Raw genomic sequence first — 71,530 nt, 5'->3', positions numbered from 1 at the left:
ATACACTATTTATTTTGTATCAAAATCGAAATCTAACTGCGAACGAGCTCGTTTTCCCGAACGCGCCACCGATTCGAGCAGAATCGGTGTTATGCGGTGAAATATGGAATATTGCCTTATCAGCAGCACTGGGAAATGGGATCGGAATCGGATCGACTCCCACAGATATGCCTGTGTGTTCCGAGATCGATCGCGGATCGCGGCGGGTTACGCTCCTTCGGTGGCCGTTTTTCAATTGATTTCGATTAGCTTTCCCGGCTTGCAGTTTCTTCCTCAACAACCCGAGCGCGCCACTCCCAAAGGAACCCATTAGCCACCGGTACACCGGGTTCGCCCGCGTTTTTCTTCCCGCCTCAAAACTGCACTTATGCAAATGAACCAATATCCTTGGGTGGTTAGCGCTGGAACTTTACTCTGACATTATCATGATTTTTATCGCTCCCCATAGCTCACTTGCCTCTCGCTCGCTCGTTCGCTCGTTCGCTTGCCCGGCGACTTCAGGAACGTGGTTAAATTTTATTGTTCTCTTGAAATTTGACTCGCCCCGGATATTGTGTTGTAAGATCAAGCAAAGCATCCTCCGAGCAGTGGCCCCGAGGGACCGCACCGGAAACAACCTTCAACTTCCATAACGCAAAACTCCACCTGAGATCGGTCGAAAGGTGGAAACTGCTCGTTGGCCGAGAACCCACACACACGCCAACGCCAAGCAGTTCCTTGGGGAAATTTCAGTTTTACAACCCATTACCCGGTCAATGGCGGAGTCCGGCCCGTGTGTCCGTGACTGGCCAGCGCACACCTGGTGTCCCGCGGCACGGATTGATGGCACGGGCGAGGAAATAACTTGCTCGTCAGCGCCGCACCGTCCACGTTTTACGAACTGTCGGAAGTTCGCGCAACAGTCATAAAGATTCATGATGAGTGCCGCGCTGTCCGTGACCATCTTGTGGGCGGTCTTTGGACCACCATCAAACGGTGTCCGTGCGCTTCCCGGGACACCGGCTCCCAGTACGGTAAAGCAATAATCCGAGCTGAACTCTGCTCCGATGAACTTCGGAATCGGTACCGTATCGCGATTCCGAAAAGTTCCAAAGCTCGTTCCAAGAAACTCACGGAACGGAACGTGGCCAACGTAAGTCATAAATGTGCACCAGTTCCATCCCCAGTACCAGAACATTTGACTTTTTCTCGTTTTTTCTTCTTCTTCTAAATAATGATGATACAATTAAACGACAATTAAGTGCCTTAAATTAAATCTTTGCCCAAAAAGCGAAACCCACAAACAAAATGGAAAAACCATCGCCCAAAATCGACTAAACGACTATAAAACACGACGACACGAGGCCATAAATTGGCTGCAAGGGCCAAGGAAAAACAAAGAAGCACTGCTCGAGGAGCGCTCGAATTGTCGTAAAAATTAATAACCCGGAAAACGGCGAAGGGCAAAGCAAAAGTGATCGTGACGAACGCAACAAAACAACAGCATTTCCGCCGGTGGAATCCCGGGAGTGGCTACCCCAGACCCAGAGGATTAGTTGGCCCCGCCGACGACGACCCGAATAACCGAAAAAATAGGCCTCCCCCACCGCGAAGTTCGGAAAAGGATTCCGGTTCCGGGAGGGTTCGCACGCGCGCGTGACAGTAACGGGAAAAGTTGTTTACAATTTGTTCATTTATTATTCTAATGAACAAAATCGACTGTCATCGACAAATTTTCCGCTGCCCAAGAGCCTCCTCCGAAGGGTTTCGAGTGGAAGAAAAGGATTTTCTTTCGCGTCCTTACGGTCTGCCTGGTCCTTAGAAAAAAACCGAATGAAGAAGGATCCAACATACACACTACACTTCAACCGTTGGGCCATGCTGGAGGTCCCTCCCTAACGGGACAACCAAACGTCCACCACTCTCTGGGTGTGTACGAAGTGGATTTTTACATTCGGACATCATCATCATCGACATTTTTGGGTGAAACATTTCCGCCAGCACGAAACCGGGACGAATCTGTTGAGTTGAGGCACGGCTCGCTTTCCATTCGGGCCGCCCCGGTGCCGGGATGCTGATCGGAAGTTTTTGGCCACCATCTGGTAACCGGTTATTTCCCCGGCCCAACCGGAACTTGCTCAACAATACTTTATTAATTCCTTTTGTCCGGAACTTTTTCTCCACTTTCTCTCGTTCGCTCCGCGTGTGTGGCGTTCCACATCCTTTTTTTTTTCGACCCCGGTTTGGTCGCCTTTTTTCGCCAACTTCACTCCAAAACGGGGGGCGACCATAATATCGCTTTTCACTTCCTTCCGTCCTGGCGTCCGTATCAGAAATTCTATTTTTCTACCATTTCGGCCACATCTTTCCCCAGCGGAGGGAGAATTTGGACTCGAGAAAGGACCGCCCGGAGACCACCCGTTTCTGTGTGTGTGTCTAGGGCAAACATACATTCCTGGAGCAGGAGTGCTTGAGCTCAGAGCCTCTACATTGGCAACAGTTATCGGTGGCACCGTTGATGAACTTGTTTGCCGATTTGCCGGTCTCCAATCCTGGCGTTGGGGCGACCGAATGCCGACGTCGTCGATACACACTGGGAAGGGGCTATGGAAATTGATTGTATGTTTGTCGAAATGAGTAGTACAGCTGTCCGGGGACTTCCGACTCGATTCTCGGCCCATTGTGGACGTCGAAATTCTTACCAAGACACGACAGGTGGTATTCTGGCGAAAGATCGTCAGCCTCCTGACGGATGGTCAGACAGGGTGGCGACTTTTCATTTTCTGTGTGTGTGTGTGTGTATCAAGTTATCTGGTAGTCTGGGTTTTGGACAGACATCGTTTGCATTTGGAAGATTTGATGTGGGTTTTTATTCGTGCTTTGGCGAACTAACGGACCACCGAACAAATATTATCGATATTTCTTGTTTCTTGTGGCCGTTTTTCAATTAGTTCGAAGATTCTATCAATATTATTCTAATGAAAAGGCATAAAAAATCATCAAAATGTATCAAACCATTAATAGAGCGTTCACGAATGGTTTGCAGCAGTTAATGGTTAAACACAATTAGCATGACGCGGTTCTGAGACAGATTGTGATAAGAAAACTCCAGAGAAATGCAAAGTACTAGGCTGCTCATTAAATTCGTAGCCTCGATAACAGAGATCTACGATACGATAACTGCTACGAGTGTAATTTTTTTTTGTCATATTGGTACACTATCCAAATGAACGTATGGAAAGTTTCATTTCAATCGGTCACTTACTTTTTTTTTACAAGCCTTTTAGTATCGACAGTATTTTTGTCACGTCACATTATTCCGTACAGCTGCTATGACGTCATCATTTGATGAAAACCGCTTTCCGCGCAGGATTTTTTTTAGGTTTGAAAACAGATGGAAGTCGCTAAGGGCCAAATCTGCTGAATAGGGTGGATACTCCAACAATTTGAACTTTAATTCATGGATTTTTGCCATTTGTTGCACTGGGTGCATTGTTCCATTTTTAGCGAATGCGGCACCCATTTTGCAAAAAATTTTTAAGAACCCAAAACATCGGTCAAAATACTGGTTATACTGCTCAATGAGATGGCTAGGCCTTATATTAAATCTCTTTCAGTGGTTCGACGATTTTCGAAAGCGATATCCTGTATTTTTTCTACGATTTGAGGTGTTGTGCCTTTTTTTCACGTTTTAGACATGGTTCGTCTTAAAGGCTACTACGACCATGTTTAAACTCAGACAACCCTCTTTTAACCCCCTAATTAAAGGTGAAGAGTCCTTATACACTTTCAATATTCGTTCATAATTTTCCTTGGCTTTTAAACGTTTCAAAAACAACAATTAAATCACTGCCCATACTTCATTTTTTCAATTGTAAAAAATACTGTGACATGTCGATACTAAATGGCTTGTGAAAAAAAAATTAAGTGACCGATTGAAATGAAACTTCACATACGTTCATTTGAAGAGTGTACCAATATTACAAAAAAAAATCAGGCTCGTAGCAGCGCTCTTTCTTGTCGAGGCTCCGAATTTATTGAGCAGCCTAGTAAATAGTTTCAATTTAATACTCAACTTACTTCGGTCGGACACTTTTGATCGGCGGTGTACATTCCTGTCGCGATGCATCGCCAGCTTCGATTGGAACCATATGTTCCCCTTGCTGCTGCTCCCTAATCGGCTGCGGAGCGCGGCATCCGTGACAATCGTCGTTACCCTGACGTCAAAATTCTAATCCGAAAGTGTGATTTCAAAAATATTGTCAATCACTTTGTCATTCCATTTACACCGTCCCGGCGCGGCCTTCCCCCTTCGAACTCATCATTATCATCGTCATCATCGGTTCAGTTGGGCCTGTCAAAAGGACCGACACACACACTGCTTGCTCGTGCTGCTGTTGTTGTTGGTCTCCGGCTTGCTGTAAAAGGACATCGACAGTCAACAGGGACAAAAAGGAGGCGGAAGTGACAGTGACAGCAAGCACGAGTAAGCATTTTATTAAAATAAATGACAGAGGTGACGCGCGCGGCCGTCCGACTTGGCGCGCGCGGCAAGTGTCACTTTGGTGAATGAGAGAGAACCTCTTAGCGGGCCGGCGATTAATGGCCGGCGTCAATGGAATGCTGGGTGTCTGTGTGTGTGTCCTTCCTTCGCACCGCCAACCGAGATGTGCAAATAATAATGCGACGGCCAGCCACAGATGGCTCGAGTAGTAGTAGTTGACGTGTGGCCACCGGAAAAAGGACGTCGGCTGCGTCACCGTCGCCGTCGTCGCCGTGATTACTATTCACAATGAAGTGCATGACGGGACAGGATTTCTCGCCCCGAGATTGGGCGAGCCAATCTCTCTAGCCGGCCGGGCGGCCAGTGCTGTCAATAACGCTTTGCGGGAATATGCTCGCAATACAAGGCACAACTTCCGCCAGTCCAAAAAACCCGGGCTTTTCTTTCTGTTGATTCTTCCGTAAACGGGCAGCCTCAGCACGCCGGAGCACTTTCCGGGAGACATTTCTCAGAAAATGATTTGCGATGTGGCGGACGCGGGCGCGCGCCCGCTCCATTGTGGTCTCGGCCTCCCGCCATTGTGTTGTCGGTGGGAAATTGCTTTCAGAAAGATTAAACCCAAATGAAAATTGAAATTTTCGCACACAGACGCCCGCCGAAGGGACGTGGGCGCGCGCCAAAACCATATGGGATCGATCATCACGTCTCGTCGGCGACGTCGACGCGTCCCCGACGATGGGAGCTCTCCAAGGAAATTACGGACGGACCGGATGGGATTTGCCACGGAGTTCGATGGCGCGTGATGGCATTCATTGTTGCACACACACACACACACAGTTTTGCAATCCACAAACCCGATCAGGATCGATTCCTAATGCCACCGGCTCGGGAACTCAAACTGCACAAACGGTTCTGGTTCCGTTTCACTGGCAATCGCCACGCACGTTGCTCATTAATTTACTTCCCCCAAAAAGGCGCCCGGAACTGCAGCGCAAACAAAATGGCACCAACAACCAACCCACTAATCCAGCACACGGCACACACCGGCGTGCCGGAACCAAACAAATCGCATCACCACAGGATGGCCGCCGTGTCGGTGGGTCTTTGATTTTCCACACACCACCTTTCGGTTCCGGGATGCCGGGTTTCGGCAGGCCACGGCGAGAGCGCGTGTGTTGTAATGAAATTTGCACGCACACGCACGACCGAACGAAAACTGATTAAATTAGTGCTCGCCCACGCCATGGTTCGCCATTTTCCTGCGCGCAACAATGCACAGGTGCACCCGTCGCGGCCAGGCCAGGTGGCCGGAACTGGCCGGCAAATACCGAAAGATTAAATTTCGAAATCGCACAAAAACTGCAATTACACGCCACCATCACACACGGGTGACACGGGCACGACGATGATTGTGCTTTTGTCGCGGCCGAAATGTAATTTACGAAAATCGGTTGGAAAAAGTTGATTTGAGCCAATCGAAAGGATAATGGAAATTTATTGCACTTTTATGTAGGGAAGAAAAAAAAAACAGGGAAACATAAACGGCCCGCTTTGATGGCGACTGGTGTGTGGCTCAGTGAAAGTACACATTTAACGGCTCAAAAACCGATTAACAACCGGTTCACACACCGCCGTTCATTGGGATGTAAAATTGAACAATCGTTCCACCATCATTGCGGGCCCGAAATCGAATCGAAACAACAAAAAAGCATAACTACACCACTTCCACGCAAAATATTTATTTGTCTGTTTGCCGCCTCAATATTTCGCCATTGCCATTGTTTCGATGAACCATAATCGGGTTTTAGTGCCTCGGTGTTGTGTAATTTTTACTCGCACCCAAACCCAGATGACAAACGGTAGTGACAATGATAATGGCAATGATGCTCGGAACGCCCTCGTCCCATCCCATTGGGGGGCTTTATGCTTCCGCGAGGCGGGACCGGAGCTCCGGAATGTGGTTTGGTGTGAGGGCCGATATTTTCCGAAAAGCACTTCCGAAACAGGCCACGAGAGCCGGCGTCACCGGCAGCGGTCGAAAACCGATTTTAAACCATTCGGAACATAATCGGAAAATGGCACGAACGGTCCCTCGTAGGACCTCATTTTCCAACGGCCGGCCAACATGTTTAAATAGGCCTGCTCATATTTTTGTAGCGCCGCAGTTGGGGCGCACTGCAAACTTAACAGATACAGAGAGAGAGAGAGAAGCAGAGAGCCAGTCGGTGCGCCACAAGCTGCAAATGGCTTAATTGAAATGTGATGAAATAATAAAATAGGAACTCCCAACGCATCCTCGCCGGTGGTGAGTGCGTTTGTTTTGGCGCCCAACATGCCCGGCCGCCGCGCCGCTTGCAAACGCCGATTTGCGATAATTGAAACGCTTTCCGGTGGCACACCGGGGGGTGGTTCGATTTTTGTTCCTCGTTTGGCCGAATTTCGATCTTCGAGCCGCGCCACGCTCGGTCGCCGTTATAATTAGCTACCAAACGATTGGTAAGGGCGCTACCGGAGTAGTGGCGCCGAAGTGAATGATTTGGAAAATTTCGATCCAATATTCATGCCTATGATTAGTGATAAATTATGTGTAATTGGTACCGAGCTCGGTCCCGTGGGCCCCACCCGGTGAAGGTGGTCGGCCGAATATGAGTACAATATTTTACCGCATTAATCGCGTTAAACGCACTCTCGCCCATGTGTCAACTGCTGGCGCTCGCGCTCTATTTGATCAACAAATATTCGAACGCACGCCAAGTACTCTTGCGAGGATGGGAAAACTCGCTCACTAATCATTGAGTGATGGCAAATATTTGACTGCAAGTGAATGGTGCTTAGACGCTGTGATTGAACAGCCGCCGATGATGGGGGCTGTGATTATTAAACACTCGTTTCGCTATTGATCCAATCACGGAGCCAGGAACAGCTCGGCTAGTAGTCCTTTCTTAAACTTTTCACCGCTGAACACGCGCGCAATCAGAAAATGACTCCTTCGTACGGTGCTGCCATCTGTTAGATTACCCGTGAAGCTGCCCGGACACCGGAAGGAGTCAAAGCTCGGAGGGAAATCGGAAAAATTTCACCACAAGCGCGTCACTTTTTAATGAGGCTTCTTAGACTCAAACTTTCCTTTTGCTTTTCCCAATAATAAATTGTAATCTTATGGCGCCGGAATATAAGTGTCTTTGGAATGGCGTGGTCCAGTGATTCGACACTACGATGTCGCGATGCTGTCCTATGAGAGTGGCAAGCAGTATTAATAGCTCTTCTACGGTTTGATTACAATTTCTGCCAATTTAAATGTTCGTTAGCTGATCTCGATCTTGTTCGGGATGCCACTCGAACTTTCGAACTCGGGTTTTTGAGAATTCGAGATGGATTCGAAGCAAAATGAAAAAAAATAAACCCAACATCCTTTCTCCGAGACCAACTCCAAAAATCCTACTCCGTAGGATACACCGGCGAAAGATGATGACAAGAAGAAGTTTGGAAGGTAACCCTTGGCACGCCCCCGGGGGGAGGGTTAGCAAATCGGTTTACGAATGTCCAGGGTTCGGATGGCGCCGAGGTCCGTTGGCTGTTGTGAATTATTGAACAGCAGATCGCCGCCCCCACCGACCCTTCCGTCGTTCGGGTCATCCGACGAGCCGGAGGAACCGTCCCGTCCGCCACTTGTCCGGATGTTTAGCTGTCTGCCCAAGGGTTAAAGATTACTCATTCCACATTTGGCCCCGCCATTGGTCAGCTCCCTAGTTTTTTTAAGGGTGATGCTGAAGAACAAGATGATGACGATGACGATGATGACGGTGACGGTGAAGTCCTTCCAATCGCTCGGACTGGACCGACTGGATTTTTTTTTTGCCCCTTTGCCGAAAGGAGAAGACCCTTTGAGTCGCCTGCTGCGCGCGAAACCCGGGTGTGATGTCTATGATTGGCAAGGAGTCAATTAAATTATGGTTCACTGGCTTTCTGGTGGCGGGTGGCCGGTTTCGAGGACTACATTGACCGGAAACCGACGCGGACTACGGGCCACGGGGATTTCAATCAAAAGTTTTCACTGCTCCACTCGCGCCGGGCCACCGGGCGATGCTCGGAGTGGAACTCAAGAATTCGTTAAGATTTGCAAAAATTGCATCGCGCGATTGGGCACTCGGGCGAAACTTGTGGAAGTGGATAAAGTTCGTTGGGTGGATATTAAAAAAGAAATATTCGAAAAGAGAGAGAGTGTGTATCAAAAGCTGAAATACAAACGCATCCAACCGCGTCCCGTTACGCTTCATTTGCATCATATTGATTTGGAAAGCAAAGAAAACGATAAACCATCGCCCCAAGTGGAGTAGAGGAAAAGTAAAACAAAGAGCATTAACACGAACGAGAGAGCTCGCCCAATTTTTCCAGTCCAGTTTTCCCTTTTCGGTTGCAAAACTTTTATTAACCTCGCAAATTGATCCATCGCCCTGTGGGCCGGGATGCCGGGTGGCACAACTTCCGGTTCCAATAAAGTGTTTCCTCCCTAGCCCAACAATAGCCCACGGGCATCCCGTTTGTGGATCCAATTGAAACGGACCCGGCCACATATGGCCCCACTCTGCCTCACTTTGGTTATAATTGAGATGTCAGATGGCACACGTCAAACTGTTGCTCGATTTTCCGATAGACTCCCGCTCCGGTGACACCCCGAGGGACGGCCCGCCCCAGGACACCGAGTCCTTCTTAGCCCCGAGAACGATTGACTCCGCCGGCCGGCCTGCCGGCACACTGCTAATGAACTCGAGCTTGGGTTAAAGTTCGCCGGGTCGGCCTCGGCACCTCATCGCAGGGACTTTTCTTTACCATTAAATGGCTTCGGACAGTGGGCCCCTTGAGAAGCAATGCATAGCGTACCCGGTAGAGAAGGATGTCTCCTTGTCATCCGTGGGCCTAATGTGTGCCCCACTTTTCTGGTCCATTAGAACCCGTGCAATCCGTCGAGCTGAGCCCGGGACCGAACCGGGACGATTGCGATATTTGCATTTTCTTCCCATCAGCCCCCGGCAGGGTGGGATTTAAATCACGAGAAAAACAGAAAACAGCTTTTTCAGCTCGCTTCGGCTTTTTCGCGCTCCGGATCGGAAAGATTTATGGGGAAGCTGCCAAACAAAAAAACAACAATCCTCCCGCTTAAGTGGGAGTTCCGGGCCGCGGGAAAAACACCGTGGCGCCAACTGCGAACGCCCATCAATTTATGTGCGTATGCGGCGCCTGATATCGGATTATCATTACCGGGCCGCCCGGGTACCCGTTTGAGGCACGTGATTACAATACATTAAATCTGTTCGGCACGGTTCGGCAAGGCCCCAGTGGGCTTGAGGTAGGGCATAAATCAAAACGGATACGAAACATATTCACCATTAGCAGCCCCACGCACGCGGCTCCCGTGCGTGCGTGCGTGTGGTTGAACGAATATGTTCTCTCGCTAAGCTCTCCACGAAGGTAAATAGAAGATTGCAACACTAAAAAAATGAATCCTGGCGGAAAAAATTTCCGGCTCCGTTCCGTTCCGCTTTATTGTTTCTCTAGCGTTGTTCAAGATTTGTATGAATTTTTAAAAAGCCACATCACAATCACTTTCCACCGTTGGGTCCGTTGGAGATGGAAGGGCCCACACTTTCCGGCGAGAGTTTTCCAAGATTTCCCGAAGAATTCCTTTTGTAGAAAGCCGTATACACTGTGCAGTTCCTTCACATGGTAATTACACCGCCCAACGGGAAACTCGGTCCGACTGCCGTGGCACGCTCTACCGCACACCGAAGTGCGCCGGCAAACGAGTGAATATATTTTCGTAAAGAAAGTGCCCAACTTCTTTTGCACCCTTTTCGAGCACCTTATGCCAATTTGGTTTGTTGGCCAATTCGGCCCATTCATCGGGGTCGCTCAGGTGTGACAAACCACGGCCCAAGAGGCTAATAAGTTAATACACGGCTTTCGGAAAGTGGCTAGCTCTGCGAAGGAATGGCGAACGAAATAACTTCTGCCCTTCCGGTTCCTTCCATTCGGGCGGAGTTTGTTGTAAAATGTTCAAGTGTAAAACTAAGTTCCCGGCCCGGTTTTGCGCCCGGCACCCGTTGCCGGCCATTGCGCTGCTCGCGGGCAAAAGCGGGAAATTTTATTATTCGACAAACTTTCACTCTTGCCTACAGTGAAACTTGAAAAAAAGTACTGGTCCACCGGCCCGAATTCAGGGCCGCTTTGTAATGCGGGCCGCCGATTCTTCGTAACGCGCGCCCTACGCCAAAGGATATCAATAAAGCAATTTATGATGCATCAATGAGACGCTCATAAAGCGAAACATCAAAGGGACTTGCAGATGGCAAAAATTTTTTTCCGCTTATTGCTTCTAAGGCACTCCACCGAGAGCGGGATTTGCGGGATTTGTTTCGCGTAAATCAAACAAACCCTCGAGCGTCGCACTTCCGGAAGTGAAACGGTTCCGTTCCGTTACTCCAGAAACCGGGCCTGAGTGAGTTTAAAGACAACAAACGATGGGGGGGGCGCCGTAAAGCCACCGCCCGGTCCGAGACTGGCCTCTAGTGCGCCAGGGTGGAGGAGCGAATGAAAAACGTCATTTTAACGTTGAATCATTATTCTCCCCGCCAGAAGGTTCAATTACACTAACGATAGAATGGTATTTCTTCCGGGGCTCCCAGCTTATCGTGCTTATTGCTGCTCCACAACTCGAAACTCCGCCCGTAATTGAACGATTTCCGAATGAACTCGCTCGCCTGCTCGCTGGCTTATCATTTATCGCTCGCCCGGAATGGAGTTGAAAAATGTGGCAACAAAAGCGATCCGAGAGGACGCGCACCAGGCGGCGGGGAAAACGTGAAAAATCTTTGCAAATATCTTAACCTCTTTATCTGGCGCCATTTTTCCAGCGCTTCTCCGGGGAAGCGTTTGCGCCATTTAATATAGACTGCGTCCGCTTAGAAAGCTCTCCCCGGAAGAATGCTTGATATTCTTATCGCTTGCCACGCCGGAGAAAAATGCCGGACCGGAAGTGGATGCCAAGGGTAAAACAAAATTCTAAGCACCTTAACCCATGCACGCGTCCTTATGCTGTGGCGCGCCTGTGTCACACACACACACCCAACGATGGGATGTTTTATTCATCAGCCGGACACCGAATTAATGGTCATTAAGCGGTCAAATGGTAGCCGTCAGCCCGTAGAAGGACATAAATATGCAACCAAGACACACGGTGGATCGTCCTGGCACCTGACATCTCAATTCTATCTCATTAAAACACTATCACGAAGCGGGAAACGCAAAAAAATCGTGAAAAGGATCCACTTGAATCGTCCTGACAGAGCAAAACCACACAAGTCGGGTGTGACACCTGGGTTGCGGCGGTCCGGGCGCCTGGCAATAGCCAGGGATCCTGTCGAGTGCAAAGTTGTTGTGATAGTTTGCTTCCCGTGGGATTCTCGTTTTTTGTGGCCCCATCGCCCTCGTAACCTCCCATTGCATTCCCCCGGACACTCAAACCGGGTTTGGTTTATCTTCGGTATTTGCTGCAACTGACTTCCGGTTAATTTTTCTGACGCCGGCCGCCGGTTGGAAAAATGTGTTTTCTTTTTCCGTTTTCCACTGTCAGCCCGGCGTAAGAATCCCCTCTTGACGGGGTCGTACGGTAACAAGTGCACTCACCACCTACTCGTCACTTAATTCATTCCATCTCGACAACCATCGGGAACCGGGAGCGCGAGAAATACGGGAAATGGGTGGCGCAGCGCAGTTCAGATTAATATCCTGTGGACGTTTAAATCACCGTCGGACCCCCGTCGGTACTTTCGGCGCGTTACCGGGACCCGGTTGGCCGGGGCATCCTTAATTTGATAATTTGATTTCGGTAAGTGATTTCTTTTGTTTCCACATCAGCCGGTGGACTTGCTGGAGCGGTGGCCAGCCAACCATCCAGTCGGCCAGGGTGTGCCGCGGGTGAGATGGTAAAGTTAAAGCCATTAAAAACAATTCTAACCGAGGCACTCGAATCGACGCGTTCGAACTCCGGAACTCCGTCGGGCGGAGCGAACTTCCGGTTGACAACTTTCCAAGTAATCCAATTAAAGTCACGCAAACACGCTGGCTGGCCGGCTCGTAATTAGGTGGTGGCAATAAAATCTGTCCCTCTCTGTCGGAGATGATAAAAATTCCGAGTGCCCCGAAAAACGCCGACCTCAAAGGTTCGCGGGGATGCCGCACAATTAGCTGCTTTAAACAAACGACCGTTGTGACCGCTTACTGTGACTGTGAAAACTTACCACACTTCAGTTACGGAGTGGAGCTTGTCTAACGGTTGATAACTAGACTTTCTTTTCAATAAGTTCTATAGCAGGTCAAAAAGGAAACCCATTTCCTTATTGTTTAACATTGTCCATTTAAAAGTTTATCTTATAAGGTTTAGGTAGCTATTTGCATGCAACGTGTTATCGATTCGATAACGTTAACAATAAAAATCAATTTTATTGTTTGATTAAAATAGAATATATCGTTCTAATTTCAACCAACTTTCAAGCAATCGAATCGAGTATTCTAAGCACTAAATGTCTGTTTTATAATTAATGTTAAATGTTAAAAGGAAAAGTGAAAAATTTGTTCGACATAATCTGTTTCATAACAGATAAATTGTTTAAAAACATTCTTTTTTTATTTATATAATATTGTATAATGAATTTCTTTGCAAAAATTCAAATGTCTGTTACTTTGCAAAGATTTTCCTTCACTTCCTCTTTCCGACTGTTAACTGGTTGCATCGGCGAATCGGCGAGACGTCCTCTGTCCTGTTGCACGTTCCCGTCTTGCGTAAACGTGCGCACGTTTGTGTGTGTGTGTGAGTTTTGCACTTTTCCTCCCACGCACCGCTGGCCATCCCCGTGGATTGATTGTGTGCGTAAACTTTTCCTCCCCACGGGTTCTAAGCCGGCGCTAAGCCTCCCCCCAAAAAACCCGGACGAAGGAAAGGAAAAGCCTACACCCGGCCAGACAGAGAAGGGAAAATCGAAGGATACGCGCGCGAAGAGTTGACTCCGGGCACAGCAAATTGGGGCGAGGACGATGTAAAGTGAAAAGTTCGCCGCACTCCGGCGATAATCGTAGTCGGCGGTACGGTGTTGTCGTCGATGGCTGACTGCTGGCGCTGGGCCTGAGTCGCACTCGAGCCGTAATCAGGAACGGTCGATAAATTTTCCGTTAGTGACGTGTGCGCGCGTGACAGTTGCGGAAGGACCCGAGCACAGAGAGTTGGCCTTCGAGAGTTGGGGCCAACGGTCTAATGACCATGTCGAAAGTGAAACACGCTGCAGAACGTGCGGAACCCGTCGCCGACTTCGATCCTTCCGTCGAAGGATCATCGGCCCACGGATGGTTGCTGAAGGTGGAAACCTTCGCCAGAACTCACCACTGGAGTGAAGATCAAACGTATTCCTACGCCCGCGGGAAGTTACTTGGCCCCGCCAAGGACTGGTTGTCCACCGCCAAGGTGTGCAGTTGGCCAGACTTTCGGGTCGCCTTTCGGGAGACGTTCGCCGATCAGCAGGACTCGAGCGGTAGCAGTGCGGCGCGAAAGTACCGTGCCCTGGAGCGCAGGAAAAAGCTGGCCAACGAATCGGTGGACGAGTACCTCGAGGCGATGATCAAGAGCGGGAAACGGCTCAAGCTACCGGAAGAGATCGTAGCGGCGTACATCGTGGCGGGCCTTGATGATCCCGTCCTTTCGAAGGTGATACCAGCCGGGACCGGATTGCAGCAGCTGAAGAAAGCCGTCGCCTGGCAGCGGGAGGTCGGGTTGCTGATGCAACAGTACACCGACTCCGAGCTTACGGTAAACTCCTTCGAACGGTTGGCGGACAAAATGGAGAGCATCGTGCTGGATGGAACCGACAACTTGCTGCAAATGATCTCCGGCGATGCGGACACTCTGAAGCCAATCTCCGGTGCACTCGGTGCTCTGTTGCGCCAGCACCGATCGTCGCTGTCGACCAGTCTGTTCGATTTGGGCACCAGCAAAACCCACCAGATAGTGGTCCATCTTGAAGGCGACGCTTTGAAGGATGTCCACGAAATACCCGCCGCAGTCGACAGAAGGCTTCTCCAAAGTTCCGTAATTTCCCACTTAACTTGTGACGTTATAATGCAATCACCGTCCCCGCCGAGCCCGCGCTGTTCCGTTGACTTCACCGGCACGGACATTTGGCTAGATTTGGGCCCGCTGAACACGGCCAGCTGCAAAGAGTCACCAAACTTGCTGCTACCCCGCCAGCTATTGCCCGCTCTGTCGGCCTTCCGGTACTTTACCATTCTCGATTTTGCCGGTGGCCATCTGCAGATTCCGATAGCGCCGGAGTCGCGCCCCTACTTCACCTTCACCAGCGAGCTCGGTGCGTTCCAGTTCCGTCGGGCACCGCGGTACTTCGCCAACACGACCGTCGTGTTCAACAAAATTCTGATCGAGCTCGCCCGAAAGCTGCCCCCCGGTGACGTGGTCGTCCTGAACGATGTCCTCCTGGTGCCGGCACACGAACCCGCCAAGGAAGGGCTGGTGAAGCTGGCGCGGGTGCTGTCCGCGATCGGTGCCTTCGGCCTGACGGCTGATCTACGGAGCAGCCGGTTCTTTGACCGCGAAGCCAAACTGTTCAATTGGATTGTACGGCACCGGCAAGTCATTTCCATTGGACCGCCCTTCGAACCGGGCCAAGCGGGCAGCTTGCGGTTGGGGATAGAACTTTCCGCTCCCGGATCGTGGCAAACTTTCCTCCTGAGACGGCGGAGCGCTCCAGATACTGACGGTGGTAGTCAGCCACCCGTTGGCTGTTTCTTCGGAGTTGGCCAACGGACGGCTGCGGAGCATTTGGTGGATTCCATTGAACATTTCGCCCAATTCTTACAGTTCGCTCCGTTCGAGGTGATCCTGCCGGAGGACGCATTGAGGGACCCGGACGCCAGGCGCACCTTATGGCGGGTGCAGCAGTACGATTTTGTAATAAAAATTGGCAACTCCCCGCAATGAATAGAGGTTATCGGGTGGGAAAAGTGGGAAAGAAATAAAATTTACATTCATTTTAACGACAAAAGCGTAATACAAATAAAGTTGCCTCGGAACCAAAAAGTCAGCAAAATTTAATAAATCTTTCGTTACTTCCCTGAACACGAGAGTCTCGCAAATCTCAGAGCGATCCCAGGCTGGTGGTGGTTTGCCTGCAGGTTATGAATAAATTAATAAATTATTTCCTGCCAGCCGCCAGGGACAAGCGCCAGCCAGGAAAAAAAAAACAAAATGACGGATTGACTCGTCTACTTCCGACCGGGAAGTTCGGGAAATAAATGTCTCCACCAGCGACTATCTGGCGACTAATTCGCCGGCGGCCACACTCCGCCGGCGCTGATTTGAGAATTCAAATTTTTCGCCGACCACAGCGCGGCACGGCACGGCACGAATGAAAGAAAAACCATAATTCGATTAAGGATCGCATTTCATTTGAGGCGTGTAGCCGCCGGGCTTGATGGCAGAACACCGCGTCCTGAAACGACCCTAAATCGCGCCCGCGTTGTGAGCTGTCACACATCCGCACAGCCCACGAAACCGGTGTGCTCCGGGCGCTTTCCGTGCATTCCGGCCGCCCCGTTAATTGCCATCACTCGGAAAATTCAAAGCAAAAATGGGAAAAACCTTAAGTCAATCAACTCTCGCGGTGGTGTTTCCCCTCGGCGTCACAAGTTGACACAAAAATTAAGATAAAGCAACAGGGACGCAGAGTGTTTGAGCGCTCGCACGTGTGTGTGTGTAGCAAAAAACGGGAAAAAAACAGCCATCACCGGCCGGATAGAGCCGGATGTCGCCGTTGAACAAAGTATTAAAGTGTAAGTAAACGGCAAACCATCCGTATCGCGCGCGCACCCTCAAACATGAACTCTGGCTCTCGCTGGCACAGCAGCACGTTCCAGCAGTTCTTCAGACCGGAACTGCGGGGACTCTCGGGCCGGGCCGGGCCCTCCACGCCGCGTCACGATGGTCACGGTTTGCATATTAACAAGCCCGCGTCGTCTGTCATGCTCGGTGCGCTTCTATCGTCCGGGGCGATGGTCATGAGGATTCATGCCGTGTTATCGGCCGTCAGGACATCCGGACGAATTTGCACCGGCATCCAGACATCAACCATCAGCCCGGGCACGGGTTGTCCCGAAACCGCCGACCACTGCTCTGTGCACGGCTCTCTGTATTGAAGGGTTTTTGTGGTTTTTCACCACAAACACACACACACGGCGCACTGGATAACTGGATAACGAAAGAATCAAAAGATTAGAATGCAATTTTCATGCACACTCGGGCCGGGTGGCCACACTACTGACCGGTGGTGTTGCGTTGGGAAATCCATCGCAATGCAAAAACCTTGTCTTGTTTTGTATGTTAAGCAACAGGGAAAACTTATTTGCTTCAAATAATTAACTAAAGCTAAGAAGGAATCCCGAGGAGCAACTCCGGGGCGTTAATTGAAAAGTTTGACAACTGACAACCGATTTTAAACAACTGACCGACTGGTGGACAATCTTGGGCCGAGAATCGAATCAATTAGCAGCTTCCAGCAAGTTGGAAAGTGTAAATAAAAACATCAAACAAGACGAGAGTGGACGTGGCCCGCCACACAGTAAACACACAGGTCGTGGCCAGTGGCCGGCAACTTAACTCACCTGCGGCCCGGCGAATGCACTACTCCAGCTCCAGAGGCGACCAGAGCCGATGAAAGGGCGACGATGGTGCAACATTTATCATCTCAACCACCCCCCGGGGGGACCCGATCGCATCAACAAGAACCTCCTCGCAAGTTTCACATACCACGTCCTGTCCGCTGTCCGTGTGCTTGCTTGTTGTGCGTGTTGTTACACTTTCCAATTTAAATTAGTGGTTATTCACTTTTGCGAAATTCATGAATATTTGCATGTTAAATTACGCAACCGGGCTCAAAGCACTACCGGGACGCACTACTGCTGCTGTGAGGTCGGCCGCCACTTGGACGGGTTTGCGTATTCAGTGTTTATGCGTTTACCAGCGCCGTCGGCCCGGCCCCGGTCGGTTGGACGGTGCATCTCGTCCGATGCACTTCCGTTCGTTCGCTGCCCGGTGCATCATTGTCACCTTTGATACCATCATCATCATCATCATCGGTCGACCGGCTCGAGGCTCGATACATCGCAGTAACCTCTCACGGGGTGTCCATGGTAACGGGCAGGCAGCCACACAACCATCAAACATTAACACCAGAAGCTCACAGAACAAGGTTGCCGGTGGATGAAATTTTATACAGTCCAACTTTAAGTGTAGTTCATTAAAATGGTTTCTCCTTAAGCTTCCTAAGGATGTATTTCAACTAGTTCCGAAAATAAAATCCAAATTTTGTGTCTATTTTCACTCAACAGTTGCCACTACTCTGGGCGACACTGTGTGGCACTACAATCTAGTTTTCGGCACAGTCGAACGGGAACGGGGCCCGAAATGGCATCGATAATGATGAAAAGCGAACGCCGGTGGCGAACACCGGCATCGGAAAATTCATCCCTTTGCTGCACCGGTGGCCGATGCGTTTGGTGAAGCACCCCCACCCGTTCTACACCGAAGACACCGGCGGTCACGACGGTGTGACCGGTGGCGTGACATCGCGCGCAGGTAAGTTCACACACAGAGCGCGCCCACCGGTAAGTACGTAATCAAATTTTCTAATTATGCAAATGGAATTAATTTATTCAATTGTCCCTCTCGATAATCGATGACGGGCTAGCTCTGTCCCTGGCTGGTCGGTCCTTTGCAGGTCGTTAGTGTGTCGATTGGATCACAGCACTTGACGGGTTCGGGCCACTTCCAGGGACCAGTGCCGGGGTCACCGAGCGCGGCCAAAGTGTAACATCTTCACCTCGAGCAGAATATTATGAAACTGCGGCAGTATGTCCATCGTGGAGTAATTATTTGGAAACCGGAAAAGAGATTTGCTTATATCACAAGCAGGGAGCCGTTTCGTCAAAAAGCTTTCGATTATTTTAGCAGTCACTGAAGGACAGCCACCGTTACAAACGCCGTGGTTGTTAGCTAAATCAGCAAAACGAGCCACGGCAAGGATACCGGGGACAGCAGATACAAAAAGGAGTACACAGTAGGTCCAACCCAACCATGAAGCTTAGATGAATATTCATGAGAATCACTTTCAGCAACTTCCTCCTTGGCTCTAGTGCTCTTCCAATTTCGTGTCATTGCGCGTGCAGAGCGCTCGCTACCGGTAAAATATTTCATAAAATATGTACCGACAGCAGCACCGCCAGTGCCCGCCAAATAAAGAATGATGATCGCGCATAAGATGCCCCAACCGGGATCCAAAAAGAGGACCACACGGCGGACGGGATGGAATTAGGTTGATGAAGAAATCTTTCTCACTAATGATTCGACGGATCCCGGAGTTGTGGCGCCCCGGCATTGAGCAAGCAAGCTGTCCCGCCTCGAGAAGGTTCCTTTTTGTGCCCGTAGAAAAACGGGCAAATCCTCGAGATCGCAAAATATTCGCCGGGGAGGACAAAAAAACTAAACCTCCGCCCAGTGCGTTTGGTGACGACGGGAAATTAACTCGCATTCCTTTCACTTCATTCTGCCCGAATGGCGGGATATTATGTATCCTTTAGCGCGCACTCGATACACAGCCGCTCAGAAGAAACCACCCTTTCCGGTGGCGAAGAGACCGCCTTCGGGACGCCAGAAAGTACTACCCCTTTTCTGGAGCCCCGGGTGAAGTTCCGGTCGTCGCCGGAACTCCGGTGCGGTGTGCTGATTGCATCCCGAGATACACACCTCCCGGTTTTCGGGCGCACTTCCGGTAAAATCGCACCGGATGTGGCACTCTCGAATGAATGTTGATTTTTCGCAGAACGATCGAAGTCGAATGATCAATAGTTGCGCCGCTGGCACCGTTATCGTTACTGTAGAAAGTCCGGCCTCGGGTTCAGGCTGACTCTTCCGTTCGTTTACACTCCAATCAACGGCTCATTCGACGGTGGGAGCTCTCCGCTAGACCGCACGTACCGGTGGACACATTTGCAAGCACTTCCATTAATATGCAAATGACCGCAGCGACGGTGGGTTATACTAACAGAGTGTGCGAAAGGATTCGAAGACTTGGAAATCTTCGGACCCATGTTGACCAACTTCCACTGGCACTGGTTGGTTGTTAATGTCATCGCTCAACGGGTTCGGTGTCGAACTTTTGCCGAACCCGGTTCTTATTCAATACGCGCTGCGGGCTGTGTAAATTCGCATCCAGCCCGGAAAATGCGAGGTGACAATTTGCGCACCGTTCCCCGATTCGTACGCGGAGTGCAGATACCCGGTTGGTCCGGGATGTTTTTTTCCTATCGAGAACGTTTGCATTTGCATTTTCCGTCCCCCGTCGGGGAGGCCTTTTTCGGTGGGTGACAAATCGCTTTACGGTGGGGCGCGTGGGGCGTTCTTTGCACAGTTTCTAACAGTTTTCTGTTGATATTATCGGCTCGCGCGTTACAACTTCCACCCCACTTCCGGCTGCAGCCCTCACAGACACCCAGACAGTGGTGGAGGTATTTGCAAAACTCCTACCGACCGACCGACCGACCAACGGTGAGTAATGCAAAATACAAACTCAATCAATATTCCATTGTGTTCCTCCATCGGATGGACGGTTTTCCCCGTGTTTTATTTGCCACGTGTTTTTTTTTCGTCATCTTTACTTACCATTTTGCCGCACATCCGGATAGTAGTTCCATCGGTGGGTTTTTTTGCGCTCGCTGCATTTTCATACTTCCGCACAAATCAACCCGCGTTTTTCGGGTGCTGAGGGTCGGTTTTTTTTCCTTACTTAGGCCGTCGTCCCTTTTCGGGCGGACGGGCGTTGAAATGTTGCAATCAACCAATGATGCCGGTCAACTGTTCCACCTGCGCAACTCCGTGCTCCACGTGGCGGTGCATTTTATCGACCCGGGTTCGTGATTTAGCGAAAATTTGCATAATCATTTTAGCGTCCCATCCCGAATCCCGGAACTCGTTGCGCCCAATGAATGATAAATGTGATTGACTGTAAATTCATTACACCGCGCCGGGGCCCTGTTGGGTTGGAGTGTATTTTTTTGGCCCACCCAAAAGGACTGGACTAAACTCATCGATTATTCCGAAAGCGCGCCGGAGCTCTAGTGTTTGTGGGCCAATATTCACTAACGTTTTGAGTCAACGTTGCTAATGATAACTCAATTAGCCATGAAGGCGTTTGATTTTGTTGCTTCACCAACTAATACCTCCCAGATGGACCGTGACACTGCACTTTAGCGCGTTTTATTAGTTTCATTAGTAGGGAGGCGTTCTTTAAACGGTCATTTGAAACGGAATTTGTGAACGGTTGGATTTGAATGTTCTTTAAGCGAAAGCTGCAACGCCGAAAGCTGAGCACCTTTGTGGAAGAAGTGTCATTACCGAACACCAGGTGGCAGTGCAATTTTGAAGTTTTTCGATAACGTTTCGATAACGAAGAGCATTCGGGAGAATTTAGAGAATTTATTTATTTATTTATTAGTATAAATTTGACAATGGACAACGGACAATTACCGCGTCGTGTTCAATTAGTTTGGGAGAAAACAGAAATCGCCAACGAGCCAAAATACGTTCAAGCAAAAAAGCTGTAAAAAATTAACTAAGCATTAAAAATGGCCGAGATTTTCAACATAAGTGAATAGCATGTGTAGCAACATAACATAACGCCACAAAAAAAGGAAAACGGTACGTATTTGGCAGAATGTATAATTATGGCAGGAATCAGAACATATGTGAACGCAGATTGCGAGTCGACAGAACAGACAACACGATCGAGTGATCGAGTGACCGAGTGCCGGTGATCGGCAAGCAAGCGATGAGTTCCAAAAAAAGTGTACAAAAGGCTGGTGAGCCACAGATGCGTCTCTCAGATATTTTTGATCTTTTATCAAATTTGGTTTGATCAGTCAGTTTAATAAAGCACGAACTATAATTGTATATCACCGCACCGAAATTGCAACAGCTGGAGCGCGACTTGCGGCACGATCATAAACTAGGGCGCATCCCGTCACCAACTCGCAAACAAAACATCCGAACCGTGTTTGCGAAACACGACTCGCAGTTTGGCCAAAGCCTGAGTGCGGAATCGTAAGCTGACCGTGCAACTGAGGTGTTCCTTAAACCCCTAAATTTAAGTTAGTAGGTCAAGTAGCTGACCCAATCCAACGCTATATAAGAACCTATTAGGATCAATAAAGAACAGAGTGGAACGGAATCGAAGACAGTTGAATGAAGGACGTTGAACTGTAAAGATGTGTCCAGTCATTTAACGTTCACCATATGGCCGGCAACATAGCCGAGACAGTTTGTCGCGTTCATCATTTTTGTCACAGTTGTTTGTTGTTGTTTGTAGTTGTTGATCCGCCCATGTTTGTGTGCGTTGCGCGAAATTCAAAAACCAGATTAACGATCATCATGAGCATGACCCGAAGAATTCGATTTGATAACTTACAGCCAATCGGAAACGGTGCTTCTGACAATTCTACGTTCAGCTGTGATCAGTTCAAATTCGTGCATCTTAGTGATCAGACGTACCAGAACCGTGGGACAGAAAAACTATCTTTACCCATACCAGAAAGCTGCAATTTTTGCACTTATTGACTATCCTACGGATCTTCAGCGAAGATAGCGAAGAACCATGCGGCCACAATTTTGGCTGACAGTGATCATGTTCTGGTGTTTTTTACGTGAGAAAGCGTTAGCCAACTCTACAAGGAGACATCTTGTTTGTCTAATCAATATTGAAGGTGACACAGGTTACCGTATCGAAGACACGCCGTTGGACCTTTGTACACACGTGCTGTACTTCGCGGCTAGAATCGATCCGGAATCCTACGAGATAAAACAGACGAATCCACAACGCGATACGATGAACAAAGGGTTCCAAAAGTTTGCCGATCTCAAGAAACGACGGCCCGATGTGAAACTTTTATTAGGCGTATATTGTATAAGCTCTATGTGTGACGGGATGATTACATCAAACAACACACGGAAAACGTTCATCGAAAGTGCCATCCGTTTGCTGAAGCGGTATAATCTCGATGGACTATCGTTTTCATTGACGCATGTGAATCAAAGAATAAACCGCCTTTATCCTACGCTTATTGAAGAAACGAAGCAAGCCTTCAAGGATGCAGGACGCGAATGGTGGACAGTTTCAGTTAAAACTTACGAAACAGGGGTTAACAGTGAGCGCGGGATCGAATTAGCGCAAATCTGTCGGTTAGTAGTAGCAACAGTTTTGTGTTCATTACATTGTTAAGAAATAATTCGATTATGTTCCTAATGCTTAGGGCGACTGATTTTGTTATCATTGCGGGGATTCAGTTTCCTACATACACGGACGTTCCTTATCCGTTGAAACGACGCAACTTCGACGCAGAAGGCGACGACAGCTACAACGTCGAGGACAGGACCAAACAATGGATCAACAGCGGATGTCCCAGGAATAAGATTCTGCTCCAAGTGGGTTTTCATGCCTTGAGGTACACTTTGGCCTACGAAAACGATCACGGTATGCATGCGGATACCAACAACGATCTGATGGAGATGACGTCCTACATCAAAATATGCTCCAAGCTGCAGGAAAAGGGTTGGACAATCGATTGGGACGAGCGAAGCGCGTCGCCATTCGCGTATCGCGGTAAAGAGTGGATTGGTTATGAGAATGAAGTTTCGCTCGAGGAGAAGGCACACTTCGTGGACAGTGAGGGTTTGGGAGGGTTAGCGGTCTTTTTTTTGAGCAACGATGATTTCAAGGGGGTCTGCGGAAAGAAGTACCCTTTGCTGACGGCTCTTTTTGAGGCTTATAAACCGACCTGGTCAACCGAGAACGATCCATTTGCCTTTGCCATCGAGCGCAAAATTGGTGTGGAGTCGAAGTGAAAGAAGAGTTCATTTTTAGTACGAAAGAATACTTTAATTAAAGCCCATATGATGAAAGATCTTGTATTGTGTATACCGGAAAGTGAAAGAAAATTAAATATCGATTCCTTCCTGCAATCTTTTATAGCCACGCAGACGCAATTAGTGTGAGGCTTAATTGCAGCGTAGAAATCATACAAATGCGCGGTGTTTGGATCAATTCGGAATGGTCTGGTATGAGCTATGACAGGCAGTGCATCAGTGGACAGCAAGCCCGCTATCTCAACTGGTGCCTACCACGCACGGTCTATCTGGTCGGCCTATGAAGTTGGTTTGGTTGGCTCGTCTTCTACCACTCTTGTGACTGGCGACCCGGCGAGCCCACCAGGAGCCTGATCATGTGTGTGTGCGTTACGCGAAATTAGAAAACCAGATTAACGATCATCATGAGCATGACCTGAAGAATTCGATTTGATAACCTACAGCCAATCGGAGATGGTGCTTGTGAGAACCCTACGTTCAGCTGTGATCAGTTCAAATTCGTGCATCTTAGTGATCAGACGTACCAGAACCGTGGGACAGAAAAACCATCTTTACCCATACCAGAAAGCTGCAATTTTTGCACTTATTGATTATCCAACGGATCTTCAACGAAGAAAGCGAAGAACCATGCGGCCAGAATGTTGGTTGACAGTGATCATGTTCTGGTCTTTGTTACGTGAAAAAGCGTTAGCCAACTCTACAAGAAGACATCTTGTTTGTGAAATTAATAATGGAGGTGACGCAGGTATCGCGCGTATCGAAGACACGCCGTTGGACCATTGTACACACGTGCTGTACCTCGCGGCTGAAATCGATCCGGAATCCTACGAGATAAAACCGCTAAATGTACGACGCGATATACTTGAGAAAGGATATCAAAAGTTTGGCGATCTCAAGAAACGACGGCCCGATGTGAAACTTTTGATTGGCGTTCATTGTAACAATAATAAGTGTCAAGAGATGATCGCATCAAACAACACACGGAAAACGTTCATCGAAAGTGGTATCCGTTTGCTGAAGCGGTACAATCTTGATGGACTATCGTTTACAAGGCTGATGAGAAACCAAAGAGCAAACCACCATTTTCCTACGTTTATTGAAGAAACGAAGGAAGCCTTCAAGAATGCAGATCGCGAATGGTGGACAGTTTCAGTCACCACTGACGAAAGAGTGGATGACAGTGAGCGCGGGCTTCACCAAAAGCAAATCTGTCGGTTAGTAGTAGCAACAGTTTTAAGCTCATTACATTGTTAAGAAATAATTCGTTTATGTTTCTAATGCGTAGGGCGGCGGATTTTGTTATCATTGCGGGGATTCACCGTTCTACATACACGGACGTGCCTTATCCGATGAACCGACGCAACTTCGACCCAGAAGGCGGCGAGAGCTACAACGTTGTGGACATGACCAACCAATGGATCAACGGCGGATGTCCCAGGAATAAGATTCTGCTCCAAGTGGGTTTTCATGCCATCGAGTACACTTTGGCCAACGAAAACAATCACGGTATGCATGCTGCTACCGAGAGCAATTGGGGGAAATTCAAGTCCTACATCGAAATATGCTCCAAGCTGCAGGAAAACGGTTGGACAATCGATTGGGACGAGCGAAGCGCGTCGCCATTCGCGTATCGCGGTAATGAGTGGATTGGTTATGAGAATGATGCTTCGCTCGGTGAGAAGGCACACTTCGTGGACCATAAGGATTTAGGAGGGTTACTGGTCGATTCTTTGGAGGCCGACGATTACACGGGGGTCTGCGGAAAGAAGTACCCTTTGCTGACGGCTCTTTTTGAGGCTTATAAACCGACCTGGTCAACCGACGACGACCCATATACCTTTGCCATCGAGCGGTCCCGTCGTGATTTGGGCCCGAAGTAAAAGAAGAGTTCATTTTAAGTACGAAAGAACACTTTAATTAAAGCCCATATGATGAAAGATCTTGTTTTGTGTGTACCGGAAAACGAAAGAAAATTAAAAATCGATTCCTTCCTGCAATCTTTTATACCCAGGACACGTAATTAGTGTGAAGCGATACCCAGTTTCGCATAAAATCATCAATGGATCTTATGCAGTACACCACAGTTTATTTGGCATTTAAAATGAATTACCTACTTATCCGGCACGTACAACCTCTGAGCGACCCAGATTTTGCGAATATCTTTATGCGACGCAGCGTCCCTTCCGATGTTGCTCTTATTGATCCGTTTTGTTTTTTTGTTGTTGTTGTAGTTGTTGATCCGTCCATATTTGTGTGTGTGGCGCGAAATTCGAAAACCAGATTGACGATCACCATGATCATCACAAACAACCGATCGGAAGCGGTGCTTGTAAGATCTCTACGTTCAGCTGTGATCAGTTCAAATTCGTGCATCTTAGTGATCAGACGTACCAGAACCGTGAGCACAGCAAAACCATCTTCACGCATACCAAAAAGCTTGAATTTTTGGACTCTGACTATCGATTCGCCGGTAAAAACCGGTTCCAACGGATCTCGTTCAACGAAGATAGCGAAGAACCATGTGGCCACAATGTTGGCTAACAGTGATCATGTTCTGGTGTTTTTTACGTGAAAAAACGTTGGCCAACTCTACAAGGAGATATCTTGTTTGCCAAAACTATATTAATGGTGACGCAGGTTACCGTATCGAAGACACGCCGTTGGACCTTTGTACACACGTGCTGTACTTCGCGGCTAGAACCGATCCGGAATCCTACGAGATAAAACCGATGAATGCACGAATCGCTATACTGGAGAAAGGGTACCAAAAGTTTGCCGATCTCAAGAAACGACGGCCCGATGTGAAACTTTTGCTAGGCGTTCATAGTTACGACGTTAAGGGTCAAGAGTTGCTTGCATCAAACAACACACGGCAAATGTTTATCAAAAGTGCCATCCGTTTGCTGACGCGGTATAATCTCGATGGCCTATCGTTTACATGGCTGACGAAAAAGGAAACAGCAACACACCATTTTCCTACGTTTATTCAAGAAACGAAGCAAGCCTTCAAGAATGCAGGACGCGAATGGTGGACAGTTTCAGTTGCCACTGAGGAAAGAGTGGATGACAGTGAGCGTGGACTCCACTTAACCCAAATCTGTCGGTTAGTAGTAGCAACAGTTTTGTGCTCATTACATTATTAAGAAATAATTCATTTATGTTTCTAATGCTTAGAGCGGCTGATTTTATTATCATTTTGGGGATTACCAGTTCCATATACACGGACGTTCCTTATCCGATGAACCGACGCAACTTCGACACAGAAGGCGACAAGAGCTTCAACTTTGTGGACAGGACCAAACAATGGATCAACGGCGGATGTCCCAGGAATAAGATTCTGCCTAAAGTGGGTTTTCATGCCTTAACGTACACTTTGGCCAACGAAACCAACCACGGTATGCATGCTGCTACCAAGAACTTTTTGTGGAAATTCACGCCCTACATCGATATATGTTCCAAGCTGCAGGAAAAGGGCTGGAAATTCGATTGGGACGAACGAAGTGCGTCGCCATTTGCGTATCGCGGTAATGAGTGGATTGGTTATGAGAATGAAGTTTCGCTCGAGGAGAAGGCATACTTCGTGGACAATGAGGATTTAGGAGGTATACTAGTCGTTGCATTGGAGAACGATGATTACAAGGGGGTCTGCGGAAAGAAGTACCCTTTGCTGACGGCTCTTTTTGAGGCTTATAGGCCGACCTGGTCCACCGACGACGACCCATTTGCCTTTGCCATCGAGCGATCCCGTCGTGATGTAGGCCCAAAGTGAAAGAAGAGTTCATTTTTAGTACGAAAGAATACATTGATAAAAGCCCATATGATGAAAGATCTTTGTTTGTGCGTACTGGAAAGCGAAAGAAAATTCAATATCGATTCCTTCCTGCAATCTTTTTATGCCCAAGACACGCAATTAGTGTGAAGTGACACCCAGTTTCGCATAAAACCATCGATAGACCAAGATATGGCTTAATTGCAGCGTATAAATCATTTGTATGATTGGATCAATTCGGAATGGTCTGCTATGTGCGGAATGGTAGTTGCAGTGGCTTTTACCATGAATTACCTACTTATTCGGCACCTACAACCACTAACTGACCCAACGACCTGCGGTAACGACTCCTTCCCCCGCCTCATCCCAAATGGACCGTGACCCTCCACTTTAGCGCGTTTTATTAGTTTCATACGTGCTCAGCCGTTCTTTAAACGGTCATTTGCAAATTTGAAACGGAATTTGTGAACGGTTGGATTTGAACACTAGGTGGCACTGCAATTTTGAAATGTTTCGTTGAGGATTATTTCAACGAATTCAAATATTCAAAACGGTGATTTATTTAATTTAATTTAATTTCAGGCTAGACACGGAATCTTAATACTAAAAAATTAACAATAGAGAGGAGAGCTTACGTGTAACAGAGTGAAAGAGTGGAAGGATGAAAGATGATGGATGCAAAGAAACCACCACAGAAGGTGAGGAAATCCCGCGACACAGATCAAACGGACGGAAAGGAGTTGAGGGAGTTGACGAGGGCGACACGGAAGGATGGGAACGGACGGTGAAAGTCAAACAGGTGGTACACTAGGTTGAAGCTACGGAGGCACCGTAGGAAGAGATCCGTAGAACCATGACGGGTACGGCGAAGGAAAACGAGGAAGTGAGAACGCGTACGTAAGGAACGAGAAGGACAGTAAAACAGAGTACGGGCCAGAAAATCAGGATCGTCGAATCTTAAGAAGGCCTCCTATGAACAAGTTTTGAGCCATTGTACGCCTTACCTCGAGTGACGTGAGACCTAGCACCTGACAACGAGCGGGATAGGGCAAGGAGGAGGCGTTGCGACCTCCGAGGAACCTTAAGGCCATTCGAGTGAAACTACGTTGAATATGCTCAATCTTGGAGCTAAGAGTCGGACCAAAAGGGTTCCAGACTATGCACGCATACTCAAGGGACGAACGGACGACCGCGCAATAGAGGCTCCTGGAACAGTGGAGGTTGTTGAAGTCACAGGAGATAGCCCTGATCCATTCCATGATCTTGAAAGCCTTTGCAACTACTGCTAGGGTGTGCTTACGGAACGTTAAACCGCAATTGAGCGTCACACCAAGGTCCCTAACAGAGGATACGCGAGACAAGGAAACGGAGTTTTAACAGTAGGGGGAAAGAAAACTACCTTGGGGGACGCCAGAAGTACAGGCGACATCCTCAGATAGGGAATAGCCTACCCTCACTCTACAAGACCGGTCGGAGAGGTACGACTCAAGCCATTCAAGCAAGTTGGGAGAAACCCCAAGCTTACCGAGTTTAGCGAGAAGCAGAGCATGCGGAACAATATGATTGGGATGTTCCAGAATACCCAGCAGAGTGCTTCAAAAGGTGGCCGGAGAATAATCTTTTTGGGAACGGATGTTATTGTTCCTTTATTGTTCTAAACGGGGGGTGACTATCACTGGCACGTCTGATCGTGTTGACGGTCGCAGGAAGAAGAGAATGGTGTTTCCAGGCACGGGACAACTGTCAACTTCGACAGTGCTGCCGAACCGTCTGCTTTGCTCGATCCGCGTATACCGAGCGGATCCGATGCTTGAGTCACGTACGCATGTAGGTCACTACATCTTCAACGCACGTGCTCTCCTCGTATCGCGATTTATCCGAAAGCTTGCATTGATTGTAAAGTAATGAGAAAACGGGATAAATATGTCCGAAGGAATCGTTCGGAACCAATTTGATGGACCCTTTTTCACTGCTTCCGGTGGACCAAGTTGCGTCACCGTTTGCCGAAGAAAAGTAAGTATCACAACCGATTGGTCCGCCACGAGTTTTGTGTTCCGTTGTTCTTTTAGTTCCAACACACCGAGCCCGAGCCCGAGCCCGAGAGCTCCAGCAGCACGAGTCAACCCATAAATGGGTTGCGAATCGCCCCCACCCGGCCACGAGTCGCTAATTCCTTCATTACACACTTCTCTTCGCGCCGAGGAGGTCGTTGTACCGTTGTGTCTTGCAGATGCTTTTGTATCGAAGCAACATAATGGCGCACACAAAACATACCATCGTTCGGCGCTGGCTGGCTCTTTGTGAGTTCATTCCAAAAGTAATTAATCACAGCACTTTCAATCGATTCGGATTCGATGCGCTGCAAACATAGTTGCCAAACAATAGGAATATGTTGTACGGAACTCTGCCGTCGAATTCCATGGTTTTCCAACCGTTATCATTCAAACGGCGCGCCGTGGCGCCCTCAGCATGCGACTAATGACGTCACGGATCATACCATGCGTTTTGTTATCCTTTCCGTGGGTCGCACGAACACACTCGAACCGACTATTAAGTCCTCTGCTTGTGTGCGTGTGCGCCAGCAAACGGTTTTCCAAACAGTTCCGGACCCTCTCTCCACACCTGGACCAACATCGGTTGCGCCGTCTCACTTCGCTGCTACCGGCGAACGAGGGAACACTGTATCTCAGGTAACAGCAGCGAAGGTGGCCACAGTTTCCCGAGCAGTTTGTGTCTGAGTTTTCCCAGAGCAGTTTCCGGAGCAGTTTGTGTCTGAGTTTTCCCAGACCAGTTTGTGTTGCATCGCAAAAACAGGCGTCGTGTCCCAGTGACGTCAGGAATTGTGAGCTGGTAATGATATTCTCAAAAGATCACGCGTTCTCGCTGTATTGCGCAGTGTCGCTGTGTGTGTGCGTGCGTGTAGGAGCAGGTTGGATGTTTATTTTACCCTCGACCAGAAGGAGGTGGCCTAATGCGTGTGAGGTGACTCGAATGTTGTGCAGAAGTCATGCGCTCTGGCGACTTTGCCGCCGATGATGGTGTGTGCCCAGCGAATGCCCCAGTGCCACGACACAGTGAGTCTTTTGCGGCCCGTTTGCGTACGTGTTACCGGTGAAGAACCCGGAATGGCCAGTCGGTAAACCACCGGTGGTACGGTTGTGATTTGTGACGGTTGGTTGATTGCTTATCACCGTGCGTCCCGTAGACCGTGAAGAACAGAACACACGGCAATGTTATCGGCTGGTGCGTACCAATTATGCGTTGTAAGCAATTAACCCATCGCAACATCTGTGTATCCAGAACAGCCAAGGAATGTAGCGCATTTCTGCGCTTGGTTGGCCCGTCGATGTTTTGCTCTGTCTGCATTTTCAACGTCCAGACGACGAAGCGAAACGGAGGAAGCGAGAGGAAAATGCGGCATTTTTGACAGCTCAGCTGCGTCTGACAGAAGGAGTTCATCCGAATCGTTCATCCGAAAACTGTTATACGCTCGCCAGAGGGCGCTGCTTGCTATAATACTATAATTGTGCTATAATCGTGGATAAGTTTCTATAATCGTGCGCTCTGTGATTGCCTACTTTCGGGCGCTTTCACCGAGGGCTGCGTGGAAAAAGGATGTGCCGTACAAATGATCGATCCTGATAATAGTGGCCTTGTTTTCCCGTGTGTCGCTTACAAACACTCGCACCACACCGAGTGGCCGCCTTCGGTGAACTTTAAAAATCGATCGATGGTTTGTGACGTTTAGAGACGTGGCCACACGCGGACGGGACACGCGCTCTGCAAGTGACCATTTGTTGACCGGAGGACCAATCCAATTACACGCCAACCCGGAAAACATTCGAAACATCGTTGTTGCATTACATAATTGAATTGTGACGACCCAAAATGGGACGCGCGTTGCGTGCTGCGCTCTCGTTCAACCGTTTGTTTCACCGAATTTCGCTCCGGGTTTTATCAAGTGTGCAATCGATGGGGCGGACGGGTGGTGTGTTCTGCCGGTGACTTATAAATAAGTCTGTTTCGGGGCGCGGAGGGAAACGCAAGAACTATGGAACAGCTCCAAGCGGTTCTTTCGGTGCAGTAAGCGTGATTTTATTTTGGTTTGTCCCCGTCAGACAGATGCGCTGGCGTGCAGGGTAAAAGTAACACATTCTTCCCTCTCCGCCCGTTAAAAAAGGACCTTAAACTTTGAATGAATTCTAATCTTCCGAAAATAGCCTGTGGCCAATCCGGTCTGATGGTGCGAAAATGCGTCTCTTAAATTCACCTCTTTGTCGACGAATTTAAAATCGATTGTGCCGCATCATCGAATCGATCCGGCGCACTGGCACATGTTTTATTTACGACCATTTCGAACGTTCAATATTTAAACCGAAACGCGAATGATATGCGTCGGTTGTATGTGCTTTTTTCGCCACGGTCTGGGTGTCCTCGCGCCATGTGCCCCAACCGTTAAACTGACGTTTGCCGAGGAACCAACGGCACGGCACATATCATTAGGATAGCATCATTCGATAAAAGGATCGACCGGTTGCCACCCAACCATTCATCGTTCGGTAAATTGATAATCAGCTATCAGCCAGCTGGTTGGGTTCACAATATCGGCTCCACGCTGTCTGGTGACAGCAGCAACCTTGTGTTGCAGTATCCTTGTCGTCCCGTTCAAGGACACCGGCATGGACGTCCAGTTCTAAATATTTCTTTAGCTATACGTGATGTGTCGCGTAGAAGCGGTTCATACTATACCCGCGATCTGGTAAGCAATTAATTCCTTTATTTGGACCCAAGAGAAACACGTGCTCCCTTTTTCGGAGTGTCCACGTTATCGGATGACGGTGCGGAATTTTGCGCAACGTAGCAATCCCTCCGATATGTGATCAGCATTGTTAACATTCTTTATTCGCGCTTCCGATCGCTACGATCGGGTTGTCTTCGTTGAGTCACTGGAACACACTCTAGCGCCACTCGTGCTCGTGCTCGTATAAAGAGAGCTCGATATCGTGTCACGATCGCACTACTAGGCGCGATCAGTTGATTCTTTGTACGCGCACACGATCGATCGACCGACCGCGAGAACTTGTGCGGCGGACAAAGCGCAAAGAGACGACACTTCGTCGTTGAACGCCTGTTCCGAGTGGGCCAAAGTTCCGTCACTCGATAAGAAAGTGGGTTAATGTCGCTTATCTCGTTTGCAGTGATCCGCCGGCCATACAGCAAAGTGCAACCGCCCTGCAGATTGTGCGGAGCGTAGGACAATGTGGCCACCAACCAATGTGCAGTGAATCGTTAGTAGTATCGCGTGTCGTTTGTCGCCGCCGATGCCGATGTAAAAGAAGCATGCCTCGAGCCGTACCGGAAGCAGTCGCAGCAAGGTCCCGAGTCTAGCCGGATGCTTGGCCAGACGGAGTGCACTCAGTAAACGACGGCAGGCAGCAACAGTGTTGACAGACTGTTGGAGAGCCAAGTGAAGACTGTGTCATACCGAAAAGGGACGACCGAGAAGGTCATCGGTCCAAAAACTCTCTCAGTGGTCAGCCGGAGAGTGTAAGCAATCGATACTAGGCATCAAGGACGCTCTGGTGGCCCACTAAACGGCAGCTGCAAGGAACCCGCGGTGAATGATCTCAGCATTTCGCAACCATATTACGGCGTGGTTTAAAGCAGCAACCATCATCATGTCCAATACGACAGGATTTTGTGAGTATCGCATAGTATGATCCCCGATGATTTGCGATGATTTATGCGTGGGAAAACCCCATGGCAGGACCTTCCCGGTTTAATTCCATCGGTTCTTAAGCACCGGATTTAAAACAACTTAACCACCGATGTGTGGTGCATTAGATAACGGCGTTTGCAGCAAAGTAGGGGCCTAGCAACTCGGTTTTGGAGGCTCATAAAAAAAAATCGGCGTGCCCCTGATGCCAAATTCCAACACTGTGCGATGCAAAGGCAACACGCACACGAAGGAAATCGCCGCTAATTATTCCCAAGACAGTTAAGATAAAGGTTTACGCCCGTTCCTTCGTTGCTTCTCTATGTTCCAGCACCTGGCGGCCTGACGACATTGGCCGCGGTCGTGGCCGCCGGACGGACGATTGCGTAAATCCAGCAATCAGCAGCCGGGGCTCAAGAAGTAGCCAACTCATCGCGCCCGAATCATGCGCTGCTGAATAATGAATGAGCACGAATCGATTCCGAATCAGTTGCGGGGTGCAGGGGACTCACTGTTTAGGATATCTTGGTACAGAATTCAAGGTCACCCGGAGGTGGACTTTTATGTGACAAGGTTACAAATGTGACGAAAAATGATTTGATGGCCCATAAAAATTGCACTAATGAGGAATTTAAATTAACTGATTGAAAATATCGGGACCCACATACTATCTTTGAAGTTTGTGGCATATTATGTTGAGCTACCAAAAATCGCGCCTGTCCCACCATCCCCGAGTCATCCCCATCGATCATTTGTTATCGATGAGAGGTTCGCGTTGGTGTTTGCAAACAGCGGCGCTGAGTGGAAGTGACCGGCCGCCGGGGCGATCTAAGATCGTTCACCTCGTGAGGGGTCCCCATAAAATAGCGCCGGCCAACATGGGGGAATCGCGGTGGGGATGGATTGATGTTTCGTTGGCAGCGACGGCGCTGGCGCTTACGATTTTTGCCAGTTCTTGCGCGTAGTACTACGATGTGGTACGATCCCGGGGTAATGGACGGTCCCCGTTTCTAGCCAGGGCAGTTATCGGACCGTTTCCGCGCGCTCTCTTTCTCTCTCGTTGGTGACCTCGGGTACCGGTGTTACAATTATAAACACAACAGGGTATTAGTAGAACGCACCACCTTCCCGTCTAGAGGTGAAGGGCAACCAATGGGCAGTAATGCTGTAATCACTCAAAAAATTACACTCCTTATCTAACGGACTCGCACCGCCTCTACAAAAGCGCGAGAAGCGGAGAGAGGAGTGTGTGCTCGCGGTGGCGGTGACGATAGTTTTGAAACCGCGTAATCCTCGTGCCGTCAGTACGCAACGGTCAGTACGCAGTGCTGGCTGACTGGTTGGCTTGGTGGTCAAACCCAAGAGGCCCCATCATACACGCTCCCCGGGAGTCTGTGATATTTTTGTGTTAATTGCTCCACTTTGCTCTGCGCTCTCCTTCCTTTGGCCGGCATTTTGTCCTCAATTTTAGGTGTGTGCTTGAGCTTCCCACCCAGTAAATACGCGGTGCCGGCTGCTCTCGAAGAAACGAAGAGAGAGAGAGTGAATCAGTGAAAGTAAACGCATCCCCACTGAGCGACATCGAAGAGGCCAACAAGAAACCGTGTGAGAGATGGAAATCGTGAAAAGCTGGGGTAAAAAATGGTCTACGTTTTCGCTTACCAGTGTTTGTGTGTTTATTTGTGTCCATTTGTGTAGAAAATCGTGCCTTCGCTTCCGCATCAATCCGAGTGATCGGTCTGTGAAACGTGTCCGTTTGTTGTTGGCGTGGTAGTTCACACGTCTTGTGGTTCTTGAGACACACGGAGCAGCACCGGAGGTTTGACCTCTCTCTCCACCGGTTGCCACGGGTGTGTTGTGTCAGGTCTTTGAAACTTCTCCGAATGAATATGGCTGGGTTAAGTGTAGTGCTGGCAGCTTGTGGCATTTGGATTCAGTCACGTGTTGGGAATACATTAAACGGTGCCGCACGCGCTGATGACCGGTACACGCGCGCATGGTGGAAGCTGTACCATTTAGCTCCAATAATCGTCACCAGCTTCGATTTGTTGAGCGTAGTCAGTAGGTGGTTACCGGTTTCGCTGGTTTTGCCCGAGCAACAATCACTGATCGATAGAGAAGAGCGAATTCAGTTAATCGAAGTATTCGAGCACATGAGAATTGGATTTTTTTGTACAACAGAACAGTGTGTAAATATGAGCCCTGAACTAAGAGGCTCGAGAGAGATGGTTGATGGTTTGCTGATAACGTCGGAGAGTATAGGTGGTGGCCTTAAAGTGGCAACACCTTTGCTCATTTTTGATAAACCTCAACTGCTTATCAGCATCGTGCCCCAATTTTTTTCTGCGCGCCCTGGCCGGCTGTTTGCTGATAAACGCAAGTCGTGCCATACAAACTAATGTTGAGAAGATGGACTGGACACCTTAAACTAGGATGTGAAAAGTTCTAATTTTACAACATCAGCATGTTTACAAACACTGCGTCACAATATTGTGAATGTGAAACAACAAACGGCGCATGAAATTTTAAACCAATCCTAACGTATCGGTTGAGACGAACCGGTTGTGCTAAACCGGTTCAACGTCTTGGCGATATTCTTCCTCGGTGCCTACATTCAGGCGCTTTTCTTAGCTGTTAAAATTGGTTTCTTTCAAAATCATCATCAAACAAATTGGCAATCGAATCAAAGAGTTAATCCGTCACGGGCGTCTGTTATTCCCTTTCGTTCACAGTTGATGAAATCGAGGAGAGCCTACAGTGCGTCGGAGGTACGACCGGTGCCGTCGCCCTGACGGCTCTCGCCGCCGGCACAGCCTACTACTTGTCGACCCGACCAGTGCCGGAGAAACCGCTAGTGCCTCTAGATAACCAATGTCCAATAGAAGACGTAAGTAGCCCGACTTCTGTTTTTAGCTTTTTTGTTTACGCTTGTTCCGTCGTCACGGGTGCACATGATCGATCGATGACGTAGCGTCGTCAGGGAAATGTCACTCTCGGGGCTGGCTGGCGGCGTCACTCGGAAGCCATGGCAGCAGAGGAGCTTTCAGTTTTAATATCGTTGTCGTCGGGATACCATCATCAGCAGCAGCCATCATTCCGAATAGGAACGGAGCGCAATGTGCGCATCATAAATAGAATCTTGTCAGTGGCGAGACGAATTCAGCAGACGGCAGCCGTTGTAGTAGCTGATGGTGGTGCTGGTTGCGGCAGTAGTGGATAGTTGTTTGCGTTGTGTTTCGGAAAAATTTGCTATCAGCTAATTATAGAAAAAAGGACATGAAAAAGGGGAAACGGCACACACGGGCGCGCCTCAGTCGCGATGGGAATTCACGCAGCAGTTGGTGCCGGGGAGTGTTGAATGGAAGAACTCACTGTGCCGATCGCGTCTGCTGTCTGCCACTACTGTCCGATGATTAATTATCGCCTTGATTGAACCATCGAAAAGAGGGAAAGACCATCACGTGGGGAACGAGGTGGACGATCTTCGGCAAAGTTTTTCGCATTCGCAACAACCCGTAGTCGATTCCGAATAACAACTTTCCCGATGGAGGCGCCTGGTGCTTCAGCGGAAGCACATTTCAAACAAACAAATCTTGGTTTCGCCTCGGACTCCGGAGGTGCCAATTGTGTGCCACCTTTTTTGCAACAGCTGGATGCCTTCGGATTACGCAGGAACAAAGAATTAAATATTTACGATAACGCACACGCCGCGGAGAGCACCGCGCCTCGTTCGCCACCGCCCCCTGGACGGGAAAAGGCGGAAAATGAAAACGGCCGTCAATGATGTTGATTTTATTAATTCTTCTATAAATACACCACACTAGCCCTAGGACGCCACTGGCCGCGTGGCGCACGAAGAATAAGTGCCTTCTCGCTGGGCCGCCTGCCAGCAGCTTTGGCGTTGCGCCTGCCAAACAAACGATCGGTTTCCCGAGCGAAAGAGAGGCAGGGAGAGCCCAGGACCACTTCGGGCGTTTGCAACAACTTGTGTGTTTGTTTACCGCAATGAGAATCTGTGTACGAGAAATGAAACGATCGGCGGCGCGGTGGCTTAATGGTCGATCGTTGCCCGATTTTATGGTGCAGTCGGGGGGCGTTATTAGCTCACTGGGGCGGTTTGGGGTTGAATCGATACTCAATCGCTTGTCTTGCGTTGCCTTGGGCTGCACCCTGACGGACGGTTTTCCGGAACAAATTTACGACGGCCATTACATTAATCCCCTGCGGAGTAATTCGATGGAGTGTTAGGCAAATTAAACCAGACACGGCGCTAGTCGATCACCGATGGGAATCGAAATATACACATTCTCGTTCGCACACACACAAACACTGTTCCCCTTCGTTCTTTATGCGACATTAATATGAAATTCGATACATTCCACAACCGGGGGTGTCGTCATTAGTTTCACAAGTTTTCGTAAGTTTGTCTTTCGTCAGGTATCGCTCCTTTCGTTGGGCAATTTTATTGCATCATCCCGTGGTTGCTCTGTTTTTTGCTTGCTTACGCATATCAGTGGCGCTGCCCCAATACATCGGCACAGCATTTTGCCCATCAATCCACTTGAAAATCCATATCTTCCCGGCCCGGCCACCCGGGGCCTGTGGGGCGCACGTCAACACCCCTAACTCATCGTGAGCCGCAGGGGAGCAGATGGCACGTTCCTTGCGCGCCCCTAAGCATTTTCTTCAACCCCCCGTAAGCTGCGTGAGAGTCCGCGCGCATGTTTCTCTCGTGTGATCTCGTGTGTGCTACGCCACCACCGATCGACGATCGTCTTCTTTCGGTGGTCAGTTTTTTGGTCAGTGAACTAGAAGACGTCGTCGTCGGTGGATGTGTGTTTCTTCGAGTGTCTTGAGTTTCCGCGGTCGGTCGGTCGGTCAGTCGGTCGATCGGTCAGTGTCTTGGGATAAGGAAGTGTCCTTCAGTAATCAGCAGAGTGTGATTGCTTATCGATATCCCGCCGGCTGTAGCAGGGCCCGTTATTAGTGCAGTGCGCGATTAAATTAGCAAAACTAACTCCTTGCTGGCCGTGCGTTGCTGAGACGGCAACGGTGGTGGTTACATCTGTTGGCTCAATTTTTCCCGCACAAAGTTCTACGCTACTATTTTTGTGTTTCTCACTCGCGAGACCAGAAGCAAGCAGCACCTGCGGTTCGGTTTAAAATAGCAGCGACAAATAATAGGAGCGCCGCACAGTGTGGTGTGTTGTAGCGGCGCGTCAACCGGGCTCTCCGTTGGGTACGTGTGGCCCGCAGGATACGCGGGCGGCAAATAAAACAGGAGCTCGAAGGGCCGGTGGCGAGGCGGATTAAGTAGATCGGTAGGGCGGCCACATCACGGAGAGAGAATTAGGTGACAAATTATTATGATCCATCCGACCGGGGCGACCGGGTGGATCGTCGGCATCACCACTAACGAACCCGTGTGCCGGTGCCGGTGATGATGAGTGGCCGCGATGAGTTATAGTTTGTAATTTTTAAGCCCAAGGATATTGGATGCGTAAAGTGTGCTGCTGTGCAGGCGAATCGTCCGTGTGACTGCAATTTAACGCACAGTGGTGTGTGGTCAGTCAGCTAGAGAGTGCACCGTCGGCCTCGAAGAAGAACAAGAAGCTTGGCAACGGCCCCAAAAACGTCCCGCTAGACGTACGATCGTCACTCGGAGTTTCGCGCTCTCTCTTTCTTGCGGTCGGCGAGCATCGCCAACACGACGGCATCAAAATGTTATGCTGTGGCTCCCAGGAACCGGTGCGATTACCGATAAATCCCAGCTTCCAAAGTGACATTCTCAAGGTAACAACAGGTCGCTTGTGCGCTTTGTGCGCTCAATTTGCGTTAGATTTTCAGCTTCAGTCAACCATCCTACAACGGGACCTCATTTTTTGGGTGGCGAAAAATGCGAGTTGCGGTTCTATTTCAATTCACTCGTTGCACCACCACCAAATGATGGCGCGGTGGACACCGAACGTCCAGTGCGCGTTTTGAAGCGCACTATTGTCGACAAGTTCTGGCCCGCACCACCAGTAACCTCCGCCTGTTCGGTCGTGCGTGAAAAATTAACGAAAACAGCATCCACAACATCCCCCGATGGACACGGATAATTAAGCCGCTTGTTGGTATTTAAAATTGGAACAGCATTTTTTTTACAGTCCGCAAGGGACGTGAATCAACGTGTCGTGTAATTGGGGCAAACTAGTCCCCCGAACGAAACCTAATGCCATCGAATGAGTACGGGGTCACATTAATGGTGCTCCCCTTTGAATGGCGCAGTTTTTTGGAAATCATAACTAAATGTAAACCGAAATTAAATAGCGATTCGAAAAATAATCGTTTTATTGGGGGCGCTGCTCACGACCTTAGAATCACTCCGCTAGATCGAGATCCTGCAGAACCTGAACATTCCACCGAGATCATTGCTCGATAATGCCAAGGCCACCGTGTCCGCGATGATGGTGTAAGCCGATGCGCCGGCTCGGTGAAATATCACTGATTGGCGGTATAATTAGCCGTTTGTCACTGGGTCTGAGTCAACGCAATTTCAGTTACTAACGTAGTAAAGGGTGCAATTATTTCGACGCCGCGGCTCGTGCTCGCAAGCCATCAGCTGGCGCAACCGGTGGTCGCCGCCGGTCTTGACAACAATTTTTATAATTTACCCACCCATCGGAAGGGAGCAAGCCAAACAGACGACTCAATATCATTTGGCGTTGGCTTGCATCTCTCACAGTGCACACAATTTCCCAACAATTGCTGTGGCCACACCACAACAACACTGTGGGGAGGACTGTGCACATCATGCTCTCTGTGTCTCAGCCAATGGGGCGGCATTTTAATTAATGTCCGTCTTTTCTGCGCTATCGGAGTCAGCTCGGCGGCAACCCTTTACTGTCCACATCACCCCTTGGGGTGGGGAACAGGTGGAAAATGTTGCGCCAATCGCAACGATGCGGACCGCGAGCGCGCGCGCGCGAGTCCCTTGTGACTGGCGGCGGCGAACGGTCCGAACAGAAGAGACCCGTGACTGCCAACTGCCGGTGATCGGCGAGGATCGCCAAGTCGCGGGTCGGGCGCACGTTCGGGCATAAAAACAAACAACAAGTCCTAAAGTGAGCCGAGGAAATGGCTCACTTTTCACGGTGGCGCGTGATGGACATGCCGCTCTGCTGCTGACACTCGTGACCTTTTTCACTAATGCTGGTCCCGTGCTGCTGCTGCTGCGATAACATGTGATGACAATGCACAAGGTCTCTCTTCGTCATACGGAAGGATCTCGAACCTTGGACGGGTGTCGAGAAACCCTGCGAGGTGCGGACGAGGGAAAATTAGTCACCACACCTGCAGACTGGCTTTCCTCGTTGGACGACGTACTGTGTCATGTCGCTAATTTCGCTGCTCATTAATCCTCATCCCTCAGTAAAAGGTGGCTACGACGACGGCCGGTGTGTTGTGTCCCGAAGAAGCTATGCACATCGGCAATCGGTTCGATTCCGACCAACGAACGCAGAGCACCACCACCAGAGGTTGAATTCTTCTGTCAATCACATCTCACGAGCGCGCACTGCTGGCCATTCAGCACGGACGGCGGTTCTAGACCGATCCTTCGTGCTGCGATGCGGGAGACCTTGACAGTAAATTATACCACCCCTCTGCTGGTCGCCGTGTCCTGGGCATTACATTTGTTGCGAAGGTAATTTATTACCTTCTGGTTCTGTGTCCGCCCCGGCCGCGACTTACTTAGACGTTCCTCGGTTCGTCCTTTTTTCGGCCGGACTTTGTTAACACTAATTTTACATAATTATCAGCGTGGCGGCAACAGGGCTTTGTTTGGGGGGCCCTCGCTAACGGCGTGTTTTGCGCCGTGTTCGTTGTAACGTAAAATGGCGCATTAATTTGATTTGTAACTCGTCCGACCGGTTTCTGCACCGGGTACAATGTTGATGCAGTGTTGATATTTGCTGGATTCCACTTTTTGCGGTTGGTGGTTTGTTGGGGGGATCAAAAACTGCAGAAACTGCCAAGAGCTACTACTAGGATGTTTTCGCCCAGCTGTCATTGCCGTTCCAACCAAACGTCACTAGTGACGGTTGCCCGAATTTGCGTAAATCCATTTATTTTTCTTTCCAACAAACGGTGTGTGCAAACGATGGGTTATTTATTTTTCCAAAGTTATTTTTGCCACTTTTTCGCTGCACACAGAATGCGCCGTTTCACGGTGGCCTCCTCTGCTGGTGTTTATGTTTTCTTTGGACTTTCGATGACCGAACGCGGATCAGCTTCAAAGAGAGCGTGCAGTCCATAAATCAACGGCTACTACGGTCTTCTTCGGCTCTTTAAGGAACCGAACCGGTACCCGGTGTGCCGATCAAACGCCCATCGGAATCGGTTCGATCCTCAAAATAGTCCCACCCGACGAAGCGGAATCGAGGTGTGTGTTCGTTGATCGATCGGCGGGCGACTGGCGCCCGGCCGCGCACTCATCAGACGCCCGACAACGATCGTTTGAACTTGAACTTTGAAACTACAAGCAAAAGGTTTTTTCGGGGGTTTTCATTGGCACGCCACCACCCACTTGCCTGTGACCGGCTGCGGTGACCGTGAAGTGCGGTGTGGTCGTGCATCCGGAAGAGGTCGGACGGGCAGCTTATTTTCGGTACGGCATCCAAGCTATTTTTTACTACCGACCACCTACACGGTGCGCTTCTAGCTTCGATGATGGAGGAATACCTAATGAATTCCTGTGGTTCCTACACCGCACCACAGCACACCGGCACGGAAGACCACCTCGCGCTACGATACCGTGAACTTGAAACGGTTCCCAACGGTGATGATGACGCCATCGATTGGTGAAAATTATGAAAAATGTCGTTTCCCTAACCGCGCCGGTTCGTTGGCACTATTTTTAGTGTCCGGACAGAGAGTGGCGTGAAAAATAACGACCCAACGTCACGCTTTAAATACCGGGTTCGAGTTCGAGAATCTTCACAGCGTGCCGCCGCCACCACAGCTGGGATTCGAATTATGTTCTTTCATGGGCCACCTGGCAAACGCCCCGGGACCCCGGATGATTTGTAACTGGACCAAGCAGACGAACAGATGAAACATAAAAAATAATGTAAAAATAATAAATAGGTCGTTGAACAAACGGGAGGCACCATTTCGATCGTAAACAGTAATTTGACACATCTGTGGCGGCAACTCCGCCGATGTTCGATGTTTGAATACATCGGTCAATTCACCTGAACATGAATATCCGTTCCGATTTAGCCAGTTTGTTAATGTCCCAAAAGATGGCGTCACGCTTCCCATTTATTTGCCCCCGATACGTGAAGGTTAATTTAAAGGTTTAGATCGCGATTGCGAGGATCGTTACGATCGCCGCTACATTTTGCCTGCACGGGCCCACCAACGGCAACGGCAGATGAATGCATAGATATTTCTGAAGTGCATCCACCAAGTGTTTTTGCGCACCACAGAAACAAGCGAGAAAGGACAACACACCGATCCCAGAACCCCTCGCCCATGCTTCTCGGTGTCCAGGCCGGCCGGCTTTAAGCTATAAAGATGGGTCCCCTCCATCTGGGACCATAAATTTGCCTTCTCTACGCCTTCGTGCTTTTGGTGATGACGCGAACGTAAAGGATTGTGCACGTTTTGTGAAAACAAAATGGTCCACTTCGGGGTGGCCCCACGCACCAATGCTCCCATTCGTGCAGCAATAGAATTTATGGCTTCGTTGTGTTACTTTTATTCTACAATAAACAACAACGCATAGAAAAACATTTGGAGGACACACACACCCAGCGTCGCTAGTGTGGGCAGCGAGCTATTTCTTTCCGATCACTGCATGATCGGGGCCACCACGATCGCCCTCCCAGGACCATAGAACGCCTGAACATATTGAAAAGTGGATGATGTAATTTTTCTAAAATGGCCCCGAAAGAGTATGACGGAGCTAGCGGAGTAGCGCGTTTTCGAAATGCAATTTTAAGATCCCCACAAATCATACTTAATCGCTCGTGGAAAGAGGATGCGTCCGTGCCGTCGTGGTGACGACTGGCGGGGCCGAAGATGAGTTACGAGCTAAAATGTGTGGCCCACCCTATTCTCAGCCAAAAAAACCCTTTCCTTTCTTAGTGAAGCGCGGCGAATATTAATGATCTGACGAAATGTTTAACACTTGGCGTTGAAAATGGCGACCAGCCGCGCGGGGTCATGTGATCTGATGATCTTCTTTTCTCCTTCTGCACCCAGGGCCCGGAACAGATACACGTCTCAAAGTTCTACAAAGAGGCGAAGGACGGCAAGTTCGTCAGCTGCCTCGAGGATGACGTGCGAACACTGTACCAGTCCTTCCGCAAGGGTTCCCATGCGTCCAACAATGGGCCGTGCTTGGGTTGGCGAGACAATCTGCAGTCACCATATCAGGTAAGGGTCGGGGGACGGGTTGATAGTTCCGTGTTCCAGTTACTAACCAACTCTCCCTTTCCGGTTTCAGTGGATGAACTTCAACGAGACGCTGCTGCGCGCGAAAAACTTCGGCTCCGGACTGATCTCACTGGGGCTGCGGCCCGGACCCGCCACCTTCATCGGCATCTACTCGCAGAACCGTCCAGAGTGGATCCTGTTCGAGCAGGGATGCTACTGCTACTCGCTGGTCGTCGTTCCTCTGTACGACACGCTCGGGCCCGATGCGTGTGCGTTCATTGTCGAGCAGACGGAGATGCAGGTCGTCGTGGTGGAGGACGACAAGAAGGTGAACCAGCTGCTCGATAAGCCGTCGAGGTAAGAGGTCGCCCTCGGACTTCCCCCCGCGGTGAACTGATTTCGATTCTCCCAACACACAGATCGCTCCGCAAGATTGTAGTCATCAAAGAGGTACGACCGGCGACGCTGCAGCGTGCGAAAAACGTCGGAGTGGACGTGCACACGTTCGACGAGGTCGAGAAGTTGGGCGCCATCAACGACTACCCGGAGCTGGAACCGAAGGAGTCCGACCTGTGCACGGTGTGCTACACTTCCGGCACGACCGGCAACCCGAAGGGTGTGATGCTAACCCACGAAAACGTGCTGTCCGGGGTGACCGGTGTGCTGCTCCAGCTCGGTATCCACCGGCCACGGGTCGGTGACGTCATGGTATCCTTCCTGCCGCTCGCGCACATGCTGGAACGGTGCTGCGAAAACGGAGTGTTCTACATGGGCGGTTCGGTCGGGTACTTCTCGGGCGACATCAAAGAGCTGACCAACGACCTGAAGGCCCTCAAACCGACGCTGATGCCGGCCGTTCCGCGGCTCCTTAACCGGGTGTACGACAAAGTGTATGCCGAAGTGGCCCGATCGTCCGTCAAGAAGCTACTCCTCAGCATGGCGCTCAGCTCGAAGGAGGCCGAAATCAAGCGGGGCATCGTCCGGAAGAACTCCATCTGGGATAAGCTGGTATTCCGGAAAATACAGGACGGTTTCGGGGGCCGCCTCCGTCTGATGGTGGTCGGTTCGGCTCCGCTCTCCACGGCCGTCCTATCGTTCTCCCGAGCCGCCCTCGGGTGTCTCATCTGCGAAGGATACGGGCAGACGGAGTGTACGGCACCGATCACGCTCACGGTACAGGGTGACTTTGTGGCCGGACACGTCGGCCCGCCGGTCGCCTGTAACGCCATCAAGCTGGTCGACGTGCCCGAAATGGAGTACTACGCTTCGCAGCAGCAGGGCGAAATTTGCGTCAAGGGAGCGAATGTGTTCATCGGGTAAGACTCTCGGTGCCGTGGAGTGTCGATGGAGTAATCGTTGACCCTGGCTCTTTTTCACACAGATACCTGAAAGATCCGCAGCGTACGGCCGAATCGATCGATACCGATGGGTGGCACCATACGGGCGACATTGGTCAGTGGCTGCCGAACGGTACGCTGAAGGTGATCGATCGCAAGAAGCACATTTTCAAGCTGAGCCAGGGCGAGTACATTGTGCCGGAGAAGATCGAAAACGCGTACATCCGCAGCCAGTACGTCGAGCAGGTGTTTGTGCACGGTGAAAGCTTAAAGGTGAGTGGCGCTAGTTCGATCTTGTTGGTTTTGATGGTGACATTAATCGATCGCTCTCTCGATATCCGTTAAAACAGAGCTGCATAGTGGCGATAGTGGTGCCGGATGTGGAAGTCATCAAAAGCTGGGCCCAGGAGAACAACATTCCCGGAACGCTGAGCGTGCTGTGCAATAACCCGGACGTGAAGCAGCTCATCCTGAACGACATGGTCCTGTGGGGCAAGGAGTTTGGGCTGAAGTCTTTCGAACAGGCAAGGATCAACCCCCCGCCTCCGAATCAACCGAATCTAACCTAATACGAATCCACCCGCACAGGTCAAAGACATTTACCTTCATCCGGACCCGTTCTCGGTGCAGAACGGACTGCTGACACCGACGTTCAAATCCCGGCGGCCACAGATCCGAAGCTACTTTGCGCCCCAGCTGGACGACATGTACAAACATCTGGACTGAACGGCGCAACGGTGGCGCGGTCAGCGCTAATTAGGAGTGTGTTTCGATCGTTACTTAAGAACTGAACTCGTTTTTCTCTGGTTTAGTACATGCATTGTCGGGTGTCGGGATTGTTCGACAACGGACGACTACAGTTGCGCGCGCGCGGGACGGCGGGAAACGAATAAACCAAATGCCCTACTTTTTCCTCTTTTCCTTCGTTCCTTGAATGGCTTTTTGGTCGCGGTCGCTTTTCTCGGTCTACAGTACACCACCCGTGCACGGTGACTCAATCGAGGCTTTTGGAGCTCCATTTGCGTTGCTGCTGAGGGGTGCTCGGTTCTGTAGAGGTTAAAAGAAAAGTGGTGGTCGTAGCAGGATGGTTTCTTAAAGAGTATACTAACACGGCTAGGATTCTGTCAATTCTTTACACACTCTACACACGAGCAGTTCTTATGAGGCAACCGGGGGAGGTGTGATAACTTAAATCCAAATTAAGTAAACGCTACCAAGATGCAACAGCGCAAGCAAGCAAGCAAGCAAAACAAAGAAGATTCGCATTCATGTTACCTTTTAGCAATGTAGAGCAAATTGTCCTTTTCATTCATTTACTCACGAAGCGGTGGAATTCCAAATCGAAACTTGTCCAATCGTGTACCACCAGCAAATAGTGCGCGCATCGCGATGATGGCCTATTGCTGCTGGCCTGGCTGCTGCAGCTTTTTATCAAATAATAATCAAACGTTGGGCGATGAAAACGGTTGGCCACGACCAAGCGCGCCGCGGAGGCAGCTTACTGCTGGGTTGGGATGTCTGGGCCGAGTGTTACTACTGAGAAGTGGCTCCAAAGGCGGTACTTATCATTGTTTCGATAAAGTCTAGTCATATTGCAAATTCTTAAATATCGTGAATTGAGACGTCTTGGCTCACAGAAGGAAAACAGCGACTCCTCCTCGACACTAAACCTAATTTATTATCATTCACTCCATGCCGACTGGCCGGTGGGAGGTGGCACGAGTGGTTAGTGAGACAATATTTACGTATAGAGAGCGTACGCCGGAACGAAATGGACATGGACACACGGGCATAATAAGTTGCCGTCTGTAGACTAGCCTTCTTTTATCCGTTTCCGTTTAGCTCGTTTCGTGGCAGTCGCACTTAGAGCAATTATATTGTCGAGGGCCACGGTACACACTTAAACCGCACGGAAGTGGCGCAAAGTTAGTGGCGTTGGTTAAATTATTAGGGGGGTTAAAAAATTGTATCGTGTCGCGTCACATTTTACCTATTTCAAATCGGTAGAAAACCAACTAAACCTGACTGCAGAGAGAGATAGACAGAGGACAACAAAACCTAAAACCAATTGATAATCTTTCTCTCTGTAGCGCGGCGGCGGGATCATTAGTGGGCGATATAGGTTAAATTGAAATCGTTAAAAAGTATATAAACTCTGCAACACTTAATGATGTCACACACGAAACGAACGGGGAGAGAGAAAACCTCTAAACACCATCCTCGTCGTCCGGCATTATCATAGCAATCGAAACGCGGGGGTTAAAAGTGAGTTACTACTATTGTGTCCTCGTCTTTATAAAGATGTGTTTCGGGCGACGTAGTGGAATACGGGGTTAGCGGGCGAATGTTAGTGAAAATTGTAGGCTGAGTGCTTAAAATGAAAACAAGTGTGTATTTAAACGATCTAGCGGTTCGTTGGATTCTACTAAAGGAGAGTGCCGCAGAATGTGAAGCAAACCGAAGCAGGCGTATTAGTTGAACTACTAACCCAGAGGGGACAAAACAATGATGGGGTCGCATCCCAAACAAAAACCAAACTCACAACAAAACCACAAACCTATTGAATTAATGAACGCAAATTAAATTACCAAACAAATTATGCAAAAAAAGCAACACAACTTTTTATTACTGGGCCGCTATACTTAGATCAAAACTTACAATAAAATTATTATTAGTTAGTTGAAGGTAGATGAAAGTTCCGTCGCTTAATTTGCTGAAAGAAACCAAACCTTGCCGATGAAGCGAACGTGGTTAGCAGTCTATTTTTAGAACAGCTGACTTCATATCCTTTGTCTCGTTTTATCGGTTTCATATACCGTATTCATTGCAGCACCGTCAAGAAGCCTTCGTGGCGCAATCGGTTAGCGCGTTCGGCTGTTAACCGAAAGGTTGGTGGTTCGAGTCCACCCGGGGGCGGGCGATCTTTTTTCATTTTTTTATGCTACAATTTTCTTTAAGCTCCCATCACATTAAAGAGCTTTTTGGTATTTTCATTTCATTCATTTCCAAAAAAAGAAATCTTTTCCATTTCAATTTACACAACTCTGCGTTTTTATTGAACAATCGCAGCACGGTCATTTGCTGTCCGTCGTTAGACGATGCACCGATTTGGTTGCCTGCAGAATAGAGCGGGCACGTTCCATGCCCAGTATGGCGGACAAATAGTACGAATCGTACTTCGTAAAGAGCACCGTCGCCGTCATCGAGGCCGGATCGACGCCATCCTTCAGGTTCTGGTACTCGTTCGCCATCAGGTTCACCATTTCGGAGTAAAACTGCGGATAGACCGGTGGACCGTACATGACGAGATGCCGGATGCCCTTGATGCGGTGCCGCCGAAAGAAGTGTGACCGCTCGGAGTAGAGCAGAAAGTGTTTACTGCCATGGAAGAACATATCCCGGGCGCGAGCAATCTTCGCATCCGACGTGTACTCGCAAATTTGTGTAAAGCTCATCTCCTCCTTCTTAAAGTAGTTCCGTAGCCGGACGAAATCGAAGTAGCTCGGCACGTAAATGAGGCACCGCGCCATAGTCAAGCTGCGGGCCTGGGGTAGAATGACGCTGACAAAGTGTGCAAACCGTGCATTGCTCTGTCCCTCGAGCGAGGTCGACTCGACCCGCTGGAAACTTTGCGGAACTCGCACCACCACGTGCTTGATGCTGCCATGCTCGACACCGCTGGCCACGGTCCTCGCTTTGCCTCGGTAGTTGTTGAAATGCTTCCCAAACAGCGACCGGTACTCGGGCAGTTCGAGCGACGAGATCAGTACCGTCTGTCGGTAGAACCGGGACCACCCGTTCAGCGCCCAATCACGGACACGGGAGAAATCCGTGTTTGCCGCACTTTTCGGCTGCCGGTGAAGGTGATCCAGCACGTGCAGAACGTGGTCCCAGTTTTGCGCGTAGCACACCTCCGCTTGATCGACGATCAGCAGCTCAATGCTGGACAGGAAATCGAAATCCCGGTCCGCCTCGCCCTCAGCACCGATCGTCATCCGCACACCGAGCGGCGACGCAATGATCAAGTCCGACGTGTAGTACCGGGTGTACAGCTTCATCGATGACCGGTTGAAGGCGATTCCGATCCGGAAGTTGTCGTCGATGTTACCCGCAAACGTTTGCTCGTAGTCCTCTGGTTTTCGGTTAAGCTGTGGGAAGTACAGGGACCCCTGTTCGCCGCCGTACTCCTCCGCGAACCGCTTATAGTTTGTGACCGCTTTCCCATCATCGCCGGCAAACAGTTTTCTTAGGAGATTAACAATCAGCAATGCCGACTGCCGGAACGGGACAATGATCAGCACCTTCGGGCGCACCAAGCCCTGATCGCGGTACTCCTTGGTACCCACCGGAACAGCGGTCACTTCTTTCCGCTTCTGGCGTCTCGACCGTTTGGTGGGCTTTGGTTGTGCTGCCGCCAGCTTGAGGTTGTGGTGCTGAATCTTTGTGACCGCTTTCAGCACGTGATTGAGCGTGTGGAGACAGTACGCGAACCGGAGCTTTTCGGCGTTCTCGAAGGTACGCCGAGTAAACAGCAAGTCCTGATAGTTGTTGAGAATCGAAAATACTTCGCGCTCCAGCACATCCGGTGATTCCGATATGTTTCGAGCAATCTTCGGTTTCACGTGCAATTCGGTCCACTCAACGGGTTTCGTCACATCGGGTGCGATGGGAAGACTTCCAGGGCGGGCGTACGTTTCTTTGTGGAAGATTCCCGTCGGTTCGGGTTTCGCCCTGGCGTGGGCGCCCTTCGGAAGTTCCACGTAGATGGTTCCCAGCGATCCGTAGGGAATTCCTTTGCCTTCGGTAAGTACCGGATCGGCCGCCAACGATTCCACCATCGCGGGGCTTATGTTGAAGGCGGTGTGCATCATGTACGGGTCGGCCACGGACGCCGCGTTGTCTTCCTCTTCCGACGATACTGCACTATCTTCGCCGGCAGCATCGTCTTCCGGGGGCGCATCATCACTTTCCTCGTCAGCTTCGGAGTCATCGTCACCCTCCGCGTTGCCGGATGCTTCTTCGTCGCCAAGAGCTTCCTCTTCGTCACCTACTTCGCTAGCGCTCTGCTCGCCCTCGTCCGCAGTATCTTCGCCTTCGCTAATTCCATTGCCACTGGATTCGGCATCCGATGCTGCGGATTCCATTTCGGAATCACTGCCAGCCTGGTCCGCCGGCTCGTCGTCCTCCTCAGATTGCTCTTCATCATCGCTGTACTCACTCACACCCGCCTTTCGGTTGCTTCCGAACGTCCGCATAAGACTCTCGAACGCACCATCATCGACGGTTTCCGGTTCGACATCGGAATCACTAAACTGGTACTCCATCGGTGCATTAACCTCATTGCGGTACTTCTGTTCCGTCTGGATCTGTCGTTTCTGTGTCTCGACCGCTTCCCGGGCCCGTTCGATGTGCTTCTGGTTTTTCTTCTGCCTCGACGGTGCCGGACGGTCAGCCTGTTGCTTTTTCAGCTTCTTTTTCATTCCCTTCGTCCGGAAAAGCCCACCTTTCCCCCGGGAATTCGAACGCCGGTTTTTCATCTTCGCAAACGATCTGCACTCGGCACGTTAAACACAAAACCAAAACAAACCGCGTGTTTTCGAGGACTAATTGACAGCAAACGTCATGGTTCCCTCCGGAAACGTCACCATTTTGTGCCGGCAAGGTTTAGCCAAGACGCAGAGGAAAGGGTTTTGTGTCTTCACTAAAAGAATTTGGTGTAGTTGACAGTTCGACAGATAGGTGGCGCTGGCGATGAAATTAAATTTGATAGAAATTGCTTTCAATCCTTTTCAAAACTCTCGAAAAACACCCTTTGAAAACTATATTCGAATCATATTAAAGTACTTTTACCTCAAATAAATATCGCTCATTTTATATTGCTTGGGTATTACGGCTTGTGACAAAATCTCACTGATTCACCGTAGTAGTAAACGACTTTCCAGGCTAAAATTTATCGAGTGCTTCAACGCAAACACGGGCGCCCCTCGATAGTGCATCGGTCCAGCAGTGGCCAGAATGCCCCAGACAGTACACACCAGATACACTCAATCAGTGCCGTTGAACGAGTAATTTAGTTGTCACCTACCGGAATCCCTCGAGGGGCACGACAAGTGCACGAGCCGGACGTCTCGTCTACGCTCCGAACAACTTGGGCAAACACGGGACGCACCCTCGGACGCCGGCATCGGGGCATGTGGATGACCCTCAAACAAACCCCCGAGTCCCACTCCCAGTGGATGCATTTCACACTTTACACACCCGCCCGATGATGCGCCCGGCCCACCCAGAGCCAGGAATGCATTGTTTTAGGCCGTCGTCAGGCGGAGCCTCTTGAACCCATTTTGCCAAACAACTGATAAAACATATTGACACTCCATTTGCACCTCGCTTCGGCGCTTTTTGGCTCTCGCGGTGACGTCCGCGATGCTGACCATTCCTGCCCAAGGCCACCCAACCTGGGGCTGTGGTCCGATGCCGATCTGCTCGGACGGTGGTCGTCGAATGCAAATTAATTAGTTAGCAGACCGGAGCACCCGACAGATGAATCGAGTTTGCGGTTTCTGTGGGTCTGCGCTGATGTAATGAGTTCTGTAATTAGGTTGTCGATAGTTAACGGACGGTTGATGTGATTTGGCCGCTCCCAGCTGGGCCTGGAGCCAGCATGGACAACCGAACCGAGGCCTTTCAACAAGTGCCCGCCGGTGAAGACGGAAATAATGTCCCAGACCCCGGGGCCCTGGGACTGTAGTTCACCCCCCCCATATGAATATTGGAGTAGCGGAGCCGACCGGGAACCAGAGCCAGAGAAAGAACTCTACTTAAGACTTCCGGCACGGCATTCCATTTCCGTTTGCTTTTGGCGTTTTCCCCGGTGCAACAAGCTACGGCGCGCCCAAGGACCACCCCTTTGCGGCGCACTTCCGTTTTCGACGCGGGCTCGAGTGCTCTAACGACTTGTAGGTCGTTTACAGGACCAAAAGAAAGGGAGAAACAGCACAAAAGAACTTTCATTTCCTGCGGCGTGCGGCGTGCGGGGTGCGGGGTGCGGAGACACACCAGAAGTCAGGTAAATTCTACATTCAGAAGTAAAACTCCACTCCAAAGCTCCCTTTTTGGAGTCGGTAAGAGTAAAGTGAAAACAAACGCCGAAGGAACCGTCGGCCAACGAGAAGGAATGCAGTAACACGACGTAAGAACTTGTTTCGAGAAAGAAAAAACCAACTACTACACAGACGGGGAAAACGGAAAAAGAGTGAGTGAGAGAGAGAGAGAGAAAACGAGGAGAGCAACACTTTTCCGGTTGAAAGGAAAATCTGTTCCGAGCGTGGCACGGAACGTGAGCAGGAATCGTTTCCGGAGCAGGCATCGGCACCTGGCCGAAGCTGGGGCGTTTGACCGGTTTGGAGTGCTCCGAGAAGGACGCGAGCACCGTGGCCAAAGGATGAGTTACTTCTTGGCTGGGCCAGGCAAGATGAAGCCGGAACGCAGGGCCAGACAAAACAAATCCCCCTTAACTCTCAATGGACTCTCTCTCTCGGCACTTGGAGAGGGTTTCTTTTAAAAAGCATAACGAAATCGATAATTCAGTAAGATGCACTTTTAAAGTTGGATTGGTGAAAAAAATAGAGAAAGCGTGAAAAGAAAAGGAAAAATGAGCAGTACATACCGAGGTCTTTAGGGTCCTAAAAGGAGAAAGAAAAAGAACAAGTGATAAGTTAGTAAGAGAGTGCAAATAAAGAAGTAAGTAAGTAACTTAAACGCTATAATGAAACTTATATCAGTACAAAATCATTGAAAAACAGTAGAAGAGTAATGGAACAACAGCTGATAATTGATAACAATAATGCCTTGGCAAATCAATATAGATAATTGATGAAAATAGAAATGAAGGTGATAAAAACTGGGAAAAATAGTCGTAGAAGTCGATCCACAGAGCTGCGGACGCTTTTCCACAAGCCGAACCCATGGCAACCGTAATGCGGCCCAGAGACTTCACAAGCGATCCTGGCAAGTGGTCCTCGCCGACATCATCATCATCATCATCATCATCATCGTCTTCTTGTGTCGTCTCGACGGACGGTTTTCTGATACTTTACCGGCCTCGTTATGCACGGCTATTTTCACCGAACGAAACTTGCGGCCGGTGCCTCACATCCCCACGCCCAGCCATCGGGAGTAGTTCGCTGTGTGCCTCCTTTACATCCTTTAGCCCTAGTCTGTGGACCCCAAGAGACCGTTCCGTCAATCCTTCGTCGCGCAGCCGGTGGGGATAAAGTATCCTTCTTTGCTCGCTTGGCAGGTCCGCTCTTTGTTTCCGGGCTGAAAGTGGATGGCCGAAAGTGGAAGCGGTACGACGAACGGTAATCGGTAACGACTCCGGTGGCTCCGGCTTCGGGATAATGACGTAAGGGAGTGCAAAACATGTTGTAATATTGTGCAAATTTACCATCCCCACTTGGCCGGGCACGGTTCCCCGCCGCTTGGCCACTTGGAAGGGTTCGGCAGAGGAAAGATGATGCCGTCCCCGCCACCGCCACCGCCGATGCTGCTGCTGCACATTCCTTTAACTTCGATTCCGTGATCCAGCTTACCTGTGTCCGTGTGTCCCCGCGCGTGTGTGTGTGAGCGAGAGGAAAACTACCCGGCAAAATCGGGCATCGGTGGAAAAGATGACGAGAGATAAACGTTCACCGTTTTGTGAAAAGTGCATCCACTCGTTTCCTTTTGGCCACCACCAGCCCACCCAGGCCAGGGGATGGATCGTTTTCTTTTCTTTCGGTCGTGGGGAAAAGTTTTCCACCACATTCGTGGCATTCGAAGTCGAAGCCACAAAAAGCATCATATGCTCCGGTTTTCTACCGGGCGTTTTTCCTCGACGGCGGGGTATCGGGTGACGCCGTGCCGCTGGGCGGGCGGCCAAGTTAACGATCAGGAATTTATTGCTGCTGTTTTACGCGCTGCCGGAATGCCACCCTTCCTTTCCCCCCTCCGGCCCGGGAGTGTTACTTGGAAGCCCGGCAACGTCGTTTTTCGCAAGGATTTCCACAACTATTTTATACACCACGCGCCACCCGGACCCAGTTCTGGCGGGATTGTTTTCCCGGAGTTTCCCGATGGATTGGTGGGTGGGGTGCTCGCGAAGGGTGCGCATTCCTTGTTCGGGGATAAACTTTCCGCGAGCGAAGGATCTTGAAAACAATATTTACCTTTTTGCAGCCCCGGTCAGGGCCTTTAGGGTCCGGTGTGCACCTCATCGTCTGCCGAGCGGCGGTCCGAGGATATTGAAATAGTCACACACGCGCGCACACACAAAGGGTGCATCGATGCAAAAGCGCATCGGTAAGTGGCCGATGCGAGATTCCGTCGGGGTGACGATGTTTGTTCGGAGCGCTCCGTTCGATTGAGGGGTCGGTTGTATAATCATCAAAGCCGAAGGTTTGCTGCAACGCTGGAATAATATTTGAGGTAAATTTGCAGCCGAAATAAAGCTGTGCCCCCGACGGGGCTGTGTCTGTTTTTACCAAATGCGACCGTAAAATATTTCTTCAAAATATTCCTTTTCATACGTTTTTTATGCTTCATAACCAAACCAGTCAAGACATTCGCTAACCAAATGGCTACTTGGATCGTAGTTTGTCTTAAGCTGTCAGTTCGCCAATCGAACAAAGCGCCAATCAACAATTTAGTTCGTGAGCAGTTGAGAGCAGGATATTTTCAGCTGTGAGATGCGATAGTGAGACCGCCACTCTCACTTAACTTATATACTGGGAACTGCTGGAAAACGTTGGATTGTTTGATATCCCAGTTGAAGGACAGTGGCTACCTCCTACTATTTTAGGGCCCTTTTTGCAACAGCATAACAAATTTTCACAATTTTCCTTGAATACTTCATATTTGCTTATCAAAAATAACCCAACGGGTGATATGAGCGACAGTGAGATAACGAGCAAAATTGTGCATGAAATGATAAAAGAAGTGGCAAGAAATCGTCAGAATCTTCAAAAATGTACCAAAAAGTTCTGAATGCAGCTTTTGGGTGTTCGGACACAGATTGTTTGAGATATTATTACCAAAGTTTAAATAAAATGCCAGTTTTATCCAAACCCTATTCTAGCACCTTTTCGTCCTACCATTTATTCAAGATTTACTGTTTAAATGATGATTGACAAAAAACCAGAATTCACTATCTCCCTTCGAACACCGTCGTTTATGATTCAAACATTAAAACAACTCCATCCAAGTCGTGTCTCGGAGTCCTGGCCTAGCACTTCTGTGGACGACACTCCGAGAGCCAAGGTGAGCCATCAGACACCGACCGGCCGACGGCTGGGCCGGATGAGATAGCTTATGCTAAATTAAAACTATGTCACGTCGGCTTTCCACTTCCAGGTTTTTTTCTTCCCTCCATCGCGCTCTCTCTCTCACACACTCTCTCTGTTTCTCTCTTGCTGGCTTTTCTCGTTCGAGCGAGCGTTTCTTGCGTGCGTACCTCAGCGGGTGAGTGAATATGGCACAAAATGTCACTATGAATATTTGAATCGATGAACGCCCCGGGTGGTTCCGGGGCCAGGGGTGCTCTCCTCGAACCCCTCCACGGTAGCACAGCCCCCGCCGGTGCAGCGCCTGCATCTGATGCAATAATTCATTTCAAACACTCTGCACACCAGAGAGCTGCTACTAACTGCATCGGTCGGTGTTGGTGGTGGTGATGAAAATGCTGTAAATAATTTAATCCAGTTTGCAGTCACTCCCCCCGTTAGCTGACTCCCACCACCACCCCGTCCGCCTGTTCCCTCGGTTCGTCTAATGCAGCTGCATCCCGTTGCAATCAGAACAATGCATTTTTATTTATTCTGCACTGTGAGCCCCCCTATGCTGGCGGTGCCCCACGGAACGGATGGACGGGCGGGCGAGTGCGGGCGTAGTTCGTTGCATCAATTTCCACCGCTAACCGTCCGCCCCATATGGCCGCTCCCCACGCACCGACGACACAAAGAGCTCCGACGTTCGATCGATGACGGTTCGGGTGGTCGGTTCGGTCCCCAAAGCAGTGGCAAAAGTTTATGAACGATTTTCTTCTGCCCCTCACTGCCGGACTCCACTCGGAGGCGCTCCACATGATTTATGCGCCCCGATATGCGCCGTGCCGGGTGGCCGGGCCGGCCGGCGATGGTAACTGATTTGCTAAACAATTGAAGAAGGGAACGAGCGCCCCACCTAGGCTGAAAGGTTGTCATAAACAGAAGCCTGTCCGCAGTAGCGCAACGCTCGGTGGCCATTACCTACAGTACAGGCGCATGAAATCGGAGTGGTGGTCAGTTACTCGATTGCGAAGTGTCGATCATAGAAAAAGCCTGGCACCCGAGCAGCCCCAAAAACGGGAAAATTATTGGACCACCGAGTGACTGCGAGTTCCGAAAAGTAAACCGAAACGGGCAGGTATTTGGAACAAAGAAGCCCGGCTTTCCGGTTTTGGGTGGCTTTTGCCACAATTAGTCCCCGTTTCGAGGCGGGATATTAATACTGTTTTAATTATTTAACCACTCGCTTTTAATGATTTTCCAACCAGTGCCACTGGCTGGTGTTCAACTTCAAAAGCGTGCACATTACAGGATATTGTTGTTAAAAAACCAGTCGAACCGGATCGAACAGAAAATAATTAATTCATCAACCAGCGTGGACCGTGGGTGGGAAACACAGTAACACAACAAAAAAAACACCTTGCGGCCTCCACCTGAGTACGGTTACGGCAGAGGTTTCCCAAGTAGTCACTTATCTTTCAATAATTCAATCGATCCTTCGGTGATGTGATGTCCTTCCGCACCGTCGGCCCCCGGACACCATTGGGCACCATGTTTTCCACAACAACAACAGTGGCAAAAACCTACCAACCTGGCCAGGACCCGGACGAGCGCTGGACCGAACCGTGAGCCGGACACCGGCCTCCCGAAGGGTGTCGCATTATCAGCTTCCCATTCATTTCAATCAATTTATATCCCTCAGTTGATTACGGAATGTAATTAAATCGCCCTCTCTCTCGCTCTCTCACTGCCGGGGGAAACATTTATTGGCTTTTGCACACCGGGGCCGCGGCCATCGCCATCGTGGCCACCGTGTTGTAACATTTCCGGGAACCGGGCGATCCCCGGGCGCCCGGAAAATTTACCAATAAAAATCTAATTAAAAACAAAGTATAAAATTTAACCATCTCCACAGCACCCGGCGGCACTGGCTGCCGGTTTCGAAATCAAATTCGCGTTCCCCGTTTCCCCATGATGGCGGGGAAAAGTTTGCGCCGTTCGCATCTGCAAACTCGATGTTTTTCGACTTTTCGAGAAGCCCGACGCCCCGATGCCGATGCTGCTGCTCCCGGGGGGAAAGGAAGGGATTATTAAGGGCTCCGCTGGGGCCCTTCTGAAAAGGGAGCGAAAACTTTTCTTTCCGAAGCCACGTAAAAAAAACCTACGACAGATCAGAAGTTGTGCGGAGAGATAGCCAAAGAAAAAAACAAAATGGAAACCCCTCATTGAACTAATCGACGCCGGTTTCTCCGGGTGGGATTTTCCTGGAGACCTTGGGGGGGAAAAGTTTTCTTTCCTTTTTTCGACCCACACACACACCGGGGATGGGGCCCCGAGTTTCGGAGCTGTCAGCTGATCGGAAAGAGATTAAGATGACACGATCGACGAAAGAATTGAGGCCAAGTTTCCGGGGACCGCAGCAGCCGGCCGTCGTCGAGCCGTGCTTTTAATCAATTTATCACGACCAAGAGAGAGAGAAAGAGAGAGAAAGAGAGAGAAGGAAAATTGAAAGGAACAGAAGTTCATAATATTTTGAAAGACACGAAGGAAGGCTGTTTGCGTGGGCTTGAATAAGAAGAAGAAAGATCAATAGCGTAGTCATTCCTTTCAATTCAAATCTTTTGTCCCAAAAGGTTTTCTTTTCTTCAAATTTTACAACAAAAACAAAAAGTGAAAGATCAAACAAAAAATTATCACATGAAAGATCGAAAAAATAACCGGACAAAGTTTCGACAAAGAAAACGCCACAAAAATAATTATATTCAAATTTATCAGAACCTCTTCCAAAATGATTGAATTCAATATACATTGTGCTTGGGCCAGTGGCCGTCAAAGGTTTATTAACAGTGAAGTAATTCGCTTCACTGCTGACGTTTCACGCAGCAATAAAAACCTGATGATTGAATATGCTGCTGTTCCTCAATTAAGGCAAATTTTTCAGAAAATTCTTTAGAAAATTGCTGCCTGTTTTTTTATTGAACTTCAATAAGGAAATACGGAAAAGAAAGTTCTCTGCCCGACATGATGATGAACGACCCATCCAAGATCTGATTCGTTCTTCGTTCCGACAGACAACCTCGACGCTCGACCCATCCAGGAGCCCATTGAAAAAAGCCGGAGCGAACTACAGCGGAAGACACCACGGCCAATCAGCAGCTAGCTGGTAGTGGGTAGAAAAAGGCATCCAACACCTCTTCAGGAGATTCCAGTTCGCCCGTCGGTCGGTATTTCATTACTTTGTGCACGGAATTTAGAATGAGGTGCCGTCACTCCGGTGCCACCGGTGCCACCGGTGCCCATTATCTTCCAAGTCTGATGTTCCTTTAATAGCTCATTACCCTCCCAGGACGAGAACGGGTGTTTTCCTCCTCGCTTCGCATTCGCCGCCGCACGAGGCACCAGGCGCCCCCATCATCAGCACTCGGAATCGGAAATCAACTATTGCCCAACTATATACACGCTCAGCACGGACCGGCACGGACTGGGGCACATTAAGGGACGGCGCCCCGATCCCCAGAGGAAAAGCAAAACATTTTTCCCATCCAAAAGCTCATAATCCCCTCCTGGCTTGGCGAGTTGGTGAGCATAAATGTACGACATTCCGATTCGGCAAGCGTGAACAATAATCGGAACGTGCATCCCACGCTACGGCTAATGATAAGAACGCTGTCCCGGATCTCTCTATCTCACACACACAGACCCGTTATGGTGTTCCGTTCCGTCCGGGGGATTGAAAATTCGAATCCGTTCGTCCTGCAACCGCGGCCAGGTGAGAAACGGTGTGGGTTTTGGGCGAAAATATTTCAACCCAGTGCACAACACATTTTCCACTACTCCCCCCCCGCCCTTTCGCGGCACTGGCTTTTCCGCCTGGGCCCACCGGGATGCGGAATTTATTCTTAAACAGTCCACCTCTTTTGCCGGGGCAAGGCGCGCACACGGCGCAAGCGAGAGAGTGATGTGTCAGGTGGAAAACAGGATTTATTTCCATCCACTCGCCATCGGATTTCTTTTTCCGTGCCACCGGGTTCCCTCCCGCCCCGGGGTGGCCATCACAGCCTTGGTGCGGTAAGCAACCGATTTGAGCCACCGATTTTCCATTACCGTTCAGCGACCGACGAGCGGTGAGTCGATTTTCCCGAACAGCCGGAGCCCGGCCGAGCATCGACCGGATCCCCGGCAGGCAACACACGCGTCAACAGGGGCACCCACACTACCGCACCGCTTGACTTGGTGTGTGTGTGAGTGAATATATTTACCGGCTCCGGTTTGTATGGTTGTGTTGGTGAATTTCGTATGTACATTTCTGTACCGGTCTACTACTTTCTCACTCTCTCTCTCTCTCTGTCTCTGTTTCGAACTGCCAGTCAACGCTCTTTTCACCGGTGCCCTGTCTCTTTCACACATCGCCGTTAGTATATCTCATTTTCCGCTTCTTTTCGAAGGGCGCTTCCTGCTCCCCCGCTGTTTATTGATTTTTCGCCAAACAGCTTCCTTTTTGTGGACCCTTTTTTGCCTGGGCGCGCTGCGCTCACTCTTAACAGCTGTTTTTTGTGCTGTCTTCCTCTCGCTCGCTCGCCCGGCGTACGATTCGACGAGGAAGACGATTATTTTCGATTGAGACGCATTGAGTGAAGAATATTGGATTTTCCGTCCGACGATGGTTTTTGGTGCCCTGTGCCACCAATTTTTGGGTTGTTTTCTCTCACACGATCCTTAGAAAGGATAACAAAAACGGTCGTGCTCGAAAAGTGATGTTCACGGCACAAAATAAACGACAGGACACGGAGCGGTCGTTCCGGTCAAACACGGGCGTCCGCCGGAGTTCGTCAAACTCGTTCCGTGTGTGTGGGTGGGTGGCTGGACAAAACACTTCTCGGGTCCTTCCTCCTTGGGGCACTTCCTCGGAAGCCGCGAGGACGATGACGGGATCGCGAAGACCGGTTAAGTAATTTCTTCATTTGCACTTTCTATCGCTGCGCCGGGTTTCGCGTCTCCGGGTTTGCTGATCAATAGTTCGCGCGTCTTCGTTGGAAATGAACGATAATGGAACAGTCGACGGGAACTTTTAGAAGAAGGAGAAAAATTAATATCAATTAAAACGGATGGAGAACGGCAAAGGCGACACCAAAGCAAAGCCCCCAAACATTAACAACACAAAAAGGGCAAAAAATGAAACAAAAAACAGGGAAGAAAAAAAGGTTAACATGACACACACAGAGCCCACAGGGTAGGCAAATGTCTTCCATAACGAAATCAAACGGGCGAACAATCATTCAATTAAGCGTTCCCTATAATTACCAACTGATCAAGAGCGGGTCATACACCGAAGCGAGCGCCAGAGAAAGACAGACGATAAAAAGAGAGATAGATAGAGAGGGACAGTAGAAAGACGAAACCGGGAAAGAAAAGGCAAAACGAGGGCCGGCATGACGGCGATGACGGCGATGATGATGATAATGGTTCAACATAACCCGAAGCATGGCAACGCGCATACACACACTACCGGCGACCCAGGTTTATGGTTTATGTACGGACCACCCCGTTCCCAGTGCATCCCTTTCGCGCCCTCTCTCGCTCTTTCGCTCTCTCTCGTTCGGTCTTCGGCCCCATTACTTCGCCGGCAACATCACCCACATAAAGCCGGCGTTCGCTCAGCTGATTTTATTTACATGCTGCCGGTCCCACAGCTGACACACACACCACGACAGCCAGGCCGGTGTTTCTGCGTGTGTGCGTGCCAACCGGCATCATCTGTTTTGTGGCGTTGTGTTGGGGAGAGCTCGCCCAAAGAGTATGGTCTTTTTCGTGCAGCTACCCGAGATCCGCATCCGCATAGCAACAAGGTTTGGGTCGATTTTTCACCTAAAAGTACGCCATTTTCAGCCGCTTTCGAGCGCCCTTCCAACAGTGCGAGGTGCAAAGAGTCTGCCTTGCGAATCAAATCATACCCCCGGGGTCGGGAAAATCAGGATTTTCACGATGCAACATAGAAAACCCCGGTCGAGGTCGAGGATGAAAAAGACTGTAGCACCAAGCATCAAGCAGCCGGTGCATATGCACATTGTGTGCGAACGAGAAGCAAACGAAGGTACCGAAGGCGAGTGAGAGAGAGATAGCAACGGAGGCCCTTAGCAACTGCGCTTCGCGGATATGCGAAATGCAGTGCAGTGCACGCATACACCGGCGCAATTGCATCCATCTGTGCGGGTTTTATGTTGGCGGCGGCCCCCACACGGGGCCGAAGAACCGTTCGATGAATATGCTCGGTCGGCCTCGCGGCAAAGGCATTCACTTCACGGGACGCACTCGAGAGCGCTATGTATGCATTCACCACCACCACCACCATTAGTGCTCCTTCTCGCTTTCTCTGCGGATCCCTCTCGCTCTCTCACGCTCTCTGTTCCGCCGGGTACCGGTCGTTGGTCGCCGGTAGTTTCGCTTTCGGTGCTCGACGCCCGGCGTTGATCAGCAGCGCGCTCAGCTGCGAAAACGCTCTCGAGCTCTTCGCAAACAAAGAAACATAAAACATAGTTTCGGGTTCGGGTGGTTCGCGGAGGCGCGTGGTGGTACCGTTGGCGGTGGGTTAGGTTAGAGTGCGAAAGGCACACAAGAAAGGTGTGCGAGAGAGCGGGAGAGAGCATACGGTTGGGTTTGAAAGCTATATAAAACACCATCTCGTCTCCTCGGCTTGCGCGCGCTGAGAGCATAAAAGCATCGAATGAAAAGCTCACAGCGGGGTCACCTTTTTCGGCCGTGCGGTGCGGGGTGCCTGAGGGTGCCCCCCGCTCCCCCCACCCGCGTTTCAGCCCCACTAACGGGTAAACATATGGAAAGCAGTGTGGCACCGGGACAAAGTAAACTCGCTGCCTGCATGCGAGAGTTCCGATGGCGATATGTCGATGTGTGTGCGGGCGGGCGGGCGCGCGGTCCTGGGGGGTGGTTGCGTGCACACGTATGCGCAAGCACAGACCGAGAGGCCGAGAGTATGCTTCGTTCGGCGCGGTGGTGGTGCCGATGTTTACATATTCTCGCTTGCGCTCCATGATTTACCCATCCATCATTGGGTGGATTTTATGCGCTTTTTTGTCCCCCACCCTGGTTTTTGTTTACTCCACTCCGTTTTCGGGCTCCGTCATCATTTTCCGTCTCTGTCGCTCCCGTTCCGTTCCGTTCGCCCGCTGTGGCGCACACTAGCAAATTAATTTCTCTCTCCCAGCCAGCCAGCCAGCCAGCAACAGCTCATATCGACGAGTCCCATCCCGGCAGCATCATGGCCCATCATCGGCCAGAATCAGAATCACCTCGGTTCATATTTTAACATAAACCCCACCCGGGTTGGAGGGGGGGCTTAGGGTTGGAATTATGTTGATGTGGACCTGTGGAAAGATTTCGACTGCTTTTTACAGACCCAAAGGCAACCGGAGTAATAGGCTGCAAAGGGTCGGTTTTGCTGCCTCTGCCCGCCTGACTGATCAATTACCTTAACTGCCGGGGCTCTCTCTCTCTCTCTCTCTCTCTCTCTCTGTGGGTGAAGGCAGATAGGCGAAATCGCACACTTTTGCACCCGGGGCACCACTTCCACCCCGATTTCCTGCGGTTGGGCGGTGAGCGGATTGGGAGTCAACCGGAACGAATTGATGACCAGTTATGCCCTTTTTATTTCGCACACACCAAAAACAGGGGCTGAAACGAACCACGGTGCAACCGTGGTGCACCGTGCGGTCCTTCTGGGGTTCCACCATTCCGTTCCGTGCGTTCTTCCCGGGGAATCAAAGTTCCCAAAAAATTAAATCAGAATAACGAACCCGAAACAGCCGCGCAACGCACCGAGCGATCGCAAAGTTGATTGCCCATAAAAATGGTCGAACCAGAGAGCGCGGGTTGCGGGAATCGGGGATCGAAATTGAGGTTAAATGTTAACAGCGGTGGCCGTGCGAGTGGGCGGGCTGAGTCCGAATTGAAGCATACATAAATTATGCGCTCGATGCGCATACAACGAAACGGAATGGAAAAAAGGAAGCAAAAACACAACGCCAAAAAGAAAGAGGTAAATGATGCACGCACGATGCGACACCGGACACGATGCGCATATGAGACGCAATGGACCCCAATGGAGTGGTGAACGGTGCCCTGCCCGCCCCCAAAAAAAAAAGGATCCCGCGGCGAACGCGGGGCGCACGCACTCGCGCGACAATAAAAACGATTTCATAAATCAACTTCAATTTTTCAATTTAACTCCAACTTTTATGGTAATTTATCGTGTGCACTTTCAGGGGAGCCCGGGTTTTTTTTTTCATTCGCTGGCCTCGAATCAGCTGGCTGGGAGAAGGCTCTTTATATCGGCGTGTGTGTGTATTGGTGACTAACCAAGTTTTTGCTTTTGTTTTACCGTAAATCGAACGACACGCTTACAACACACTTGGCCGAACCGGATTGGTCATCAGTCATCAGGTGAAAAGTCTTTTTCACTGACCCGCCGCCGGCGCCGGCAATGATTAGTGACTTTCGCTTATCCCTCCCAGCGCCGCCGGGATCGGGTGTTAGTTACGCTTCAATCACGGGGAAACAAACTAAATCTCATTAACGGAACGGCGTTCGGCCACACTCTCCATCATGATTTTAAATAAAGAAAGGCCGCAAAGGTGCACAAATAATAAAAAAACGATGCAACATTACTACACCGACAGCGGCCCTCTAACGGTGACGACGCTTTTTGCACGGCTCCCTGCCTCACCACCCATCGCAGTAAGCCGTTGACTCTTAGTCTTCATTAAGAGGTTCATTTAATTTGCCTCAGCAAACGTGCATTATTTATTGAACGGTGCGCAACAGCTCGGCAAAAAGCTCGCTTCTGGCCGCTCTCGGCAACTCCCAAACATGGCAACCAATTACATACACCGTGGAGGGGGGAGGGGGGAGGGGGGGGAAGCAAGAGCAGTAAATGCAAACCGAACCAATTACCCAAACCGATGAAAGCGAAAAATCAGCAAAACAGAGGCAACATTACTAGAACCCAAAAGCCGGGCAACCGGGCCCGCGGATCATGCATGCTGTGGCGCATTATTGAGACCCACCCACTATGAGGGGTGGTGGCCGTACCACCGTGCATGCTAATGAGCGCGTGCCGTTATGCTGCGCCGTGTTCCGTACCGCTGGTGCTACGTTTTTTGTTATGCTCCCTCTGTGTGTGCGTCACTCAGAGCGGACCACATTTTATTTGCCAATCGATCGAATTAGTGTCAATGATGTTTAATCCGATTGCACCACCACCACTCGGGGCCGGCAGCTATGAATAATTAGCAACACTCTTTCTCCTGCAACTCCGAGCGCAGCATAGAAAAACGGCCCCGGCTATGCTATGCGGGCCACGAAGAAAGAGCCCAAACCACGGGGCATAAGGGCGTTCGTGTGTGTGCCTAGTGCCAATAAATCGTTTCGGAACTACGGCGAATAACTCCAACGATTCCGGCGATGCGCGGACCCGACGACTCCCAATCAACGAATTACTACCATTTTTTTTTTCTTCGTTCACTTCACTCACTGATCTGATTTGCATAAATTTAATTAAACCAACCCACAGGGACGGATTGGAGCTGGGGTGGAGCACCGGGTGGTAGATGATCCCCGTTTTTCCACCGTCCGCGGCGTGGCGCAATAGAGGCTCAAATCTGTGTGCTGCGCTTTGTTCCCGGTGGTTGGGTAACACACACACGGGGCCGGGTCACGGCCCCGTGTAAACCCCGTCCGGCCGTCCGCACAGAGTTGGATCGATAGGCCGATTGCATGTGTCATATGCATAAGGCTTGTCAAACGTCGACAGCAGCACGTTGCACGATCAGCCAGCACGAACACATCCGCCGCCGCACACACGCAAACTCCTCACACGTTGGCCGAAACCGGGGTCCTCTATTCGCGAACCGGCGCCCGTGTGTGTAGGGAAAACAATTATTAAATGATTTACAAACGTCAGATAAGCCGCGGGTTGACCGGGTATGCCGACATGCCAACCAACGTCGACATCGTCCGGTGGGCTTCTCGGGGCACCTCGGGGCTAAGACAAATCCGCCCCCCAAAACTTGCCCCTTATCGCCTGTCTCGAAATCGGTTTTGTTGTTTATCCGCTGGTCGTTGATCCCCGGACGACGGTCGCCGGGTTTTCACAAGCGTCGCTTTTCGCCGCCCGGAAAGGAGCGACAGGTCCTTTCGGGGCACTTTTCCCTGTGCACTAATAAACGCGGCTTCACAACGCGGCTTCCCTTCCCAGCAATTCACCCGATTTCGATGCTTTTTGCTTCACCCAAGATTATCTCCCGTGTCGAAATTATTATTTATTACAGTAAGCTCAACCCGGTATTATCCTGAACCGCAAGCCCTACACACAGTGGCGCTGTCTGCCGGCCGGTGCTGCTGCTGGGTGTTTAGGCGCTTGGGCATGGCTAAGTCGCTTCTAATCAACACATCGCGGTCCTTCGGCTAAACAGCACGGGTCCGGGCTGATTAGAGTGAGAGAGAGCGTGTGTACGCTCTGTGTGAGAACGGGGTCCTGTGGCCAGGTTCTGTGCCAGGGCTCCGGTGGATCCTTGGGCTCCGGAGCCACCATCAGCGTCACGTGTGCTGTTCATAAATTATTATTTAATTTACAGGAATTATTTACTCCTTCGTCGACGCCGAGCCGAGAGCCTTTGTGGGGCCCATGGGGTAAGCCCTGTGAAACGGGCTCACCGCAGGTGACGTGCAGACCGCCGTGAAGGATTCGTCGGGCCGGGTCCTGGGTTGATGTGGTTTTTTGTCACCCCAGGACCTCGAAACTGGTGGCTTCTAGTTTGCATCTTTGATCACCTCCCGCTTGAGGTTTGCGTGACGTCAAACTGGTCGGTGGAGGGTCGGTGTGCGTGTCAAACAGATCCCAGCCGACCGACCGATTGGAAGTCCCCCCGAGCGCCAGTCCGAAGACCTGAAGGGCGATTGCAACAATGTTGGAAGAAGGTGAATAAGCAACATTTATGCTGCCCCTTTGCGACAATTGTCTTGCAGGCCAGGCCACCTAGGAACGACACGACAAAGTTTCCCGTTTTATCCCTGCATCTGCCCGGGTGTGGGGGGTCGAATGGGGCGCTTTTCGCCAACAACATTGTCAGCTGAGCAGCGTTTTCTCTTCGATTCTCAGAGTTTCTGAGCTTTGTTGCCGAGGTTTCTCCGTTGTTGGTTGATCCCGTTCACTTTGGTGGGCGAATCTTGGGACGGAAACAACGTGCCGAGTCCAAAATGTTGCAGAATGTTCCATTTTGAAGTGGTCGGGAATAGTGATACAATTGTTCGTTCATTGTGAGCCCAAAGAGGGAATCATTTTCCTTCTGTAAGACATTGTGTCGCTGCTGGCTGCTCGATTCGAGCAGTAGTCGAATGAAGAGTCACTCGTACCTCTGGTCGGCTAATCTAGTAGCCATAGAAGTGAACAACTAACTACTTAGATAATTTGTTAATGCACCTAAGAAGGAAGGTCTGTATGTGGCCAATGTTCACCCTTCCAGGCGATGGTTTGCATTATAAAAGTGACAGAACGGGTGCTCACTCCGGCGCAGTTCCGGTCCGTAACCGGAACTTTATCGCTGTCAGCGAGACATCGCTGAACGCTCGGGAGTCCGGAGCATGTAATCCAACAGGGAACATGACGCCAACAAGAACGCTCCGGTCGTCAGGGCTTAGCACAGCAGCCGCCGTAAGCCAGGAGGAGCCTTACAGCCGGCCGGCCTCATGTCTGGTCTGGTCTGGGCGGTGGTCCAGGTGAAAAAGATGGCCCACGATGATGATCACGTGAGACACTCTTGCAGGTACGTGTACCACACACAAGCCCAGTGTGTCCGGGATGGTTTCTGGTGGTTCTTTTATTTTCACTCCGGGATTAGACGACGCTCGGTAGCAACGGAAAACCGCCCCGGCCGACCGGCCGGCCGGCGTGAACTCCTGGTGACGGGCAAGTGAAATATGTAATTTAAAATCATTAAAACCTCAACCGCACCGGCGCAGGGATAGAGCGAAAGAGAGAGAGATTATCGAGACTCGGCGTAAGAAAGTAAGTGGGCCCAGCAGAGGGGCGGCGCGCTTAAGGTTCGCGTGAGCCGGAGCTTTTACTCATGCGGCTGCGTTTCCATGTTGTGTGCTCGTCACCCGCCGCTAGCCGCTAGGGCTGGGCCGAAAATTAAAACCAAATTACGGACGCGGACAAAAGGATCGGCCGGATCGGCTCTGGGTCCTTCCTGGGGGGTAGCACATGCTTTACACATGCTACCGTTATTTACGATCTCCGAGTGCGCGGCCGAGAGTTTTCGCAGAGAAAATGTATTTATCGTTCTGTTGTTCCGGAATCGTCCGGAAAGGGATCACAACCCAGGGACCACGAGGCCTCGTTGTTAAATGATAAACCGTTAAATGATAGACCGTGTGCCCTCCGTAAATGGCGTGAGCTTCCGTACGACGTCTCACCCGACACTAACCCACGACCCCCCCCGCGGGGTGGCCGAAGAAAGACGATTAAGTTGTGGATATCCGCGCGTGGGTCGGGTCGTTGACTCGCGAGGGAGGCGGCCACTATTTATGTAATTTTCGATTACGAACTTCGAATCCATTAGCACCCGTGGCTTTGATGGATTTTTGATGATGGAAACCGGACGCAGCCGGTCCGTTCGCTGGCGGGTGATGCGCCTGTCCGGAAAAAAAGGTCAGTTCACCCCCCGCACAGGCGTCGGACCGACAACCGGCTGACATATCTCACGCACGGCTCGCGTGGCCCGCGAAGGGTGACATCGATTCATCACAACCAAATCAGTCACTTGACACCCGGGCGAGCTGCTCACGAGCCGTCGCCGCCGCCTAGCTGGCCTAGCATTATCGCAGCCGCAATTGCACCCCTCCCGGCCGGCACCCGCGCTGGTGTCAACCCGGGGACCCCCTTAATCGGTTTCAATTAGGTTATGTGCGCTCCATGCCGTGACTTTCTTCGCAGCAATCGAGTCAACCGAAAAGTTCACTTAATCAACAACTCCGGTGTGTTCCGGTTGATGTGGTCGCGCGGGTGACGGGGCAACGGTCTGTCAACGCCGCGTTGGCAGGGCTCGCTGCCAGCCGCCGGTGCACCTGCACCGGCACGACGACCGTGGCCGAGGTTTAGCGGCGCAGTGCAGTGCCCGGCGATGATTGCTACCGCGCCGTGGCACCAGGTTCGCCGGGTCCGTAATGGCCGGTGACGGGGTGTTGCGATGGCCATCGCTTTTAATGGCCCTGCAAAGTGGCGATCGTACCTTTTTCTCTCCCTTCCTCTCTCCCTCTCTGTGTCTCTTTGGCCCCCATCAGAGTGGCCGAGAAAAGTTTGTGGTGGACACAAAGTTTAGCAATCAGCCGCCGCGTGACAGTCTCGAACAAACCACCGTCGGGAGCGGTTGTTGCTCGTCTCCATCCAGGTGTGATAGTGAACAAAAGCAAAGAGTTAGACACAGTGACAGTGCTAGCCAGGGGCCGGCTACCGGAAAAAAATGGCTCCAACAAGCAAACTGAAACGGCCGATAGAGAGCGGGCTGCGCAGTGAAAGTAAGAGAAGCCGCGAGCCGGTGGCTAGCGAAAATATTTTCGAAGCTCTCCCAATGGATGACAGCGGCGATCTGCAAATACCAAGGGAGAATATTTCCAAACACGAGCAGAAAAACTCCACTCCGCCACAAACAGAATCTAAAAAAACTCCACCGATATACGTAACGGGCACATCGGTAGGAGATGTGCACAGCAAATTAATAGCCGCAGGAGTCATCAAATACATGACAAATGTCACCAGAAAGGGAATTCAGGTACAAGTAACCACGACACACGACTTCAACAAGGTGGTGCAGGCCCTACACGCGCGCAAAGTGCAATTTTACACTTTTCAGCTACCCGAGAGTAGGACAACAAAAATAGTACTGAGCGGTGTGGCCGACTGCGACATCGAGGAACTAAAAACCTCGTTAAACGAAAAGGAGGTCTACCCAAGCGAAATCAAAAAGCTAAACATCAGAAACAAGAGGTACGATGATCAGGCCACATTTTTATTACACTTCCCCGTGGGCACAGTAACGCTCGGGAATTTAAAACTGATCCACGCGATCCGATACTGCAAAGTAAGATGGAACCACTACCACACAAACGGCACACCAATGATGTGCAGAAATTGCCTCAAGTACGGCCACGGAGCCAATAACTGTTACACACAGCCGAAGTGCCTGAAATGTGCAGGGGCACACAAAGCAGACGATTGCCCACACGCCGAAAAAACGGTGGAAGAAAAAGGCAGAATTCCCGAACACTTGTTAAAGTGTGCAAACTGTAACGGCGGTCACACCGCCAACTATTATAAGTGCCCTGCGCGTCCACAACGCACACCAACGCCTACAATCTATCGTCCCGCTCCTAAGCTCGACGAAACCAACTTCCCATCCCTGCCGTCTCACCCACATCTACCAAGTGAACAAGCGGCAGTTCCAAAAAATTCGACATATACAAACAGATCCGCACAGTGGGCCAATCAAGGGCCAAATCTATTTTCAGCAGACGAAATAACAAACATAATAACTGATACCTTCTCACTCATGAGAAACTGTAATAGCAAAGAACAACAAATCACAGTGATTTTCCAAGTCATCCAGAAATATTGTTTCAATGGATAAATCAAATTCACTCAAAATTTGCCACTGGAATGCAAACAGTATTTCAAATAAAAAACTTGAAATAATCCACTTCCTAGAAAGCAATAAAATTGACATAATGGCAATAGCCGAAACTTACCTCAAACCTGAAATCAAACTTACAATCCCCGGCTATAACATACATAGAAAAGACAGAAATGATGGCAGCAAAGGTGGAGTAGCTATCCTGGTGCGGCGAAACATCAAACACAATATTCTTCACGACCTCAAATTAGAAAAAATAGAATCTATCGGAATCTCGGTTATCACAAAAAAAGGAAACATCAATATCACATCAGTATACCACCCGGGAGGAAATAAGGACCTCGAAAAATACAAAAACGACATAACTGACGAAAAGCAACAAAAGCTACTTCATCTGCGGCGACCTGAACGCCCGACATCGAATGTGGCACTGTAAAACGTCAAATGGGGCAGGCAGGATCCTGTTTGAGTTGAGTCAAAGAGGAAACTTCGCCATCCACCACGCACAGACACCCACACATTTCCCCAAGTGCAATAGATTCTCACCATCGACAATAGACCTAACCATCACAAACGGAAATCATGAAATGTCAACACCTATCACAATAGCCGAACTCTCATCCGACCATGAACCAGTAATTTTCAACATAAACCACACAATCACAATAGAAAAACCGACGAAAAAGATCTACGACTACAGCTCAGCAAACTGGAAACAGTTCAGAAAATGCATAAACAACGAAGTAAACATTCAAAACATGAACCACCTTACATTAGATACCACTCAGAAAATTGACCAAACGATAAACGAGCTCACAACAACAATTCAAAGCGCCCACAAAGCATCAATACCACTCATCACACCTGGACAGTATAACATCAAACTCCCAGAAAATTTAAAACAAATGATCAAAGTCAAAAACATGCTCAGAAGAATATGGCAACGAAACCGAAGAAACAAACTAGCAAACTCGTGCTTCACTTCACTGGAAAAAACGATCAAAGAAAAAACAAATATAATACGAAACGAAAGCTGGGACAAAACACTATCCAACATCAACACCAAACATAACAACAACAAAACCCTATGGAAGATAGTAAAAAATTTAAAAAACCAAAAACAAACAATCCCGCCTTTAAAAATGAACGGAAATCTCCTAATGAGTTCAGAAGAAAAATGTGAGGCTATAAGCTCACACTTCAAACACTCTCATAAAATAACAGCGCAAACAAAGAGCACCATGGAGAAAACAGTAAAAGAAGCGGCCCACAGTTCCAAAAATTCATACCAAGAAACACTTCCCCAAACCCTACTGATCAAACCAATCGAAATCAAAAGGATTATAAAACAACTAAAAACCAAAAAATCCACCGGCTTAGACAATATCAACAACAAAAGTATCAAAAATCTACCAAACAAAGCCATAATACAAATCACACATATTTTCAACGCCTGTCTAAACTTAGGGTACTTCCCAAACGCATGGAAACACGCAAAAATCGTTCCAATCCCTAAACCAGGCAAAGACCACAGCCTCCCCGAAAACTACAGACCCATCAGCCTGCTCAGCTGCCTGGGAAAAATCCTGGAAAAAAGTATAGCAAACAGAATAGACAAACACACAAACGATAACCACATAATCCAACCCTACCAATTCGGTTTTCAAAAATCACTGTCAACCACTCACCAACTCCACAGGTTGACAAACAATATACGGTCAAACAGAAATAACAAAAAATCTACCGGACTCGTCCTGCTGGACATCGAGA

General features: G+C 49.9%; 3 protein-coding genes and 1 non-coding gene across 5 annotated transcripts; 3 read left to right on the top strand and 1 right to left on the bottom strand.

Annotated features, from left to right (window-relative positions):
• Positions 1-26,032: 26,032 nt before the first annotated feature.
• Positions 26,033-27,282, top strand: LOC128278502 (oviduct-specific glycoprotein-like). The gene is made up of 3 exons (XM_053017233.1): positions 26,033-26,045; positions 26,151-26,314; positions 26,980-27,282. Exons 1-3 carry the CDS (start codon positions 26,033-26,035, stop codon positions 27,280-27,282), a joined length of 480 nt encoding a protein of 159 aa, XP_052873193.1.
• Positions 27,283-32,491: 5,209 nt separating this feature from the next.
• LOC128268549 (long-chain-fatty-acid--CoA ligase 1) lies at positions 32,492-47,448 on the top strand. 2 transcript variants are annotated; one of them, XM_053005670.1, is made up of 8 exons: positions 32,492-32,982; positions 35,731-35,885; positions 43,250-43,423; positions 43,494-43,780; positions 43,843-44,739; positions 44,805-45,033; positions 45,111-45,284; positions 45,349-47,448. In XM_053005670.1, exons 1-8 carry the CDS (start codon positions 32,904-32,906, stop codon positions 45,484-45,486), a joined length of 2,133 nt encoding a protein of 710 aa, XP_052861630.1. In that variant the 5' UTR covers positions 32,492-32,903; the 3' UTR covers positions 45,487-47,448. The 2 variants fall into 2 exon arrangements, with proteins under 2 accessions (XP_052861630.1, XP_052861631.1); XM_053005671.1 differs by lacking the exons at positions 32,492-32,982; positions 35,731-35,885 and adding an exon at positions 38,480-38,791.
• A 154-nt stretch (positions 47,449-47,602) lies between these two features.
• Positions 47,603-47,676, top strand: Trnan-guu (transfer RNA asparagine (anticodon GUU)). Its single transcript has one exon. It is a non-coding gene; the product is annotated as a tRNA-Asn (tRNA).
• A 158-nt stretch (positions 47,677-47,834) lies between these two features.
• LOC128267923 (U3 small nucleolar RNA-associated protein 25 homolog) lies at positions 47,835-50,297 on the bottom strand. Its single transcript, XM_053004876.1, has one exon. It carries the CDS (start codon positions 50,295-50,297, stop codon positions 47,835-47,837), a length of 2,463 nt encoding a protein of 820 aa, XP_052860836.1.
• Between the last annotated feature and the right edge of the window lie 21,233 nt (positions 50,298-71,530).

This window comes from Anopheles cruzii, chromosome 2 (assembly GCF_943734635.1).
Source record: "Anopheles cruzii chromosome 2, idAnoCruzAS_RS32_06, whole genome shotgun sequence".
Classification (NCBI taxonomy): domain Eukaryota; kingdom Metazoa; phylum Arthropoda; class Insecta; order Diptera; family Culicidae; genus Anopheles; species Anopheles cruzii.
The sequence above is the reverse complement of the archived record's forward strand: the minus strand, read 5'-3'. Positions and strand labels throughout refer to the sequence as shown.

Excerpts from the sequence above, each read along its gene's own strand:
- LOC128278502 (XM_053017233.1), top strand. Across the intron at positions 26,315-26,979 it reads TCAAGAAACGACGGCCCGAT|GAAAAGGGCTGGAAATTCGA; the intron begins GTGAAACTTTTG and ends TCCAAGCTGCAG.
- LOC128268549 (XM_053005670.1), top strand. The coding sequence starts at position 32,904 with ATGATCTCAGCATTTCGCAACCATATTACGGCGTGGTTTAAAGCAGCA. Across the intron at positions 43,781-43,842 it reads CTGCTCGATAAGCCGTCGAG|ATCGCTCCGCAAGATTGTAG; the intron begins GTAAGAGGTCGC and ends CCCAACACACAG. Across the intron at positions 45,034-45,110 it reads TGCACGGTGAAAGCTTAAAG|AGCTGCATAGTGGCGATAGT; the intron begins GTGAGTGGCGCT and ends CCGTTAAAACAG.
- LOC128267923 (XM_053004876.1), bottom strand. The coding sequence starts at position 50,297 with ATGAAAAACCGGCGTTCGAATTCCCGGGGGAAAGGTGGGCTTTTCCGG.